This window comes from Pan troglodytes, chromosome 13 (assembly GCF_028858775.2).
Source record: "Pan troglodytes isolate AG18354 chromosome 13, NHGRI_mPanTro3-v2.0_pri, whole genome shotgun sequence".
Classification (NCBI taxonomy): domain Eukaryota; kingdom Metazoa; phylum Chordata; class Mammalia; order Primates; family Hominidae; genus Pan; species Pan troglodytes.
Window position 1 is genome coordinate 1,123,346 of NC_072411.2, and position 72,089 is coordinate 1,195,434.

Here is a 72,089-nt window from a genome sequence, read left to right on the forward strand (position 1 = left end):
GCTGGAAATATCAACAGCGCCATCTGTACAAACATGGAAATATCTACACCGCTATCTCTATAGACATGGAAATATCTGCACCGCCATCTGTAAAAGCATGGAAATACCTATACAGTAATCTGTATAAACATGGAAATATCTACAATGCAATCTGTAGAAAGATGGAAATATCTACACCGCATTCTGTGTAAAAATGGAAATATCTACACCGATATCTGTATAAACATGGAAATATCTACACCGCGATCTGTATAAACATGGAAATATCTACACCGCGATCTGTATAAACATGGAAATATCTACACCGCGATCTGTATAAACATGGAAATACCTACAAAGTCATCTGTATAAACATGGAAATATCTACACTGCGATCTGTATAAACATGGAAATATCTACACCGCTATCTGTATAAACATGGAAATATCTACACAGTTATCTCTATAAACATGGAAATATCTACACCGCCATCTGTATAAACATGGAAATACCTACAAAGTCATCTGTATAAACATGGAAATATCTACACAGCCATCTGTATAAACATGGAAATATCTACACAGCCATCTGTATACACATGGAAATATCTACATCACTATCTGTATAAACATGGAAATAACTACACCGCTATTTGTATAAACAAGGAAATATCTACACTGTGATCTGTATAAACATGGAAATATCTACACCGCCATCTCTATAAACAGGGAAATATCTACACCCCTATCTGTATAAACATGGAAATATCCACACCGCTATCTCTATAAACATGGAAAAATCAACACCTCTATCTCTATGAACATGGAAATATCTACACCGCCATCTCTATAAACATGGAAATGTCTACACCACGATCAGTATAAACATGGAAATATCTACACCGCTATCTGTATAAACATGGAAATATCTCCACTGCTATCTCTATAAACATCGAAATATCTACACCGCCATCTGTATAAACATGGAAATACTTACAAAGTTATCTGTATAAACATGGAAATATCTACACCGCCATCTGTATAAACATGGAAATATCTACACAGCCATGTGTACATACATGGAAATATCTACACCGCTATCTATATAAACATGGAAATAACTACACCGCTATCTGTATAAACATGGAAATATCTACACCGCCATCTACATATCCATGGAAATATCTGCGCCACCATCTGTATAAACATGGAAATATCTACACGGTCATCTGTGTATAGATGGAAATATCAACACCGCCATCTGTGCAAACATGGAAATATCTGCACCGCTATCTGTATAAACATGGAAATATCTACACCGCGGTCTGTATAAACATGGAAATATCAACACCGCTATCGGTATAAACATGGAAATATCTACACCGCTATCTCTATAAACATGGAAATATCTACACCGTGATCTGTATAAACATGGAAATATTTACACCGCTATCTGTATAAACATGGAATCTTCTACACCGTTATCTGTATAAATTGGGAAATATCTACACCGCTATCTCAATAAACTTGGAAATATCTACACCACCATCTGTATAAACATGGAAATACCTATACAGTCATCTGTGTAAACATGGAAATATCTACACCACCATCTGTATAAACATGGAAATATCTACAATGCCACCTGTATACACATGGAAATACCTACACGGCAATCAGTGTATAGATGGAAACATCAACACCGCGATCTGTACAAACATGGAAATATCTACACTGCTATCTCTATAAACATGGAAATATCTACATTGCGGTCTCTATAAACATGGAAATATGTACACCATGATCTGTATAAACATGGAAATATATACACCGCTATCTGTATAAACATGGAAATATCTGCACCGCTATCCCTCTAAACATGGAAATAACTACAAAGACATCTGTATAAACTTGGAAATAACTACACAGTCATGTGTAGGAACATTTAAATATCTACACTGCCATCTGTATAAATATAGAAATATCTACACAGCCCTCTGTATAAATATGGAAATATCTGCATAGGCATCTGTGTAAACATGGAAATATCTGCACCGCTATCTGTATAAACATGGAAATACCTACACCGCTGTCTCTATAAACATGGAAATATGTACACCGCTATGTGTATAAACATGGAAATATCTCCACTGCTCTCTGTATAAACATGGAAATATCTCCACCGTTATCTGTATAAACATGGAAATATCAACAGCGCCATCTATATAAACATTGAAATATCTACACTGCCATCTGTAAAAACATGGAAATATCTACACATTCATCTGAATAAACATGGAAATATCTACACCACCATCTGTATAAACATGGAAATAGCTACAATACCATCTGTATACCCATGGAAATATCTACACCAACATCTGTATAAATATGGAAATATCTACACGGCCATCTGTATAAACATGGAAATATCTACACTGCCATCTGTAGAAAGATGGAAATATCTACACCGCTATCTCTATAAATACGGAAATATCTACACCGCCATCTGTATGAACATGAAAATATCTACACTGCCATCTCAATAAAGATGGAAGTATCTACTCCGCCATGTGTATAAACACGGAAATATCTACACCACCATCTGTGTAAACATGGAAATACCTACACCGCTATCTGTATAAACATGGAAATATCTACACCGACATCTGCATGTCCTTGGAAATACCTACGCCGCCATCTGAATAAACATGGAAATATCTACACGGCCATTTGGGTATAGCTGGAAATATCAACAGCGTCATCTGTACAAACATGGAAATATCTACACCGCTATCTCTATAGACATGGAAATATCTGCACTGCCATCTGTAAAAGCATGGAAATACCTATACAGTAATCTGTATAAACATGGAAATATCTACAATGCAATCTGTAGAAAGATGGAAATATCTACTCCGCATTCTGTGTAAAAATGGAAATATCTACACCGATATTTGTATAAACATGGAAATATCTACACCGCGATCTGTATAAACATGGAAATATCTACACCGCGATCTGTATAAACATGGAAATATCTACACAGTTATCTCTATAAACATGGAAATATCTACACCGCCATCTGAATAAACATGGAAATACCTACAAAGTCATCTGTATAAACATGGAAATATCTACACAGCCATCTGTATAAACATGGAAATATCTACACAGCCATCTGTATATACATGGAAATATCTACACCACTATCTGTATAAACATGGAAATAACTACACCGACATTTGTATAAACAAGGAAATATCTACACTGTGATCCTTATAAACATGGAAATTTCTACACCGCCATCTCTATAAACACGGAAATATCTACACCCATATCTGCATAAACATGGAAATATCCACACCGCTATCTCTATAAACATGGAAAAATCAACACCACTATCTCTATGAACATGGAAATATCTACACCGCCATCTCTATAAACATGGAAATGTCTACACCACGATCAGTATAAACATGGAAATATCTACACCGCTATCTGTATAAACATGGAAATATCTCCACTGCTATCTCTATAAACATCGAAATATCTACACCGCCATCTGTATAAACATGGAAATACTTACAAAGTTATCTGTATAAACATGGAAATATCTACACCGCCATCTGTATAAACATGGAAATATCTACACAGCCATGTGTACATACATGGAAATATCTACACCGCTATCTATATAAACATGGAAATAACTACACCGCTATCTGTATAAACATGGAAATATCTACACCGCCATCTACATATCCATGGAAATATCTGCGCCGCCATCTGTATAAACATGGAAATATCTACACGGTCATCTGTGTATAGATGGAAATATCAACACCGCCATCTGTACAAACATGGAAATATCTACACCGCTATCTCTATAGACATGGAAATATCTACACCGATATCTGTAAAAACATGGAAATATCTACACCACGACCTGTATAAACATGGAAATATCGACACCGCGATCTGTATAAACATGGAAAGATCTACACCGCGATCTGTATATACATGGAAATATCTACACCGCTATCTGTATAAACATGGAAATATCTACACAGTTATCTCGATAAACATGGAAATATCTACACCGCCATCTGTATAAACATGGAAATACCTGGAAAGTCATCTGTATAAACATGGAAATATCTACACAGCCATCTGTATAAACATGGAAATATCTACACAGCCATCTGTATATACATGGAAATATCTACACCACTATCTGTATAAACATGGAAATACCTACAAAGTCATTTGTATAAACATGGAAATACCTACAAAGTCATCTGTATAAACATGGAAATATCTACACAGCCATCTGTATAAACATGGAAATGTCTACACAGCCCGCTGTATAAATATGGAAATATCTGCATAGGCATCTGTATAAACATGGAAATATCCACACCGATATCTCTATAAACATGAAAAAATCAACACCGCTATCTCTATGAACATGGAAATATCTACACCGCCGTCTCTATAAACATGGAAATGTCTACACCACGATCAGTATAAACATGGAAATATCTACACTGCTATCTGTATAAACATGGAAATAGCTGCAATGCTATCACTATAAACATCGAAATATCTACACCGCCATCTGTATAAACATGGAAATACTTACAAAGTTATCTGTATAAACATGGAAATATCTACACCGCCATCTGTATAAACATGGAAATATCTACACAGCCATGTGTACATACATGGAAATATCTACTCCGCTATCTATATAAACATTGAAATAACTACACCGCTATCTGTATAAACATGAAAATATCTACACCGCCATCTAAATATCCATGGAAATATCTGCGCCGCCATCTGTATAAACATGGAAATATCTACAAGGTCATCTGTGTATAGATGGAAATATCAACACCGCAATCTGTACAAACATGGAAATATCCGCACCGCTATCTGTATAAACATGGAAATATCTACACCACGGTCTGCATAAACATGGAAATATCAACACCGCTATCGGTATAAACATGGAAATATCTACACCGCTATCTCTATAAACATGGAAATATCTACACCGTGATCTGTATAAACATGGAAATATTTACACCGCTATCTGTATAAACATGGAAACTTCTACACCATTATCTGTATAAATATGGAAATATCTACACCGCTATCTCGATAAAGTTGGAAATATCTACACCGCCATCTGTATAAACATGGAAATACCTATACAGTCATCTGTGTAAACATGGAAATATCTACACCACCATCTGTATAAACATGGAAATATCTACAATGCCATCTGTATACACAGGGAAATACCTACACGGCAATCAGTGTATAGATGGAAACATCAACACCGCCATCTGTACAAACATGGAAATATCTACACTGCTATCTCTATAAACATGGAAATATCTACACTGCGGTCTGTATAAACATGGAAATATCTACACCGGTATCTGTATAAACATGGAAATATCTACACCATGATCTGTATAAACATGGAAATATATACACCGCTATCTGTATAAACATGGAAATATCTGCACCGCTATCTCTATAAACATGGAAATAACTTCAAAGACATCTGTATAAACATGGAAATACCTACACAGTCATGTGTAGGAACATTTAAATATCTACACTGCCATCTGTATAAATATAGAAATATCTACACAGCCCTCTGTATAAATATGGAAATAAATGCATAGGCATCTGTGTAAACATGGAAATATCTTCACCGCTATCTGTATAAACATGGAAATACCTACACCGCTGTCTCTATAAACATGGAAATATGTACACCGCTATGTTTATAAACATGGAAATATCTCCACTGCTCTCTGTATAAACATGGAAATATCTCCACCGTTATCTGTATAAACATGGAAATATCAACAGCGCCATCTATATAAACATTGAAATATCTACACTGCCATCTGTAAAAACATGGAAATATCTACACAGTCATCTGAATAAACATGGAAATATCTACACCGCCATCTGTATAAACATGGAAATATCTACACAGCCATGTGTACAAACATGGAAATATCTACACCGCTATCTATATAAACATGGAAATAACTACACCGCTATCTGTATAAACATGGAAATATCTACACCGCCATCTACATATCCATGGAAATATCTGCGCCGCCATCTGTATAAACATGGAAATATCTACACGGTCATCTGTGTATAGATGGAAATATCAACACCGCCATCTGTACAAACATGGAATTATCTGCACCGCTATCTGTATAAACATGGAAATATCTACACCGCTATCGGTATAAACATGGAAATATCTACACCGCTATCTCTATAAACATGGAAATATCTACACCGTGATCTGTATACACATGGAAATATTTACACCGCTATCTGTATAATCATGGAAACTTCTCCACCGTTATCTGTATAAATATGGAAATAACTACACCGCTATCTCTATAAACTTGAAAATATCTACACCGCCATCTGTATAAATATGGAAATACCTATACAATCATCTGTGTAAACATGGAAATATCTACACCACCATCTGTATAAACATGGAAATATCTACAATGCCATCTGTATACACGTGGAAATACCTACACGGCAATCAGTGTATAGATGGAAACATCAACACCGCCATCTGTACAAACATGGAAATATCTACACTGCTATCTTTATAAACATGGAAATATCTACACTGCGGTCTGTATAAACATGGAAATATCTACACCGGTATCTGTATAAACATGGAAATATCTACACCATGATCTGTATAAACATGGAAATATATTCACCGCTATCTGTATAAACATGGAAATATCTGCACCGCTATCTCTATAAACATGGAACTAACTTCAAAGACATCTGTATAAACATGGGAATACCTACACAGTCATGTGTAGGAACATTTAAATATCTACACTGCCATCTGTATAAATATAGAAATATCTACACAGCCCTCTGTATAAATATGGAAATATCTGCATTGGCATCTGTGTAAACATGGAAATATCTGCACCACTATCTGTATAAACGTGGAAATACATACACCGCTGTCTCTATAAACATGGAAATATGTACACCGCTATGTGTATAAACATGGAAATATCTCCACTGCTCTCTGTATGAACATGGAAATATCTCCACCGTTATCTGTATAAACATGGAAATATCAACAGCGCCATCTATATAAACATTGAAATATCTACACTGCCATCTGTAGAAACATGGAAATATCTACACAGTCATCTGAATAAACATGGAAATATCTACACCACCATCTGTATAAACATAGAAATAGCTACAATACCATCTGTATACACATGGAAATATCTACACAGACATCTGTATAAATATGGAAATATCTACACGGCCATCTGTATAAACATGGTAATATCTACACTGCCAGCTGTAGAAAGATGGAAATATCTACACCGCTATCTCTATAAATATGGAAATATCTACACCGCCATCTCTATGAACATGAAAATATCTACACTGCCATCTCCATAAAGATGGAAGAATCTACTCCGCCATGTGTATAAACACGGAAATATCTACACCACCATCTGTGTAAACATGGAAATACCTACACCGCTATCTGTATAAACATGGAAATAACTACACCGCCATCTGCATGTCCTTGGAAATATCTAAGCCGCCATCTGAATAAACATGGAAATATCTACACGGCCATCTGTGTATAGATGGAAATATCAATACCGCCATCTGTATAAACATGGAAATATCTACACCGCTATCTGTATAGACATGGAAATATCTGCATCGCCATCTGTAAAACCATGGAAATACCTATACAGTCATCTGTATGAACATGGAAATATCTACAATGCCATCTGTAAAAAGATGGAAATATCTACACCGCAATCTGTGTAAACATGGAAATATCTACACCGATATCTGTAAAAACATGGAAATATCTACACCGCTATCTGTATAAACATGGAAATATCTACACCGCGATCTGTATAAACATGGAAATATCTACACCGCGATCTGTATAAACATGGAAATATCTACACTGCCATCTGTAAAAACATGGAAATATCTACACATTCATCTGAATAAACATGGAAATATCTACACCACCATCTGTATAAACATGGAAATAGCTACAATACCATCTGTATACCCATGGAAATATCTACACCAACATCTGTATAAATATGGAAATATCTACACGGCCATCTGTATAAACATGGAAATATCTACACTGCCATATGTAGAAAGATGGAAATATCTACACCGCTATCTCTATAAATATGGAAATATCTACACCGCCATCTGTATGAACATGAAAATATCTACACTGCCATCACAATAAAGATGGAAGTATCTACTCCGACATGTGTATAAACACGGAAATATCTACACCACCATCTGTGTAAACATGGAAATACCTACACCGCTATCTGTATAAACATGGAAATATCTACACCGACATCTGCATGTCCTTGGAAATATCTACGCCACCATCTGAATAAACATGGAAATATCTACACGGCCATTTGTGTATAGCTGGAAATATCAACAGCGCCATCTGTACAAACATGGAAATATCTACACCGCTATCTCTATAGACATTTAAATATCTGCACCGCCATCTGTAAAAGCATGGAAATACCTATACAGTAATCTGTATAAACATGGAAATATCTACAATGCAATCTGTAGAAAGATGGAAATATCTACACCGCATTCTGTGTAAAAATGGAAATATCTACACCGATATCTGTATAAACATGGAAATATCTACACAGTTATCTCGATAAACATGGAAATATCTACACCGCCATCTGTATAAACATGGAAATACCTGCAAAGTCATCTGTATAAACATGGAAATATCTACACAGCCATCTGTATAAACATGGAAATATCTACACAGCCATCTGTATATACATGGAAATATCTACACCACTATCTGTATAAACATGGAAATACCTACAAAGTCATTTGTATAAACATGGAAATACCTACAAAGTCATCTGTATAAACATGGAAATATCTACACAGCCATCTGTATAAACATGGAAATATCTACACAGCCCTCTGTATAAATATGGAAATATCTGCATAGGCATCTGTATAAACATGGAAATATCCACACCGCTATCTCTATAAACATGAAAAAATCAACACCGCTATCTCTATCAACATGGAAAAATCTACACCGCCGTCTCTATAAACATGGAAATGTCTACACCACGATCAGTATAAACATGGAAATATCTACACTGCTATCTGTATAAACATGGAAATAGCTGCACTGCTATCACTATAAACATCGAAATATCTACACCGCCATCTGTATAAACATGGAAATACTTACAAAGTTATCTGTATAAACATGGAAATATCTACACCGCCATCTGTATAAACATGGAAATATCTACACAGCCATGTGTACATACATGGAAATATCTACACCGCTATCTATATAAACATTGAAATAACTACACCGCTATCTGTATAAACATGGAAATATCTACACCGCCATCTAAATATCCATGGAAATATCTGCGCCGCCATCTGTATAAACATGGAAATATCTACAAGGTCATCTGTGTATAGATGGAAATATCAACACCGCCATCTGTACAAACATGGAAATAACTACACCACGGTCTGCATAAACATGGAAATATCAACACCGCTATCGGTATAAACATGGAAATATCTACACCGCTATCTCTATAAACATGGAAATATCTACACCGTGATCTGTATAAACATGGACATATTTACACCGCTATCTGTATAAACATGGAAACTTCTACACCGTTATCTGTACAAATATGGAAATATCTACACCGCTATCTCGATAAACTTGGAAATATCTACACCGCCATCTGTATAAACATGGAAATACCTATACAGTCATCTGTGTAAACATGGAAATATCTACACCACCATCTGTATAAACATGGAAATATCTACAATGCCATCTGTATACACATGGAAATACCTACACGGCAATCAGTGTATAGATGGAAACATCAACACCGCCATCTGTACAAACATGGAAATATCTACACTGCTATCTCTATAAACATGTAAATATCTACACTGCGGTCTGTATAAACATGGAAATATCTACACCGGTATCTGTATAAACATGGAAATATCTACACCATGATCTGTATAAACATGGAAATATATACACCGCTATCTGTATAAACATGGAAATGTCTGCACCGCTATCTCTATAAACATGGAAATAACTTCAAAGACATCTGTATAAACATGGAAATACCTACACAGACATGTGTAGGAACATTTAAATATCTACACTGCCATCTGTATAAATATAGAAATATCTACACAGCCCTCTGTATAAATATGGAAATACCTGCATAGGCATCTGTGTAAACATGGAAATATCTGCACCGCTATCTGTATAAACATGGAAATACCTACACCGCTGTCTCTATAAACATGGAAATATGTACACCGCTATGTATATAAACATGGAAATATCTCCACTGCTCTCTGTATAAACATGGAAATATCTCCACCGTTATCTGTATAAACATGGAAATATCAACAGCGCCATCTATATAAACATTGAAATATCTACACTGCCATCTGTAAAAACATGGAAATATCTACACAGTCATCTGAATAAACATGGAAATATCTACACCGCCATCTGTATAAACATGGAAATATCTACACAGCCATGTGTACATACATGGAAATATCTACACCGCTATCTATATAAACATGGAAATAACTACACCGCTATCTGTATAAACATGGAAATATCTACACCGCCATCTACATATCCATGGAAATATCTGCGCCGCCATCTGTATAAACATGGAAATATCTACACGGTCATCTGTGTATAGATGGAAATATCAACACCGCCATCTGTACAAACATGGAAATATCTGCACCGCTATCTGTATAAACATGGAAATATCTACACCGCGGTCTGTATAAACATGGAAATATCAACACCACTATCGGTATAAACATGGAAATATCTACACCGCTATCTCTATAAACATGGAAATATCTACACCGTGATCTGTATACACATGGAAATATTTACACCGCTATCTGTATAAACATGGAAACTTCTCCACCGTTATCTGTATAAATATGGAAATATCTACAATGCCATCTGTATACACATGGAAATACCTACACGGCAATCAGTGTATAGATGGAAACATCAACACCGCCATCTGTACAAACATGGAAATATCTACACTGCTATCTTTATAAACATGGAAATATCTACACTGCGGTCTGTATAAACATGGAAATATCTACACCGGTATCTGTATAAACATGGAAATATCTACACCATGATCTGTATAAACATGGAAATATATTCACCGCTATCTGTATAAACATGGAAATATCTGCAACGCTATCTCTATAAACATGGAACTAACTTCAAAGACATCTGTATAAACATGGGAATACCTACACAGTCATGTGTAGGAACATTTAAATATTAACACTGCCATCTCTATAAATATAGAAATATCTACACAGCCCTCTGTATAAATATGGAAATATCTGCATAGGCATCTGTGCAAACATGGAAATATCTGCACCGCTATCTGTATAAACGTGGAAATACCTACACCGCTGTCTCTATAAACATGGAAATATGTACACCGCTATGTGTATAAACATGGAAATATCTCCACTGCTCTCTGTATGAACATGTAAATATCTCCACCGTTATCTGTATAAACATGGTTATATCAACAGCGCCATCTATATAAACATTGAAATATCTACACTGCCATCTGTAAAAACATGGAAATATCTACAGAGTCATCTGAATAAACATGGAAATATCTACACCACCATCTGTATAAACATGGAAATAGCTACAATACCATCTGTATACACATGGAAATATCTACACAGACATCTGTATAAATATGGAAATATCTACACGGCCATCTGAATAAACATGGTAATATCTACACTGCCATCTGTAGAAAGATGGAAATATCTACACCGCTATCTCTATGAATATGGAAATATCTACACCGCCATCTCTATGAACATGAAAATATCTACACTGCCATCTCCATAAAGATGGAAGAATCTACTCCGCCATTTGTATAAACACGGAAATATCTACACCACCATCTGTGTAAACATGGAAATACCTACACCGCTATCTGTATAAACATGGAAATAACTACACCGCCATCTGCATGTCCTTGGAAATATCTACGCCGCCATCTGAATAAACATGGAAATATCTACACGGCAATCTGTGTATAGATGGAAATATCAACACCGCCATCTGTATAAACATGGAAATATCTACACCGCTATCTCTATAGACATGGAAATATCTGCATCGCCATCTGTAAAACCATGGAAATACCTATACAGTCATCTGTATAAACATGGAAATATCTACAATGCCATCTGTAGAAAGATGGAAATATCTACACCGCTATCTGTATAATCATGGAAATATTTTCACCGCTATCTGTAGAAACTTGGAAATATTTACACCGCTATGTCTATAAAAATGAAAATATCTACACCGCTATCTCCATAAACATGAAAATATGTACACTGTTGTTTGTATGAACATGAAAATATCTACACCGCTATCTCTATAAACATAGAAATATCTACATTGCTGTCTGTATAAACATGGAAATATCTACACAGCTATCTGTATAAACATGGAAATATCTACACCGCTATCTGTATAAACATGGAAATATCTACATGGAAAGCTGTATAAACATGGAAATATCTAGACAGTCATCTCTATAAACATGGAAATATCTATACCGCTATCTGTATAAACATGAAAATACCCACACCGCTATCTGTATAAACATGGATATACCCACACCGCTATCTGTATAAAGATGGAAATATCTGCACCGCTATCTTTATAAACATGGAAATATCTGAAACTCTATCTGTGTAAACATAGAAATATCTACACGGCTATTTGTGTAAACATGGAAATATCTGCACCGCTATCTGTATAAAGATGGAAATATCTACACCACTATCTGTAAAACGTGGAAATATCTACACCACTCTCTGTATAAACATGGAAATATCTACACCGATATCTGTATAAACATGGAAATATCTATACCGCTATCTGTATAAACTAGGAAATATCTACACCGCCATCTGTATAAACATGGAAATACCTACACCGCTATCTGTATAAATATGGAAATATCCACTCTGCTATGTCTATAAACATGGAAATACCTACACCGCTATCTCTATAAACATGGAAATATCTACACTGCAATCTCTATATACATGGAAATATCTACACCGCCATCTCTTTAAACATGAAAATATCTACACCGACATCTTCAGAAACATGGATGTATCTACACCGCCATCTGTAAAAACATGGAAATATCTACACCACTATCTGTATAAACATGGAAATATCCTCACTGCCATGTGTATAAACATGGAAATATCTACACGGCAATCTGTATAAATATGGAAATACCTACACCGCTGCCTCTATAGACATGTAAATATCTACACCGCTATCTGTATAAACATGGAAATACCTACACTGCCATCTGTATAAAGATGGAAATATCTACACCGCGAGCTGTATAAACATGGAAATATCTACACCGCTATCTGTATAAACATGGTAATACCAACACCGTTATCTGTATAAACATGGAAATATCTTCACCGCTATCTGTATAAACATGGAAATACCAATACTGTTATCTGTATAAACATGGAAATATCTACACCGCTATCTCTGTAAACATGGAAATATCTACACAGCTATCTGTATAAACATGGAAATATCTACAGTGCCTTCTGTATAAACATGGAAATATCTACAGCGCCATCTGTATAAACATGGAAATATCTACACAGCCATCTGTACAAACATGGAATTATCTACACAGCCATCTGTATAAACATGGAAATATCTACACCGCTATCCCTATAAACATGGAAATATCTACACCGCTATCTGTATAAACATGGAAATATCTACATCGCTATCTGTATAAACAGGGAAATATCTCTGCCGCTATCTGCATAAACATGGAAATATCTACACCGCTATCCATATAAACATGGAAATATCTACACCGCTATCTGTATAAACATGGAAATATATACAATTCTATCTGTGTAAACATGGAAATATCTACAAAGCTATCCGTGTAAACTTGGAAATATCTACACAGCTATCTGTGTAAAAATGGAAATATCTACACAGCAATCTGTGCAAAGATGGAAATACCTACACTGCTATCTCTGTAAACATGGAAATATCTACACCGCTATCTGTATAAACATGGAAATATCTATACCGCAGTCTCTATAAACATGGAAATATCTCCACCGCTATCTGTATAAACATGAAAATATCTACACCGCTATCTGCATAATCATGGACATTTCTACACCGCAATCTCTATAAACATGGAAATATCTACCACGGTATGTGTGTATACTTGGAAATATCTACACAACTATCTGTGTAAACGTGGAAATATCTACACAGCTATCTGCGTCAACATGGAAATATCTACAAGGCAATCTGTGCAAAGATGGAAATAACAAAACCGCTATCTCTGTAAACTTGGAAATATCCACACCGCTACGTGTATAAACATGGAAATATCTACACCGCTGTCGGTATAAACAAGGAAATATCTACACCGCCATCTGTAGAAACATGGAAATATTTACACCGCAATCTGTACAAACATCGAAATACCTACACCGCTATCTGTATAAATATGGAAATATCTACACCGTCATATCTAAGAACATGGAAATACCTATACCGCTATCTGCATAAACATGGAAATATTCACGCAGACAACTGTATAAACATGGAAATATCTACACCGCCATCTCTATAAACATGAAAATATCTATACCGCCATCTTCAGAAACATGGATCTATCTACACCGCCATCTGTATAAACATGGAAATATCTACACCAGTATCTGTATAAACATGGAAATATCTTCACTGCCATCTGTATAAACATGGAAATATCTACACCGCCATCTGTATAAAGTTGGAAATATCTACACCGCAATCTGTATAAATATGGAAATACCTACACCGCTATCTCTATAGTCATGGAAATATCTACACCGCTATCTGTATAAACATGGAAATATATACACTGCCATCTGTATAAAGATGGAAATATCTACACCATGAGCTGTATAAACATGGAAATATCTACACCGCTATCTCTATAAACATGAAAATACTTACACCACCATCTCTATAAACATGGAGATATTTACACCGCTATCTCTATAAACATAGAAATAACTACACCGCCATCTCTATAAACATGGAAATATCTACACCACCATCTGCATAAACTTGGAAATATCTACACTGGCATCTGTAGACAGATGGAAATGTCTACAAAGCGATCTGTATGAACATGGGATTTTCTACATGGCTACCTGTATAAACATGGAAATATCTACACCGCCATCTGTATCAACATGGAAATAACTACACCGCAATCTGTATAAACATGGAAATATCTACAATGCTATCTCTGTAAACATGGAAATATCTACACAGCTATCTGTGTAAACTTGTAAATATCTACACCGCTATCAGTGTAAATTTGGCAATACCTACAACGCAATCTGTGCAAAAATGGAAATACCTACACTGCTATCTCTGTAAACATGGAAATATCTTCACCGATATCTGTATAAACCTGGAAATATCTACACTGCCCTCTGTATAAACATGGAAATACCTTCACCGCTTTCTGTATAAACATGAAAATATCTACACTGCTATCTCTATATACATGTAAATATCTTCACCTCCATCTCTATAAACATGAAAATATCTACACCGCCATCTTCAGAAACATGGATGTATCTACACCGCCATCTGTATAAACATGGAAATATCTACATCACTATCTGAAAAAACATGGAAATATCTTCACTGCCATCTGTATAAACATGGAAATATCTACAACGCCATCTGTATAAAGATGGAAATATCTACACCGCAATCTGTATAAATATGGAAATAACTACACGACTGTCTCTATAGACATGGAAATATCTACACCGCTATCTGTATAAACATGGAAATATCTACACTGCCATCTGTATAAAGATGGAAATATCTACACCGCGAGCTGTATAAACATGGAAATATCTACACCGCCATCTGTATAAACATGGAAATAACATTACTGCTATCTGTATAAACGTGGAAATACCTACACCGCTATCTCTATAAACATGAAAGTACTTACACCACAATCTCTATAAACATGGAAATATTTACACCGCTATGTCTGTAAACTTAGAAATAACTAGACCGCCATCTCTATAAACATGGAAATATCTACACCGCTATCTGCATAAACATGGAAATATCTACACAGACATCTGTATAAACATGGAAATATCTACACCGCCATCTCTATAAACATGAAAATATCTACACCGCCATCTTCAGAAACATGGAAGTAGCTAAACTGCCGTCTGTATAAACATGGAAATATCTACACCACTATCTGTATACACATGGAAATACCTTCACTGCCATCTGTATAAACATGGAAATACCTACATCGCCATATGTATAAAGATGGAAATAACTACACCGCAATCTCTATAAATATGGAAATACCTACACCGCTATCGCTATAGACAAGGAAATATCTACACCGCTATCTGTATAAACATGGAAATATCTACACTGCCATCTGTATAAAGATGGAAGTATCTACACCACGAGCTGTATAAACATGGAAATATCTACACCGCTATCTGTATAAACATGGAAATAACAACACCGTTATCTGTATAAACATGGAAATAGCTACACCACTATCTCTATAAACATGAAAACACTTACACCACCATCTCTATAAACATGGAGATATTTACACCGCTATCTCTATAAACATAGAAATAACTACACAACCATCTCTATAAACATGGAAATATCTACACCGCCATCTGAATAAAAATGGAAATATCCACACAGACATCTGTATAAGCTTGGAAATATCTACACTGAAATCTGTAGAAAACTGGAAATGTCTACAAAGTGATCTGTATAAACATGGGAATTTCTACACCGCTACCTGTATAAACATGGAAATATCTACACCGCTATCTGTATCAACATGGAAAAAACTACACCGCAATCTGTATAAACATGGAAATATCTTCATCGATATCTGTATAAACATGGAAATATCTACACCGCCATCTGTATAAACATGGAAATATCTACAGCGCCATCTGTATAAACATGGAAATATCTACAGCGCCATCTGTATAAACATGGAAATATCTACACCGCCATCTGTACACACATGGAATTATCTACACAGCCATCTGTATATACATGGAAATATCTACACCGCTATCTCTATAAACATGGAAATATCTACGCCGCTATCTGTATAAACATGGAAATATCTACACCGCTATCTGTATAAACATGGAAATATCTACAACTCTATCTGTGTAAACATGGAAATATCTACACAGCTATCTGTGTAAACTTGGAAATATCTACAAAGCTATCCGTGTAAAAATGGAAATATCTACACAGCAATCTGCGCAAAGATGGAAATATCTACACTGCTATCTCTGTAAACATGGAAATATCTACACCGCTATCTGTATAAACATGGAAATATCTTTACCACAGTGTCTATAAACATGGAAATAACTCCACCGCTATCTGTATAAACATGAAAATATCTACACCGCTTTCTGTATAAACATGGAAATTTCCACACCGCAATCTCTATAAACATGGAAATATCTAAACGCTATGTGTGTAAACTTGGAAATATCTACAAAGCTATCTGTGTAAACTTGGAAATATCTACACAGCTATCTGCGTAAACATGGAAATATCTACACGTCTATCTATGCAAAGATGGAAATAACTACACCGCTATCTCTTTAAACATGGAAATCTCTACACCGCTACCAGTATAAACATGGAAATATTTACACCGCTGTCTGTATAAACAAGGAAATATCTACACCGCCATCTGTAGAAACATGGAAATATCTACATCGCAATCTGTATAAACATGGAAATAACTACACCGCTATCTGTATAAATATGGAAATATCTACACCGCCGTCTCTATAAACATGGAAATAACTACACCGCTTTCTCTATAAACATGGAAATATCTACGCTTCAATCTCTTTATTCATGGAAATAAGTACAACGCCATCTCTATAAAAATGAAAATATCTACACCGCCATCTTCAGAAACATGGATGTATCTACACCGCCATCTGTATAAACTTGGAAATATCTACACCGCCATCTGTATAAAGATGGAAATATCTACACCGCAATCTGTATAAATATGGAAATAGCTACACCGCTATCTCTATAGACATGGAAATATCTACACCGCTATCTGTATAAACATGGAAATATCTCCACTCCCATTTGTATAAAGATGGAAATATCCACACCGTGATCTGTATAAACATGGAAATATCTACACCGCTATCTCTATAAACATGGAAGTAGCAACACCGCTATCTGTATATACATGGAAATATCTACACCGCTATCTCTATAAACATGAAAATACTTACACCACCATCTCTATAAACATGGAAATATCTACACAGCCATCTGCATAAACATGGAAATATCTACACAGACATCTGTATAAACTTGGAAATATCTACACTGACATCTGTAGAACGATGGAAATACCTACAAAGCCATCTGTATAAACATGGGAATTTCTACACCGCTACCTGTATAAACATGGAAATATCTACACCGCTTTCTGTATCAACATGGAAATAACTACACTGCAATCTCTATAAACATGGAAATATCTACACAGCAATCTGTGCAAAGATGGAAATATCTACACCGCCGTCTCTATAAACATGGAAATATCTACACTGCTATCTGTATAAACATGGAAATAACTACACCGCTATCTGTATAAACATGGAAATTTTTACACTGCTATCTGTATAAACATGGAAATATCTCCACCGCTATCTTTATAAACACGGAAATACCTACACTGGTATCTTTAAAAATATGGAAATACCTACACCGCTATCTCTATAAACAATGAAATATCTACAACGCTATCTGTGTAAACATGGAAATATCTACACAGCTATCTGTGTAAACTTGGAAATATCTACAGTGCAATCTGTGTAAGCATGGAAATATCTACAACGCTATCTGTGTAAACATGGAAATATTTACAAGGCTGTCTGTGTAAACAGGGAAATATCTACACAGCTATCTGTAAAACGTGGAAATATCTACACCACTATCTGTATAACCCTGAAAATATCTACACCGCTATCTGTATCAACATGTAAATTACTACACCGCTATATGTATAAACATGGAAATATCTACAGTGATATCTCTGTAAACATGGAAATATCGACACAGGTGTCTGTGTAAACTTGGAAATATCTACACTGCTATATGTTTAAAGTTTGCAATGTCTACACCGCATTCTGTGCAAAGATGGAAATATCTTTACCGCTATATCTGTAAACATGGAAATACCTACACCGCTATATGTATAAACATGGAAATATCTACACAGCCATCTGTATACACATGGAAATATCTACACAGCAATCTGTATAAACATGGAAATATCTACACCGCTATCTCTATAAACATGGAAATATCTACACAGCTATCTGTATAAACATGGAAATATCTACATCGTTATCTGTATAAACAGGGAAATATCTCCACCGCTATCTGTGTAAACATGGAAATATCTACACCGCTATCTGTATATACATGGAAATATCTACACCGCAATCTGTATAAACAAGGAAATATCTACAACGCCATCTTTGGAAACATGGAAATATCTACACCGCCATCTGTATAAACATGGAAGTACCTACACCGCTATCTGTATAAATATGGAAATGTCTACACCTCTATCTCTATAAACATGGAAATACCTACACCACTTGCACTATAAACATGGAAATATCTACACTGCCTTCTTCAGAAACATGGCTTTATCTACACCGCCATCTGTATAAACATGGAAATATCTGCACCACTATCTGTATAAAGATGGAAATATTTAAACCGCTATCTCTATAAACATGGAAATATCTACACCGCTATCTCTATAAACATGGAAATATCTACACCGTCATCTGTATTAACATGGAAATATCTACACATTCATCTGTATAAACGTGGAAATATCTACACTGTCATCTATATAAACATGGAAATATCTAGAGAGAACTCTGTATAAACATGGAAGTACCGGCACAGCCATCTGTATAAACATGGAAATATCTACACCGCTATGTGTATTAACGTGGAAATATCTCCATTTCTATCTCTATAAACATGGACATATCTCCACGGCAATCTGTATAAACATGAAAGTATCTACACGGCTATCTCTATAAACATGGAAATATCTACACTGCCATCTGTACCAACATGGAAATATCTAGACAGTCATCTGTAGAAACATGGAAATATCTACACTGCTATCTGTATAAACTTGGAAATAACTACACCGCTATCTCTATAAACATGGAAATATGTACACTGCTATATGTATAAAAATGGAAATATCTCCACTGCTCTCTGTATAAACATGGAAATATCTCCACCGTTATCTGTATAAACATGGAAATATCTACAGCGCCATCTCTATAAACATTGAAATATCTACACTGCCATCTGTAAAAACATGGAAATATCTACACAGTCATATGAATAAACATTGAAATATCTACAACACCGTCTGTATAAACATGGAAATACCTATAATACCATCTGTATACACATGGAAATATCTACACAGACATCTGTATAAATATGGAAATATCTTCACCGCCATCTTTATAAACATGGAAATATCTTCACTGCCATCTGTAGAAAGTTGGAAATATCTACACCACTATCACTATAAATATGGAAATATCTACACCGCCATCTCTATAAACATGAAAATATCTACACTGCCATCTCCATAAAGATGGAAGTATCTACTCCGCCATCTGTATAAACACGGAAATATCTACACCAACATCTGTGTAAACATGGAAATATCCACACCGCTATCTGTATAAACATGGAAATATCTACACCAGCATCTGCATGTCCATGGAAATTTCTATCACGCCATCTGTATAAACATGGAAATATCTACACGGCCATCTGTGTATAGATGGAAAAATCAACACCGCCTACTGTACAAACATGGAAATATCTACACCGCTATCTCTATAAACATGGAAATATCTGCATTGCCATCTGTAAAAACATGGAAATACCTATACAGTCATCTGTATATACATGGAAATATCTACAATGCTATCTGTATACACATGGAAATATCTACACAGCCATCTGCATAAACATGAAAATATCTACACTGCCATCTCCATAAACATGGAACTAACTACTCAGCCATCTGTATAAACATGGAAATATCTACACCGCTATATCTATAAACATGGAAATATCTACACCGCTATCTCTATAAACATGGAAATATCTACATCGGTATCTGTATAAACAAGGAAATATCTCCAATGCTATCTGTGTAAACATGGAAATATCTACACCGCTCTCTGTATATACATGGAAATATCTACACCGCTATCTGTATAAACAAGGAAATATCTACACCGCCATCTTTAGAAACATGGAAATATCTAAACCACCATCTGTATAAACATGGAAATACCTACACCGCTACCTGTATAAATATGGAAATGTCTACACCGCTATCTCTATAAACATGGAAATAGCTACAGCACTTGCACTATAAACATGGAAATATCTGCACCGAAATCTCTGTAAACATGGAAATCTCTACACCGCCGTCTATGTAAACATGAAAATATCTACACTGCCATATTCAGAAACATGGCTGTATCTACACCGCCATCTGTATAAACATGGAAATATCCACACCAATATCTGTATAAAGATGGAAATATTTAAACCGCTATCTCTATAAACATGGAATTATCTACACCGCTATCTCTATAAACAGGGAAATATCTACACCGCCATCTGTATTAAAATGGAAATATCTACACAGTCATCTGTATAAACCTGGAAATATCTACACTGTCATCTATATAAACATGGAAATATTTACAGAGAACTCTGTATAAACATGGAAATATCGGCACAGCCATCTGTATAAACATGGAAATATCTACACCGCTATGTGTATTAACGTGGATATATCTCCATTGCTATCTGTATAAACATGGACATATCTCCACGGCGATCTGTATAATCATGAAAATATCTACACCGCTATCTCTATAAACATGGAAATATCTACAATGCCATCTGTACAAACATGGAAATATCTACACAGTCATCTGTAGAAACATGGAAATATCTACACCGCTATCTCTATAAACATAGAAATAACTACACCGCTATGTCTATAAACATGGAAATATCTACACCGCTATCTCCATCAACATGGAAATATACACACCGCCATCTCTTTAAACATGGAGGTATCTACAACGCCATCTACATAAATAAGAAAATATCTACACTGCCATTTATATAAACATGGAAATATCTACACAGCCATCTGTATAAACATGGAAATATCTAGACCGCTATATGTGTAAACATGGAAATATCTTCACAGCTATCTCTATAAACATGGAAATATCTACACCGCCATCTGTATAAACATGGAAATACCTACAAAGTCATGTGTATAAACATGGAAATATCTACACAGCCATCTGTATAAACATGGAAATATCTACACAGCCATCTGTATATACATGGATATACCTTCAACTCTATCTGTATAAACATGGAAATGTCTACACCGCTATTTATATAAACAAGGAAATATCTACACCGCCATATGTTTAAACATGGAAATATATACACAGACATCTGTTTATACATGGAAATATCTACACCGCTATCTGTATAAACATGCTAATAACTACACCGCTATCTGTATAAACGTAGAAATATTTGCACCGCTATCCCTAAAAACATGGTAATATCAACACTGCAATCTGTATAAACATGGAAATATGTACACCATGATCTGTATAAACATGGAAATATCTACACCGCGATCAGTATAAACATGGAAATAGCTACACCGTGATCTGTATAAACATGGAAATATCTACACCGCCGTCTCTTTAAACATGGAAATATGTAGAGCCTTATATGTATAAACATGGAAATATCCACACATCTATCTCTATAAACATGGAAAAATCAACACCTCTATCTCTATGAACATGGAAATATCTACACTGCCATCTCTATAAACATTTAAATATCTACACCGCGATCAGTATAAACATGGAAATATCTACACCGCTATCTGTATAAACATGGAAATATCTCCACTGCTATCTCTATAAACATCGAAATATCTACACCGCCATCTGTATAAACATGGAAATACTTACAAAGTTATCTGTATAAACATGGAAATATCTGCACCGCCATCTGTATAAACATGGAAATATCTACACAGCCATGTGTATATACATGGAAATATCTACACCTCTATCTATATAAACATCGAAATATCTTCACCGCTATCTGAATAAATATGGAAATATCTACACCGCCATCTACATATCCATAGAAATATCTGTGCCGCCATCTGTATAAACATGGAAATATCTACACGGTCATCTGTGTATAGATGGAAATATCAACACCGCCATCTGTACAAACATGGAAATATCTGCACCGCTATCTGTATAAACATGGAAATATCTACACCGCGGTCTGTATAAACATGGAAATATCTACACCGCTATCTGTATAAACATGGAAATATCTACACCGCTATCTCTATAAACATGGAAATATCTACAAAGCCATCTGTATAAACATGGAAATAACTACACAGTCATGTGTAGGAACATGGAAATATATACACTGCCATCTGTATAAACATGGAAATATCTACACAGCCCTCTGTATAAATATGGAAATACCTGCATAGGCATCTGTATGAACATGGAAATATCTGCACCGCTGTCTGTATGAACATGGAAATACCTACACCACTGTCTCTGTAAGCATGGAAATATGTACACCGCTATGTGAATAAACATGGAAATATCTCCACTGCTGTTTGTATAAACATGGAACTATCTACACCGCGATCTGTATAAACATGGAAATATCTACACCGCTATCTGTGTAAACATGGAAATATCTACACAGCTATCTCTATAAACAAGGAAATACCTACACCGCCATCTGTATAAACATGGAAACACCTACAAAGTCATCTGTATAAACATGGAAATATCTACACAGCCATCTGTATAAACATGGAAATATCTACACAGACATCTGTATATACATGGAAATATCTACACCGCTATCTGTATAAACATGGAAATAACTACACCGCTATTTTTATAAACAAGGAAACATCTACACCGCCATCTGTTTAAACATGGAAATATATACACAGACATCTGTATAAACATGGAAATATCTCCACTGCTATCTCCATAAACATCGAAATATCTACACCGCCATCTGTATAAACATGGAAATACTTACAAAGTTATCTGTATAAACATGGAAATATCTACACCGCCATCTGGATAAACATGGAATTATCTACACAGCCATGTTTACATACATGGAAATGTCTACACCGCTCTCTATATAAACATGGAAATAAGTACAGCGCTATCTGTATATACATGGTAATATCTACACCACCATCTACATATCCATAGAAATATCTGCGCCGCCATCTGTATAAACATGGAAATATCTACACGGTCATCTGTGTATAGATGGAAATATCAACACCGCCATCTGTACAAACATGGAATTATCTAAACCGCAGTCTGTATAAACATGGAAATATCTACACCACTATCTGTATAAACATGGAAATATCCACACCGCTATCTCTATAAACATGGAAATATCTACACCGTGATCTGTATAACCATGGAAATATTTACACTGCTATCTGTATAAACATGGAAATTTCTACACCGTTATTTGTATAAATATGTAAATATCTACACCACTATCTCTATAAACATGGAAATATCTACACCGTCATCTGTATAAACATGGAAATACCTATACAGTCATCTGTGTAAACATGGAAATATACACACCACCATCTGTATGAACATGGAAATATCTACAATGCCATCTGTATACACATGGAAATACCTACACGGCAATCTGTGTATAGATGGAAACAGCAACACGGCCATCTGTACAAACATGGAAATATATACACTGTTATCTCTACAAACATGGAAATATCTACACCGCCATCTGTATAAACATGGAAATATCTACACCGCGATCTGTATAAACATGGAAATATCTACACCGCTATCTGTATAAACATGGAAATATCTACACAGCTATCTCTATAAACATGGAAGTATCTACACCGCCATATATATAAACATGGAAATACCTACAAAGTCATCTGTATAAACATGGGAACATCTACACAGCCATCTGTATAAACATGGAAATATCTACTCAGACATCTGTATATACATGGAAATATTTGCACCGCTATCTGTATAAAAATGGGAATAACTACACCGCTATTTGTATAAACAAGGAAATATTTACACCATGATCTGCATAAACATGGAAATATCTACACCGCTATTTGTATAAACAAGGAAATATCTTCACCGCTATCTGTATAAGCATGGAAATAACTACACCGCTATTTGTATAAACAAGGAAATATCTACACCGTGATCTGTATAAACATGGAAATAACTACACCGCTATTTGTATAAACAAGGAAATGTCTACACAACCATCTGTTTAAACATGGAAATATATGCACAGACATCTGTTTGTACATGGAAATATCTACACCGCTATCTGTATAAATGTGGAAATATTTGCACCGCTATCCGTATAAACATGGTAATATCAACACCGCGATCTGTATAAACATGGAAATATCTACACCATGATCTGTATAAACATGGAAATATCTACACTGCGATCTGTATAAACATGGAAATATCTACACCGTGATCTGTATAAACATGGAAATAGCTACACCGCCATCTCTATAAACATGGAAATATCTACACCCCTATCTGTATAAACATGGAAATATCCACACCGCTATCTCTATAAACATGGGAAAATCAACACCGCTATCTCTATGAACATGGAAATATCTACTCCGCCATCTCTATAAACATGGAAATATCTACACCGCGATCAGTATAAACGTGGAAATATCTACATCGCTATCTGTATAAACATGGAAATATCTCCACTGCAATCTCTATAAGCATCGAAATATCTACACCGCCATCTATATTAACATGGAAATACTTACAAAGTTATCGGTATAAACATGGAAATATCTACACCGCCATCTGTATAAACATGGAAATATCTACACAGCCATGTGCATATACATGGAAATATCTACACAGCTATCTATATAAACATGGAAATAACTACACCGCTATCTGTATAAACATGGAAATATCTACACCGCCACCTTCATATCCATGGAAATAACTGCGCCGCCATCTGTATAAACATGGAAATATCTACACGGTCATCTGTGTAGAGATGGAAATAACAACAAAGCCATCTGTAGAAACATGGAAATATCTGCACCGCTATCTGTATAAACATGGAAATATCTACACCGCCATCTCTATAAACACGGAAATATCTACACCCCTATCTGCATAAACATGGAAATATCCACATCGCTATCTCTATAAACATGGAAAAATCAACACCGCTATCTGTATGAACATGGAAATATCTATACCGCCATCTCCATAAACATGGAAATATCTACACCGCGATCAGTATAAACATGGAAATATCTCCACTGCTATCTCTATAAACATTGAAATATCTACACCGCCATCTGTATAAACATGGAAATACTTACAAAGTTATTGGTATAAACATGGAAATATCTACACCGCCATCTGTATAAACATGGAAATATCTACACAGCCTTGTGTATATACATGGAAATATCTACACAGCTATCTATACAAACATGGAAATAACTACACCGCTATCTGTGTAAACATGGAAATATCTACACCGCCATCTACATATCCATGGAAATATCTGCACCGCCATCTGTATAAACATGGGAATATCTACACGGTCAACTGTGTATAGATGGAAATAACAACAAAGCCATCTGTAGAAACATGGAAATATCTGCACCGCCATCTGTATAAACATGGAAATATCTACACCGCGGTCTGTATAAACATGGAAATAGCTAAACCGCTATCTGTATAAACATGGAAATATCTACATCGCTATCTGTATAAACTTGGATATACCAACAGCGCTATCGGTATAAACATGGAAATATCTACAACGCCATCTATATAAACATGGGAATATCTACACTGCTATGTCTATAAACATGGAAATACCTACACCGCTATCTCTATAAACATGGAAATATCTACACCGCTATCTGTATAAACATGGTAATATCTACACCACCATCTATATAAACATGGAAATATCTACACCGCCATCTGTATAAACATGAAAATATCTACAATGCCATCTGTAGAAAGATGTAAATATCTACACCGCAATCTGTGTAAACATGGAAATATCTACAACAATATCTGTAAAAACATGGAAATATCGACACCACTATCTGTATAAACATGGAAATATCTACACAGCTATCTCTATAAACATGGAAATATCTACCCCGCCATCTGTATAAACATGGAAGTACCTACAAAGTCATCTGTATAAACATGGAAATATCTAAAAGCCATCTGTATAAACATGGAAATATCTACACAGCCATCTGTATATTCATGGAAATATCTACACCGCTGTCTTTAAAAACATGGAAATAACTACACCGCTTTTTGTATAAACAAGGAAATATCTACACCGTGATCTGTATAAACATGGAAATATTTACAGCCCTATCTGTATAAACATGGAAATTTCTACACCGTTATCTGTATAAATATGGAAATATCTACACCGTTATCTCTATAAACATGGAAATATCTACACCGCCATCTGTGTAAACATGGAAATACCTATACAGTCATCTGTGTAAACATGGAAATATCTACACCACCATCTGTATAAACTTGGAAATCTCTACAATGCCATCTGTATACACATGGAAATACCTACACGGCAATCTGTGTATACATGGAAACATCAACACCGCCATCTGTACAAACATGGAAATATATACACTGCTATCTCTACAAACATGGAAATATCTACACCGCCATCTGTATAAACATGGAAATATCTACACCGCGATCTGTGTAAAGATGGAAATATCTACACCGCTATCTGTATAAACATGGAAATATCTACACAGCTATCTCTATATACATGGAAATATCTACACCGCCATATATATAAACATGGAAATACCTACAAAGTCATCTGTATAAACATGGGAACATCTACACAGCCATCTGTATAAACATGGAAATACCTACACAGCCATCTGTATATTCATGGAAATATTTGCACCGCTATCTGTATAAAAATGGAAATTACTACACCGCTATTTGTATAAACAAGGAAATATTTAAACCATGATCTGTATAAACATGGAAATATCTACACCGCTATTTGTATAAACAAGGAAATATCTTCACCGCTATCTGTATAAGCATGGAAATAACTCCACCGCTATTTGTATAAACAAGGAAATATCTACACCGTGATCTGTATAAACATGGAAATAACTACACCGCTATTTGTATAAACAAGGAAATATCTACACCACCATCTGTTTAAACATGGAAATATATACACAGACATCTGTTTGTACATGGAAATATCTACACCGCTATCTGTATAAACATGCTAATAACTACACCGCTATCTTTATAAATGTGGAAATATTTGCACCGCTATCCCTATAAACATGGTAATATCAACACCGCGATCTGTATAAACATGGAAATATCTACACCATGATCTGTATAAACATGGAAATATCTACACCACGATCTGTATAAACATGGAAATAGCTACACCGTGATCTGTATAAACATGGAAATAGCTACACCGTCATCTCTATAAACATGGAAATATCTACACACCTATCTGTATAAACATGGAAATATCCACACCGCTATCTCTATAAACCTGGAAAAATCAACACCGCTATCTCTATGAACATGGAAATATCTACACCGCCATCTCTATAAACATGGAAATATCTACACCGCGATCAGTATAAACGTGGAAATATCTACATCGCTATCTGTATAAACATGGAAATATCTCCACTGCAATCTCTATAAGCATCGAAATATCTACACCGCCATCTGTATTAACATGGAAATACTTACAAAGTTATCGGTATAAACATGGAAATATCTACACCGCCATCTGTATAAACATGGAAATATCTACACAGCCATGTGTATATACATGGAAATATCTACACAGCTATCTATATAAACATGGAAATAACTGCACCGCTATCTGTATAAACATGGAAATACCTACAGCGCCATCTACATATCCATGGAAATATCTGCGCCGACATCTGTATAAGCATGGAAATATCTACACGGTCATCTGTGTATAGATGGAAATATCAACACCGCCATCTGTACAAACATGGAAATATCTGCACCGCTATCTGTATAAACCTGGAAATATCTACACCGTGTTCTGTATAAACATGGAAATATCTACACCGCTATCTGTATAAACATGGAAATATCTACACCGCTATCTCTATAAACATGGAAATATCTACGCCGTGATCTGAATAAACACGGAAATATTTACACCGCTATCTGTGTAAACATGGAAACTTCTACACCGTTATCTGTATAAATATGGAAATATCTACACCGCTATCTCTATAAACTTGGAAATATCTACACCGCCATCTGTATAAACTTGGAAATACCTATACAGTCATCTGTGTAAACATGGAAATATACACACCACCATCTCTATAAACATGGAAATATCTACAATGCCATCTGTATACACATGGGAATACCTACACGGCAATCTGTGTATAGATGGAAACAGCAACACCGCCATCTGTACAAACATGGAAATATATACACTGCTATCTCTACAAACATGGAAATATCTACACCGCCATCTGTATAAACATGGAAATATCTACACCGCGATCTGTATAAACATGGAAATATCTACACCGCTATCTGTATAAACATGCAAATATCTACACAGCTATCTCTATAAACATGGAAGTATCTACACCGCCATATATATAAACATGGAAATACCTACAAAGTCATCTGTATAAACATGGGAACATCTACACAGCCATCTGTATAAACATGGAAATATCTACACAGCCATCTGTATATACATGGAAATATTTGCACCGCTATCTGTATAAAAATGGAAATAACTACACCGCTATTTGTATAAACAAGGAAATATTTACACCATGATCTGCATAAACATGGAAATATCTACACCGCTATTTGTATAAACAAGGAAATATCTTCACCGCTATCTGTATAAGCATGGAAATAACTACACCGCTATTTGTATAAACAAGGAAATATCTACACCGTGATCTGTATAAACATGGAAATATCCACACCGCTATTTGTATAAACAAGGAAATGTCTACACAACCGTCTGTTTAAACATGGAAATAAATACACAGACATCTGCTTATACATGGAAATATCTACACCGCTATCTGTATAAACATGATAATAACTACACCGCTATCTGTATAAATGTGGAAATATTTGCACCGCTATCCCTATAAACATGGTAATATCAACACCGCGATCTGTATAAACATGGAAATATCTACACCATGATCTGTATAAACATGGAAATATCTACACCGCGATCTGTATAAACATGGAAATATCTACAACGTGATCTGTATAAACATGGAAATAGCTAAACTGCCATCTCTATAAACATGGAAATATCTACACCCCTATCTGTATAAACATGGAAATATCCACAACGCTATCTCTATAAACATGGAAAAATCAACACCGCAATCTCTATGAACATGGAAATATCTACACCGCCATCTCTACAAACATGGAAATATCTACACCGCGATCAGTATAAACGTGGAAATATCTACATCGCTATCTGTATAAACATGGAAATATCTCCACTGCAATCTCTATAAGCATCGAAATATCTACACCGCCATCTGTATTAACATGGAAATACTTACAAAGTTATCGGTATAAACATGGAAATATCTACACCGCCATCTGTATAAACATGGAAATATCTACACAGCCATGTGCATATACATGGAAATATCTACACAGCTCTCTATATAAACATGGAAATAACTACACCGCTATCTGTGTAAACATGGAAATATCTACAACGCCACCTTCATATCCATGGAAATAACTGCGCCGCCATCTGTATAAACATGGAAATATCTACACGGTCATCTGTGTATAGATGGAAATAAAAACAAAGCCATCTGTAGAAATATGGAAATATCTGCACCGCTATCAGTATAAACATGGAAATATCTACACCGCGGTCTGTATAAACATGGAAATATCTAAACCGCTATCTGTATAAACATGGAAATATCTACATCGCTATCTGTATAAACGTGGATATACCAACACCGCTATCGGTATAAACATGGAAATATCTACAACGCCATCTATATAAACATGGAAATATCTACACTGCTATGTCTATAAACATGGAAATACCTACACCGCTATCTCTGTAAACATGGAAATATCTACACCGCTATCTGTATAAACATGGTAATATCTACACCACCATCTATGTAAACATGGAAATATCTACACCGCCATCTGTATAAACATGGAAATATCTACAATGCTATCTGTAGAAAGATTTAAATATCTACACCGCAATCTGTGTAAACATGGAAATATCTACAACAATATCTGTAAAAACATGGAAATATCGACACCACTATCTGTATAAACATGGAAATATCTACACAGCTATCTCTATAAAAATGGAAATATCTACACCACGATCAGTATAAACATGGAAATATCTACACCGCTATCTGTATAAACAAGGAAATATCTACACTGTGATCTGTATAAACATGGAAATATTTACAGCCCTATCTGTATAAACATGGAAATTTCTACACCGTTATCTGTATAAATATGGAAATATCTACACCGTTATCTCTATAAACATGGAAATATCTACACCGCCATCTGTGTAAACATGGAAATACCTATACAGTCATCTGTGTAAACATGGAAATATCTACACCACCATCTGTATAAACTTGGAAATCTCTACAATGCCATCTGTATACACATGGAAATACCTACACGGCAATCTGTGTATACATGGAAACAACAACTCCGCCATCTGTACAAACTTGGAAATATCTACACTGCTATCTCTATAAACATGGAAATATCTACACTGCAGTCTGTATAAACATGGAAATATGTACACCGGTATCTGTATAAACATGGAAATATCTACACCACGATCTGTATAAACATGGAAATATATACACCGCTATTTGTATAAACATGGAAATATCTGCACCGATATCTCTATAAACATGGAAATATCTTCAAAGCCATCTGTATAAATATGGAAATACCTACACAGTCATGTGTAGGAACATGGAAATATCTACAATGCCATCTGTATAAACACAGAAATATCTTCACAGCCCTCTGTATAAATATGGAGATATCTGCATAGGCCTCATTATAAACATGGAAATATCTAAACCGCTATCTGCATAAACATGGAAATGCCTACACCGCTGTCTCTATAAACATTTAAATATGTACACCGCTATATGTATATACATGGAAATACCTCCACTGCTGTCTGTATAAACATGGAAGTATCTCCACCGTTATCTGTATAAACATGGAAATATCTACAGCTCCATCTCTATAAACATTGAAATATCTACACTGCCATCTGTAAAAACATGGAAATATCTACACAGTCATCTGAATAAACATGGAATTATCTACACCACCATCTGTATAAACTTGGAAATACCTACAATACCATCTGTATAAACATGGAAATATCTACACAGACATCAGTATAAATATGGAAATATCTACACCGCAATCTGTATAAACATGGAAATATCTACACTGCCATCTGTAGAAAGATGGAAATATCTACACCGCTATCTCGATAAACATGGAACTATCAACACCGCCATCTCTATAAACATGAAAATATCTACACTGCCATCTCTATAAAGATGGAAGTATCTACTCCGCCATGTGTATAAACACGGAAATATCTACACCACCATCTGTGAATACATGGAAATATCTACACCGCTATCTGTATAAACATGGAAATACCTACACCGCCATCCTCATGTCCATGGAAATATCTACGCCGCCATCTGTATAAACATGGAAATATCTACACGGCCATCTGTGTATAGATGGAAATATCAACACTGCCATCTGTACAAAGATGGACATATCTAAACCGCTATCTGTATAAACATGGAAATATCTACACAGCCCTCTGCATAAATATGGAAATATCTGCACAGGCATCTGTATAAACATGGAAATATCTGCACCGCTATCTGTATAAACATGGAAATATCTACACCGCTGTCTCTATAAACATGGAAATATGTACACCGCTATGTGTATAAACATGGAAATAACTCCACTGCTGTCTGTATAAACATGGAAATATCTAAACCGTGATCTGTATAAACATGGAAATATCTACACTGCTATCTGTAAACATGGAAATATCTACACAGCTATCTCTATAAACATGGAAGTACCTACACCGCCATCTGTATAAACATGGAAATACCTAAAAAGTCATCTGTATAAACATGGAAATGTCTACACAGCCATCTGTATAAACATGGAAATATCTACACAGCCATCTGTATATACATGGAAATATATACACCGCTATTTGTATAAACATGGATATAACTACACCGCTATTTGTATAAACAAGGAAATATCTACACCACCATCTGTTTAAACATGTAAATATATACACAGATATCTGTTTATACATGGAAATATCTTCACCGCTATCTGTATAAACATGCTAATAACTACACCGCTATCTGTATAAATGTGGAAATATTTGCACTGCTATCCCTATAAACGTGGTAATATCAACACCGCGATGTGTATAAACATGGAAATATCTACACCATGATCTGTATAAACATGAAAATATCTGCACCGCAATCTGTATAAACATGGAAGTATCTACACCGTGATGTGTATAAACATGGAAACATCTACACCGCCATTTCGATAAACATGGAAATATCTACACGCCTATCAGTATAAACATGGAAATATCCACAAAGCTATCTCTATAAACATGGAAAAATCAACACAGCTATCTCTATGAACATGGAAATATCTACACCGCCATCTCTATAAACATGGAAATATCTCCACGTTGATCAGTATAAACATGGAAATATCTACAGCGCCATCTCTAAAAACATTGATACATCTACACTACCGTCTGTAAAAACATGGAAATATCTACACAGTCATCTGAACAAACATGGAAATATCTACACCACCATCAGTATAAACATGAAAATAACTACAATACCATCTGTATACACCGGGAAATATCTACACAGACATCTGTATAAATATGGAAATATCTACACCGCCATCTCTATAAACATGGAAATATCTACACCGCCATCTGTATAAACATGGAAATACCCACAAAGTCATCTGTATAAACATGGAAATATCTACAAAGCCATCTGTATATACATGGAAATATCTACACAGCCATCTGTATATACATGGAAATATCTACACCGCTATCTGTATAAACATGGAAATAACTACACCGCTATTTGTATAAACAAGGAAATATCTACACCGTGATCTGTATAAACATGGAAATATTTACACCGCTATCTGTATAAACATGGAAATTTCTACACTGTTATCTGTATAAATATGGAAATATCTACACCGCTATCTCTATAAACATGGAAATATCTACACCGCCATCTGTATAAACATGGAAATACCTATACAGTCATCTGTGCATCATGGAAATATCTACACCACCATCTGTATAAACATGGAAATATCTACAATGCCATCTGTATACACATGGAAATACCTACACGGCAATCTCTGTATAGATGGAAATATCAACACCGCCATCTGTACAAACTTGGAAATATCTACACTGCTATCGCTATAAACATGGAAATATCTACACTGCGGTCTGTATAAACATGGAAATATCTACACCGGTATCTGTATAAACATGGAAATATCTACACCACGATCTGTATAAACATGGAAATATATACACCGCTATCTGTATAAACATGGAAATATCTGCACCGCTATCTCTATAGACATAGAAATATCTACAAAGCCATCTGTATAAACTTGGAAATACCGACACAGTCATGTGTAGGAACATGGAAATATCTACACTGCCATCTGTATAAACATAGAAATATCTACACATCCCTCTGTATAAATATGGAGATATCTGCATAGGCATCTGTATAAACATGGAAATATCTGCATCGCTATCTGTATAAACATGGAAATACCTACACCGCTGTCAGTATAAACATGGAAATATGTACACCGCTATGTGTATAAACATGGAAATAACTCCACTGCTGTCTGTATAAACATGGAAATATCTGCTCCGTTATCTGTATAAACATGGAAATATCTACAGCGCCATCTCTATAAACATTGAAATATCTACACTGCCATCTGTAAAAACATGGAAATATCTACAAAGTCATCTGAATAAACATGGAAATACCTACACCACCATCTGTATAAACATGGAAATAGCTACAATACCATCTGTATACACATGGAAATATCTACACAGTCATCTGTATAAATATGGAAATATCTACACCGCCATCTGTATAAACATGGAATTATCTACACTGCCGTCTGTAGAAAGATGGAAATATCTACACCGCTATCTCTATAAATATGGAAATATCTACACCGCCATCTCTATAAACATGAAATTATCTACACTGCCATCTCCATAAAGATGGAACTAACTACTCCGCCATCTGTATAAACATGGAAACATCTACACCGCCATCAGTGTGAATAAGGAAATATCTACAATGCCATCTGTAAAGATATAAATATCTGCACTGCGAGCTGTATAAACATGGAAATATCTACAACGCTATCTGTATAAACGTGGAAAAAAAAATACCGCTATCGTAATAAACATGGAAATATCTATAGGGCAATCTGTGTATAGATGGAAACACCAGCACCGCCATCTGTACAAACATGGAAATATCTACACCGCTATCTCTATCAACATGGAAATATCTTCACTGCCATCTGTAAAAACATGGAAATAGCTATACAGTCAGCTGTATAAACATGAAAATATCTACAATGCCGTCTGTATACACATGGAAATATCTACACAGCCATCTGTATAAATATGTAAATATCTGCACTGCTATCTCTGTAAACATAGAAATATCTACACCGCCATCTCTATAAACATGAAAATACCTACACTGCCATCTCCATAAAGATGGAAGTATCTACTCCGCCATGTGTATAAACACGGAAATATCTACACCACCATCTGTGTAAACATGGAAATATCTACACCGCCATCTGTATAAACATGTAAATATCTACACTGCTATCTCTATAAACATGGAAATATCTACACCGCCATCTCTATAAACATGAAAATATCTACACTGCCATCTCCATAAACATGGAACTAACTACTCCGCCCTCTGTGTAAACATGGAAACATCTACACCGCCATCAGTGTGAATAAGGAAATATCTACATTGCCATCTATATAAAGATATAAATATCTGCACCGCGAGCTGTATAAACATGGAAATATCTACATCGCTATCTTTATAAACGTGGAAATACCAACACCGCTATCGGTATAAACATGGAAATATCTACAACGCCGTCTACATATCCACGGAAATATCTGAGCCGCCATCTGTATAAACATGGAAATATCTACACGGTCATCTGTGTATAGATGGAAATATCAACACCGCCATCTGTACAAACATGGAAATATCTGCACCGCTATCTGTATAAACATGGAAATATCTACACCGCGGTCTGCATAAACATGGAAATATATAAACCGCTATCTGTATAAACATGGAAATATCTACACCGCTTTCTCTATAAACATGGAAATATCTAAACCGTGATCTGTATAAACATGGAAATATTTACACCGCTATCTGTATAAACGTGGAAATTTCTACACCGTTATCTGTATAAATATGGAAATATCTACACCGCTATCTCTATAAACATGGAAATAGCTACACGGCCATCTGTATAAACATGGAAATACGTATACAGTCATCTGTGTAAACATGGAAATATCTACACCACCATTTGTATAAACATGGAAATATCTACAATGCCATCTGTATACACATGGAAATACCTACACGGCAATCTGTGTATAGATGGAAACATCAACACCGCCATCTGTACAAACTTGGAAATATCTATACTGCTATCTCTATTAACATGGAAATATCTACACTGCGGTCTGTATAAACATGGAAATATCTACACCGGTATCTGTATAAACATCGAAATATCTACACCACGATCTGTATAAACATGGAAATATATACATCGCTAACTGTAGAAACATGGAAATATCTGCACCGCTATCTATATAGACATGGAAATATCTACAAAGCCATCTGTATAAACATGGAAATACCTACACAGTCATGTGTAGGAACATGGAAATATCTACACTGCCATCTGTGTAAACATAGAAATATCTAAACAGCCCTCTGTATAAATATGGAGATAACTGCATAGGCATCTGTAAAAACATGGAAATATCTGCACCGCTATCTGTATAAACATGGAAATACCTACACCGCTGTCTGTATAAACATGGAAATATGTACACTGCTATGTGTATAAACATGGAAATAACTCCACTGCTCTCTGTATAAACGTGGAAATATCTCCTCCGTTATCTGTATAAACATGGAAATATCTACAGCGCCATCTCTATAAACACTGAAACATCTACACTGTCGTCTGTAAAAACATGGAAATATCTACACAGTCATCTGAATAAACATGGAAATATCTACACCACCATCTGTATAAACATGGAAATAGCTACAATACCATCTGTATACACATGGAAATAGCCACACAGTCATCTGAATAAACATGGAAATATCTACACCACCATCTGTATAAACATGGAAATACCTACAATACCATCTGTATACACATGGAAATATCTACACAGATATCTCTATAATATGGAAATATCTACACCGCCATCTGTATAAACATAGAAATATCTACAATGACATCTGTAGAAAGATGGAAGTATCTACACTGCTATCTCTATAAATATGGAAATATCTACACCGCCATCTCTATAAACATGAAAATATCTACACTGCCATCTCCATAAAGATGGAAGTATCTACTCCGCCATGTGTATAAAGACGGAAATATCTACACCACCATCTGTGAATCATGGAAATATCTTCAACGCTATCTGAATAAACATGGAAATATCTACACCGCCATCTGCATGTCCATGGAAATATCTACGCCACCATATGTATAAACATGGAAATATCTACACGGCCATCTGTGTATAGATGGAAATATCAACACCGCCATCTGTACAAACATGGAAATATCTACACTGCTATCTCTATAAACATGGAAATATCTGCACTGCCATCTGTAAAAACATGTAAATACCTATACAGTCATCTGTATAAACATGGAAATACCTACAATGCCATCTGTATACACATGGAAATATCTACACAGCCATCTGTATAAACATGTAAATATCTACACTGCTATCTCTATAAACATGGAAATATCTACACTGCCATCTCCATAAACATGGAACTAACTTCTCCGCCATCTGTATAAACATGGAAACATCTACACCGCCATCAGTGTGAATAAGGAAATATCTACAATGCCATCTGTATAAAGATATAAATATCTGCACCGCGAGCTGCATAAACATGGAAATATCTACATCGCTATCTGTATAAATGTGGAAATATCAACACCACTATCGGTATAAACATGGAAATATCTACAATGCCATCTATATAAACATGGAAATATCTACACCGCTATGTCTATAAACATGGAAATACCTACACCGCTATCTCTATAAACATGGAAATATCTGCACCTATATCTGTATAAACATGGAAATATCTACACCGCTATCTGTATAAACATGGAAATATCTACACCGCGATCTGTATGAACATGGAAATATCTACACCCCGATCTGTATGAACATGGAAATATCTTCACCACGATCTGTATAAACATGGAAATATCTACATCGCTATCTGTATAAACATGGTAACATCTACACCACCATCTATATAAACATGGAAATATCTACACCGCCATCTGTATAAACATGGAAATATCTACAATGCCATCTGTAGAAAGATGGAAATATCTACATCGCAATCTGTGTAAACATGGAAATATCTACACCGATATCTGTAAAAACATGGAAATATCTACACCGCTATCTGTATAAACATGAAAATATCTACACCGCGATCTGTATAAACGTGGAAATATCTACACCGCGAACTGTATAAACTTGGAAATATCTACACCGCTATCTGTATAAACATGGAAATATCTACACAGCTATCTCTGTAAACATGGAAATATCTACACCGCCATCTGTATAAACATGGAAATAACCTCAAAGTCATCTGTATAAACATGGAAATATCTACAAAGCCATGTGTATAAACATGGAAATATCTACACAGCCATCTGTATATACATGGAAATATCTACACCGCCATCTGTATAAACATGGTAATAACTACAATGCTATTTGTATAAACAAGTAAATAGCTACACCGTGATCTGTATAAACATGGAAATATCTTCACCGCCATCTCTATAAACATGGAAATATCTACACCCCTATCTGTATAAACATGGAAATATCCACACCGCTATCTCTATAAACATGGAAAAATCAACACCGCTATCTCTATGAACATGGAAATATCTACACCGCCATCTCTATAAACATGGAAATACCTACACCACGATCAGTATAAACATGGAAATATCTACACCGCTATATGTATAAACATGGAAATATCTCCACTTCTATCTCTATAAACATCGAAATATCTACACCGCCATCTGTATAAACATGGAGATACTTACAAATTTATCTGTATAAATATGTAAATATCTACACCGCCATCTGTATAAACATGTAAATATCTACACAGCCATGTGTATATACATGGAAATATCTACACCGCTATCTATATAAACATGGAAATAACTACCCCGCTATCTGTATAAACATGGAAATATCTACACTGCCATCTACATATCCATGGAAATATCTGCACCGCCATCTGCATAAACATGGAAATAGCTACACGGTCGTCTGTGTATAGATGGAAATATCAACACCTCCATCTGTACAAACATGGAAATATCTTCACCTCTATCTGTATAAACATGGAAATATCTACACCGCGGTCTGTATAAACATGGAAATATCTACACAGCTATCTGTATAAACATGGAAATATCTATAACGCTATCTCTATAAACATGGAAATATCTACACCGTGATCTGTATAAACATGGAAATATTTACACCGCTATCTGTATAAACATGGAAATATCTACACCACGATCTGTATAAACATGGAAATATCTACACCACCATCTGTATAAACATGGAAATATCTACACTGCTATCTCTATAAACATGGAAATATCTACACCGCCATCTCTATAAACATGAAAATATCTACACTGCCATCTCCATAAACATGGAACTAACTACTCCGCCATCTGTATAAACATGGAAACATCTACACCGCCATCAGTGTGAATAAGGAAATATCTACAATGCCATCTGTATAAAGATATAAATATCTGCACCGCGAGCTGCATAAACATGGAAATATCTACATCGCTATCTGTATAAACGTGGAAATACCAACACTGCTATCGGTATAAACATGGAAATATCTACAACGCCATCTATATATACATGGAAATATCTACACCGCTATGTCTATAAACATGGAAATACGTACACCGCTATCTCTATAAACGTGGAAATATCTACACCGCTATCTGTATAAACATGGAAATATCTACACCGCTATCTGTATAAACATGGAAATATCTACACCGCGATCTGTATGAACATGGAAATATCTACACCCCTATCTGTATAATCATGGAAATATCTTCACCACGATCTGTATAAACATGGAAATATCTACATCGTTATCTGTGTAAACATGGTAACATCTACACCACCATCTATATAAACATGGAAATATCTACACCACCATCTGTATAAACATGGAAATATCTACAATGCCATCTGTAGAAAGATGGAAATATCTACATCGCAATCTGTGTAAACATGGAAATATCTACACCGATATCTGTAAAAACATGGAAATATCTACACCGCTATCTGTATAAACATGGAAATATCTACACCGCGATCTGTATAAACATGGAAATATCTACACCGTGAACTGTATAAACATGGAAATATCTACACCGCTATCTGTATAAACATGGAAATATCTACACAGCTATCTCTATAAACATGGAAATATCTACACCGCCATCTGTATAAACATGGAAATAACTACAAATTCATCTGTATAAACATGGAAATATCTACAAAGCCATCTGCATAAACATGGAAATATCTACACAGACATCTGTATATACATGGAAATATCTACACCGCCATCTGTATAAACATGGTAATAACTACAACGCTATTTGTATAAACAAGGAAATAGCTACACCGTGATCTGTATAAACATGGAAATAACTTCACCGCCGTCTCTATAAACATGGAAATATCTAGAAACCTATCTGTATAAACATGGAAATATCCACATCGCTATCTCTATAAACATGGAAAAATCAGCACCGCTATCTCTATGAACATGGAAATATCTACACCGCCATCTCTATAAACATGGAAATACCTACACCACGATCAGTATAAACATGGAAATATCTACACCGCTATCTGTATAAAGATGGAAATATCTCCACTTCTATCTCTATAAACATCGAAATATCTTCACCGCCATCTGTATAAACATGGAAATACTTACAAAGTTATCTTTATAAACATGGAAATATCTACACCGCCATCTGTATAAACATGGAAATATCTACACAGCCACGTGTATATACATGGAAATATCTACACCGCTATCTATATAAACATGGAAATAACTACACCACTATCTGTATAAACATGGAAATATCTACACCGCCATCTACATATCCATGGAAATATCTGCACCGCCATCTGTATAAACATGGAAATATCTACACGTTCATCTGTGTATAGATGGAAATATCAACACCGCTATCTGTGAAAACCTGGAAATATCTTCACCGCTATCTGTATAAACATGGAAATATCTACACCGCGGTCTGTATAAACATGGAAATATGTACACTGCTATCTGTATAAACATGGAAGTATCTACACCGATATCTGTAAAAACATCGAAATATCTACACCGCCATCTGTATAAACATGGTAATAACTACACCGCTATTTGTATAAACAAGGAAATATCTACACTGCCATCTGTATAAACATGGAAATATCTACAATGCCATCTCTATAAACATGGAAATATCTACACCCCTGTCTGTATAAACATGGAAATATCCACACCGCTATCTCTATAAACATGGAAAAATCAACACCGCTATCTCTATGAACATGGAAATATCTACACCGCCATCTCTATAAACATGGAAATATCTACACCGCCATCTGTATAAACATGGAAATATCTACACCGCTCTCTGTAAACATGGAAATATCTACACCGCCATCTGTATAAACATAGAAATACCTACAAAGTCATCTGTATAAACATGGAAATATCTACAAAGCCATCTGTATAAACATGGAAATATCTACACAGCCATCTGTATATACATGGAAATATCTACACAGCTATCTGTATTAACGTGGAAATAACAACACCGCTCTCGGTATAAACATGGAAATATCTACAACGCCATCTACATATCCATGGAAATATCTGCGCCGCCATCTGTATAAACATGAAAATATCTACGCGGTCATCTGTGTATAGATGGAAATATCAACACCGCCATCTTTACAAACATGGAAATATCTGCACCGCTATCTGTATAAACATTGAAATATCTACACCGCGGTCTGTATAAACATGGAAATATCTAAACCGCTATCTGCATAAACATGGAAAAATCTACACCGCTATCTCTATAAACATGGAAATATCTAAACCGTGATCTGTATAAACATGGAAATATTTACATCGCTATCTGTATAAACATGGAAATTTCTACACCGTTATCTGTATAAATATGGAAATGTCTACACCGCTATCTCTATAAACATGGAAATATCTACACCGTCATCTGTATAAACATGGAAATATCTACAGCGCCATCTCTATAAACATTGAAATATCTACACTGCCATCTGTAAAAACATGGAAATATCTACACAGTCATCTGAATAAACATGGAAATATCTACACCACCATCTGTATAAACATGGAAATAACTACAATACCATCTGTATACACATGGAAATATCTACACAGTCATCTGTATAAATATGGAAATAACTACACCACCATCTGTATAAACATGGAATTATCTATACTGCCATCTGTAGAAAGATGGAAATATCTACACCGCTATCTCTATAAATATGGAAATATCTACACCGCCATCTCTATAAACATGAAAATATCTACACTGCCATCTCCATAAAGATGGAAGAATCTACTCCGCCATGTGTATAAACACGGAAATATCTACACCACCATCTGTGAAAACATGGAAATATCTACACCGCTATGTATATAAACATGGAAATAACTACACCCCTATCTGTATAAACATGGAAATATCTACACCGCCATCTACATATCCATGGAAATATATGCACCGCCATCTGTATAAACATGGAAATATCTACACGGTCATCTGTGTATAGTTGGAAATATCAACACCTCCATCTGTACAAACATGGAAATATCTTCACGGCTATCTGTATATATATGGAATTATCTACACCGCGGTCTGTATAAACATGGAAATATCTACACTGCTATCTGTATAAACATGGAAATATCTATACCGCTATCTCTATAAACATGGAAATATCTACACCGTGATCTGTATAAACATGGAAATATTTACACCGCTATCTGTATAAACATGGAAATATCTACACCACGATGTGTATAAACGTGGAAATATCTACACCGCCATCTGTATAAACATGGAAATATCTACACCGCTATCTGTAAACATGGAAATATCTACACAGCAACCTCTATAAACATGGAAATATCTACAACGCCGTCTGTATAAACATGGAAATACCTACAAAGTCGTCTGTATAAACATGGAAATATCTACAAAACCATCTGTATAAACATGGAAATATCTACACAGCCATCTGTATATACGTGGAAATATCTACACCGCTATCTGTATTAACGTGGAAATAACAACACCGCTATCGGTATAAACATGGAAATACCTAAAACGCCATCTACATATCCATGGAAATATCTGCGCCGCCAACTGTATAAACATGGAAATATGTACGCGGTCATCTGTGTATAGATGGAAATATCAACACCGCCATCTTTACAAACATGGAAATATCTGCACCGCTATCTGTATAAACATGGAAATATCTACACCCCGGTCTGTATGAACATGGAAATATCTACAGAGCCATGTGTATATACATGGAAATATCTACACCGCTATCTATATAAACATGGAAATAACTACACCGCTATCTGTATAAACATGGAAATATCTACACCGCCATCTACATATCCATGGAAATATCTGCACCGCCATCTGTATAAACATGGAAATATCTACACGGACATCTGTGTATAGATGGAAATATCAACACCTCCATCTGTAGAAACATGGAAATATCTTCACTGCTATCTGTATAAATACGGAAATATCTACACCACGGTCTGTATATACATGGAAATATCTACCCTGCTATCTGTATAAACATGGAAATATCTATACCGCTATCTGTATAAACATGGAAATGTCTACACCGTGATCTGTATAAACATGGAAATTTTTACACCGCTATCTGTATAAACATGGAAATATCTACACCACGATCTGTATAAACATTGAAATATCTACACCACCATCTGTATAAACATGGAAATATCTACACCGCTATCTGTAAACATGGAAATATCTACACAGCTATCTCTATAAACATGGAAATATCTACACCGCCATCTGTATAGACATGGAAATACCTACAAAGTCATCTGTATAAACATGGAAATATATACAAAGCCATCTGTATAAACATGGAAATATCTACACAGCCATCTGTATATACATGGAAATATCTTCACCGCTATCTGTATTAACGTGGAAATAACAACACCGCTATCGGTATAAACATGGAATTAACTACAACGCCGTCTAAATATCCATGGAAATATCTGCGCCGCCATCTGTATAAACATGGAAATATCTGCGCGGTCATCTGTGTATAGATGGAAATATCAACACAGCCATCTTTACAAACATGGAAATATCTGCACCGTTATCTGTATAAACATGGAAATACCTACACCGCGGTCTGTATAAACATGGAAATATCTAAACCGCTATCTGTATAAACATGGAAATATCTACACCGCTCTCTCTATAAACATGGAAATATCTAAACCGTGATCTGTATAAACATGGAAATATTTACACCGCTATCTGTATAAACATGGAAATTTGTACACTGTTATCTGTATAAATATGGAAATGTCTACACCGCTATCTCTGTAAACATGGAAATATCTACACCGCCATCTGTATAAACATGGAAATATCTACAGCGCCATCTCTTTAAACATTGAAATATCGACACTTCCATCTGTAAAAACATGGAAATATCTACAAAGTCATCTGAATAAACATGGAAATATCTACACCACCATCTGTATAAACATGGTAATAACTACACCGCTATTTGTATAAACAAGGAAATAGCTGCACCGTGATCTGTATAAACATGGAAATATCTTCACCGCCATCTCTATAAACATGGAAATATCTACAACCCTATCTATATAAACATGGAAATATCCACACCGCTATCTCTATTAACCTGGAAAAATCAACACCGCTATCTCTATGAACATGGAAATATCTACACCGCCATCTCTATAAACATGGAAATATCTACACCACGATCAGTATAAACATGGAAATATCTACACCGCTATCTGTATAAACATGGAAATATCTCCACTGCTATCTCTATAAACATCGAAATATCTACACCGCCATCTGTATAAACATCGAAATACTTACAAAGTTATCTGTATAAACATGGAAATATCAACACCGCCATCTGTATAAACATGGAAATATCTACACAGCCATGTGTATATACATGGAAATATCTACACCGCTATCTATATAAACATGGAAATAACTACACCGCTATCTGTATAAACATGGAAATATCTACCCCGCCATCTACATATCCATGGAAATATCTGCACCGCCATCTGTATAAACATGGAAATATCTACACGGTCATCTGTGTAAAGATGGAAATATCAACACCTCCATCTGTGCAAACATGGAAATATCTTCACCGCTATCTGTATAAACATGGAATTATCTACACCGCGGTCTGTATAAACATGGAAATATCTACACTGCTCTCTGTATAAACATGGAAATATCTATACCGCTATCTCTATAAACATGGAAATATCTACACCGTGATCTGTATGAACATGGAAATATTTACACCGCTATCTGTATAAACATGGAAATATCTACACCACGATCTGTATAAGCATGGAAATATCTACACCGCCATCGGTATAAACATGGAAATATCTACACCGCTATCTGTAAACATGGAAATATCTACACAGCTATCTCTATAAACATGGAAATATCTACACCGCCATCTGTATAAACATGGAAATACCTACAAAGTCATCTGTATAAACATGGAAATATCTACAAAGCCATCTGTATAAACATGGAAATATCTACACAGCCATTTGTATATACATGGAAATATCTACACCGCTATCTGTATTAACGTGGAAATAACACCGCTATCGGTATAAACATGGAAATATCTACAACGCCATCTACATATCCATGGAAATATCTGCACCGCCATCTGTATAAACATGGAAATAACTACAAAGTCATCTGTATAAACATGCAAATATCTACAAAGCCATCTGTATAAACATGGAAATATCTACACAGACATCTGTATATACATGGAAATATCTACACCGCCATCTGTATAAACATGGTAATAACTACACCGCTATTTGTATAAACAAGGAAATAGCTACACCGTGATCTGTAGAAACATGGAAATATCTTCACCGCCATCTCTATAAACATGGAAATATCTACACCCCTATCTGTATAAACATGGAAATATCCACACCGCTATCTCTATAAACATGGAAAAATCAACACCGCTATCTCTATGAACATGGAAATATCTACACCGCCATCTCTATAAACATGGAAATATCTACACCACGATCAGTATAAACATGGAAATATCTACACCCCTATCTGTATAAACATGGAAATATCTCCACTGCTATCTCTATAAACATCGAAATATCTACACCGCCATCTGTATAAACATGGAAATATCTACACAGCCATATGTATATACATGGAAATATCTACACCGCTATCTATATAAACATGGAAATAACTACACCGCTATCTGTATAAACATGGAAATATCTACACCGCCATCTACATATCCATGGAAATATCGGCACCGCCATCTGTATAAACATGGAAATATCTACACGGTCATCTGTGTATAGATGGAAATATCAACAACTCCATCTGTACAAACATGGAAATAACTTCACCGCTATCTGTATAAACATGGAAATATCTACACTGCGGTCTGTATAAACATAGAAATATCTACACTGCTATCTGTATAATCATGGAAATATCTATAGAGCTATCTCTATAAACATGGAAATATCTACACCGTGATCTGTATAAACATCGAAATATTTACACCGCTATCTGTATAAACATGGAAATATCTACACCGTGATCTGTATAAACATGGAAATATCTTCACCACCATCTGTGTAAACATGGAAATATCTACACCGCTATCTGTATAAACATGGAAATATCTACACCACCATCTGCATGTCCATGGAAATATCTACGCCGCCATCTGTATAAACATGGAAATATCTACACCACGATCTCTATAAACATCGAAATATCTACACCGCCATCTGTATAAACATGGAAATATCTACACCGCGATCTGTATAAACGTGGAAACATCTACACCGACATCAGTGTGAATAACGAAATATCTACAATGCCATCTGTATAAAGATATAAATATCTGCCCCGCGAGCTGTATAAACATGGAAATATCTACATCGCTATCTGTATAAACTGGAAATACCAACACCGCTATCGGTATAAACATGGAAATATCTACAACACTATCTATATAAACATGGAAATATCTACACCGCTATGTCTATAAACATGGAAATACCTACACCGCTATCTCTATAAACATGGAAATATCTACACCGCTATCTGTATAAACATGGAAATATCTACACCGCTATCTGTATAAACATGGAAATATCTACATCGCGATCTGTATAAACATGGAAATATCTACACCGCGATCTGTATAAACATGGAAATATCTTCACCACGATCTGTATAAACATGGAAATATCTACACCGTTATCCGTATAAACATGTAAATATCTTCACCGCCATCTGTATCAACATGGAAATACCTATAAAGTCATCTGTGCATCATGGAAATATCTACACCACCATCTGTATAAACATGGAAATATCTACAATGCCATCTGTATACACATGGAAATACCTACACGGTAATCTGTGTATAGATGGAAACATCAACACCGCCATCTGTACAAACTTGGAAATATCTACACTGCTATCTCTATAAACACGGAAATATCTACACTGCGGTCTGTATAATCATAAGAAATATCTACACCGGTATCTGTATAAACATGGAAATATCAACACCACGGTCTCTATAAACATCAAAATATCTACACCGCCATCTGTATAAACATGGAAATACTTACAAAGTTATCTGTATAAACATGGAAATATCAACACCGCAGTCTTATAAACATGGAAATATCTACACAGCCATGTGTATATACATGGAAATATCTACACCGCTATCTATATAAACATGGAAATAACTACACCGCTATCTGTATAAATATGGAAATATCTACACCGCCATCAACATATCCATGGAAATATCTGCACCGCCATCTGTATAAGCATGGAAATATCTACACGGTCATCTGTGTATAGATGGAAATATCAACACCTCCATCTGTACAAATCTGGAAATATCTTCACCGCTATCTGTATAAACATGGAAATATCTACACCGCGGTCTGTATAAACATGGAAATATCTACACTGCTATCTGTATAAACATGGAAATATCTATACCGCTATCTCTATAAACATGGATATATCTACACCGTGATCTGTATAAACATGGAAATATTTACACCGCTATCTGTATAAACATGGAAATATCTACACCACGATGTGTATAAACGTGGAAATATCTACACCGCCATCTGTATAAACATGGAAATATCTACACCGCTATCTGTAAACCTGGAAATATCTACACAGCTATCTCTATAAACATGGAACTATCTACACCGACATCTGTATAAACATGGAAATACCTACAAAGTCATCTGTATAAACATGGAAATATCTACAAAGCCATCTGTAAAAACATGGAAATATCTACACAGCCATCCGTATATACATGGAAATATCTACACCGCTATCTGCATAAACGTGGAAATAACAACACCGCTATCGGAATAAACATGGAAATATTTACAACGCCATCTATATATCCATGGAAATATCTGCGCTGTCATCTGTATAAACATGGAAATATCTACGCGGTCATCTGTGTATAGATGGAAATATCAACACCGCCATCTTTACAAACATGGAAATATCTGCACCGCTATCTGTATAAACGTGGAAATATCTACACCGCGGTCTGTATAAACATAGAAATATCTAAACCGCTTTCTGTATAAACATGGAAATATCTACACCGCCATCTGTATAAACCTGGAAATATCTACAGCGCCATCTCTATAAACATTGATATATCTACACTGCCATCTGTAAAAACGTGGAAATATCTACAAAGTCATCTGAATAAACATGGAAATATCTACACCACCATCTGTATAAACATGGAAATAACAACAATACCATCTGTATACACATGGAAATATCTACACAGTCATCTGTATAAATATGGAAATAACTACACCGCCATCTGTATAAACACGGAATTATCTACACTGCCATCTGTAGAAAGATGGAAATATCTACACCGCTATCTCGATAAATATGGAAATATCTACACCGCCATCTCTATAAACATGAAAATATCTACACTGCCATCTCCATAAAGATGGAAGTATCTACTCCGCCATGTGTATAAACACGGAAATATCTACACCACCATCTGTGAAAACATGGAAATATCTACACCTCTATCTGTATAAGCATGGAAATATCTACAACGCGATCTGTATAAACATGGAAATATCTTCACCACGATCTGTATAAACATGGAAATATCTACACCGCTATCTGTATAAACATTGTAATACCTACACCACCATCTATTTAAACATGGAAATATCTACACCGCCATCTGTATAAACATGGAAATATCTACAATGCCATCTGTAGAAAGATGGAAATATCTACACCGCTATCTGTGTAAACATGGAAATATCTACACCGATATCTGTAAAAACATGGAAATATCTACACCGCTATCTGTATAAACATGGAAATATCTACACCGCGATCTGTATAAACATGGAAATATCTACACCGCGATCTGTATAAACATGGAAATATCTACACAGCTATCTCTATAAACATGGAAATATCTACACCGCCATCTGTATAAACATGGAAATATCTACACAGCCATCTGTATATATATGGAAATATCAAAACCGCCATCTGTATAAACATGGTAATAACTACACCGCTATTTTTATAAACAAGGAAATATCTACACCGTGATCTGTATAAACATGGAAATATCTTCACCGCCATCTCTATAAACATGGAAATATCTACACCCCTATCAGTATAAACATGGAAATATCGACACCGCTATCTCTATAAACATGGAAAAATCAACACCGCTATCTCTATGAACATGGAAATATCTACACCACCATCTCTATAAACATGGAAATATCTACACCACGATCAGTATAAACATGGAAATATCTACACCGCTATCTGTATAAACATGGAACTATCTCCACTGCTATCTGTATAAACATGGAAATATCTCCACTGCTATCTCTATAAACATTGAAATATCTACACCGCCATCTGTATAAACATGGAAATACTGACAAAGTTATCTGTATAAACATGGAAATATCTACACCGCCATCTGTACAAACATGGAAATATCTACACAGCCATGTGTATATACATGGAAATATCTACACCGCTATCTATATAAACATGGAAATAACTACACCGCTATCTGTATAAAGATGGAGATATCTACACCGCCATCTACATATCCATGGAAATATCTGCACCGCCATCTGTATAAACATGGAAATATCTACACGGTCATCTGTGTATAGATGGAAATATCAACACCTCCATCTGTACAAACATGGAAATATCTTCACCGCTATCTGTATAAACATGGAAATATCTACACTGCGGTCTGTATAAACATGGAAATATCTACACTGCTATCTGTATAAACATGGAAATATCTATACATCTATCTCTATAAACATGGAAACATCTACACCGTGATCTGTATAAACATGGAAATATCTACACCGCTATCTGTATAAACATGGAAATATCTGCACCGCTATCTCTATAGACATGGAAATATCTACAAAGCCGTCTGTATAAATTTGGAAATACCTACACCGTCATGTGTAGGAACATGGAAATATCTACACTGCCATCTGTATAAACATAGAAATATCTACACATCCCTCTGTATAAATATGGAGATATCTGCATAGGCATCTGTATAAACATGGAAATATCTGCACCGCTATCTGTATAAACATGGAAATACCTACACCGTTGTCTGTATAAACATGGAAATATGTACACCGCTATGTGTATAAACATGGAAATAACTCCACTGCTGTCTGTATAAACATGGAAATATCTCCTCCATTATCTGCATAAACATGGAAATATCTACAGCGCCATCTCTATAAACATTGAAATATCTACACTGCCATCTGTAAAAACATGGAAATATCTACAAATTCATCTGAATAAACATGGAAATACCTACACCACCATCTGTATAAACATGGAAATAGCTACAATACCATCTGTATACACATGGAAATATCTACACAGTCATCTGTATAAATATGGAAATATCTACACCGCCATCTGTATAAACATGGAATTATCTACACTGCCATCTGTAGAAAGATGGAAATATCTACACCGCTATCTCTATAAATATGGAAATATCTACACCGCCATCTCTATAAACATGAAATTATCTACAGTGCCATCTCCATAAAGATGGAACTAACTACTCCGCCATCTGTATAAACATGGAAACATCTACACCGCAATCAGTGTGAATAAGGAAATATCTACAATGCCATCTGTAAAGATATAAATATCTGCACTGCGAGCTGTATAAACATGGAAATATCAACATCGCTATCTGTATAAACGTGGAAATAACAATACCGCTATTGGTATAAGCATGGAAATATCTATACGGCCATCTGTGTATAGATGGAAACACCAGCACCGCCATCTGTAAAAACATGGAAATACCTATACAGTCATCTGTATAAACATGAAAATATCTACAATGCCGTCTGTATACACATGGAAATATCTACACAGCCATCTGTATAAATATGTAAATATCTGCACTGCTTAGTCTATAAACATAGAAATATCTACACCGCCATCTCTATAAACATGAAAATACCTACACTGCCATCTCCATAAAGATGGAAGTATCTACTCCGCCATGTGTATAAACACGGAAATGTCTACACCACCATCTGTGTAAACATGGAAATATCTACACCGCCATCTGTATAAACATGTAAATATCTACACTGCTATCTCTATAAACATGGAAATATCTACACCGCCATCTCTATAAACATGAAAATATCTACACTGCCATCTCCATAAACATGGAACTAACTACTCCGCCCTCTGTATAAACATGGAAACATCTACACCGCCATCAGTGTGAATAAGGAAATATCTACATTGACATCCGTATAAAGATATAAATATCTGCACCGCGAGCTGTATAAACATGGAAATATCTACATCGCTATCTGTATAAACATGGAAATACCAACACCGCTATCGGTATAAACATGGAAATATATACAACGCCATCTACATATCCATGGAAATATCTGAGCCGCCATCTGTATAAACATGGAAATATCTACACGGTCATCTGTGTATAGATGGAAATATCAACACCGCCATCTGTACAAACATGGAAATATCTGCACCGCTATCTGTATAAACATGGAAATATCTACACCGCGGTCTGTATAAACATGGAAATATATAAACCGCTATCTGTATAAACATGGAAATATCTACACCGCTTTCTCTATAAACATGGAAATATCTAAACCGTGATCTGTATAAACATGGAAATATTTACACCGCTATCTGTATAAACATGGAAATTTCTACACCGTTATCTGTATAAATATGGAAATATCTACACCGCTATCTCTATAAACATGGAAATAGCTACACGGCCATCTGTATAAACATGGAAATACGTATACAGTCATCTGTATACACATGGAAATACCTACACGGCAATCTGTGTATAGATGGAAACATCAACACCGCCATCTGTACAAACTTGGAAATATCTATACTGCTATCTCTATTAACATGGAAATATCTACACTGCGGTCTGTATAAACATGGAAATATCTACACCGGTATCTGTATAAACATGGAAATATCTACACCACGATCTGTATAAACATGGAAATATATACATCGCTATCTGTAGAAACATGGAAATATCTGCACCGCTATCTATATAGACATGGAAATATCTACAAAGCCATCTGTATAAACATGGAAATACCTACACAGTCATGTGTAGGAACATGGAAATATCTACAGTGCCATCTGTGTAAACATAGAAATATCTAAACAGCCCTCTGTATAAATATGGAGATATCTGCATAAGCATCTGTAAAAACATGGAAATATCTGCACCACTATCTGTATAAAGATGGAAATACCTACACCGCTGTCTGTATAAACATGGAAATATGTACACTGCTATGTGTATAAACATGGAAATAACTCCACTGCTGTCTGTATAAACGTGGAAATATCTCCTCCGTTATCTGTATAAACATGGAAATATCTACAGCGCCATCTCTATAAACATTGAAACATCTACACTGTCGTCTGTAAAAACATGGAAATATCTACACAGTCATCTGAATAAACATGGAAATATCTACACCACCATCTGTATAAACATGGAAATAGCTACAATACCAGCTGTATACACATGGAAATAGCCACACAGTCATCTGAATAAACATGGAAATATCTAAACCACCATCTGTATAAACATGGAAATACCTACAATACCATCTGTACACACATGGAAATATCTACACAGACATCTCTATAATATGGAAATATGTACACCGCCATCTGTATAAACATAGAAATATCTACAATGACATCTGTAGAAAGATGGAAGTATCTACACCGCTATCTCTATAAATATGGAAATTTCTACACCGCCATCTCTATAAACGTGAAAATATCTACACTGCCATCTCCATAAAGATGGAAGTATCTACTCCGCCATGTGTATAAACACGGAAATATCTACACCACCATCTGTGAAAACATGGAAATACCTTCAACGCTATCTGAATAAACATGGAAATATCTACACCGCCATCTGCATGTCCATGGAAATATCTACGCCACCATATGTTTAAACATGGAAATATCTACACGGCCATCTGTGTATAGATGGAAATATCAACACCGCCATCTGTACAAACATGGAAATATCTACACCGCTATCTCTATAAACATGGAAATATCTGCACTGCCATCTGTAAAAACATGTAAATACCTATACAGTCATCTGTATAAACATGGAAATATCTACAATGCCATCTGTATACACATGGAAATATCTACACAGCCATCTGTATAAACATGTAAATATCTACACTGCTATCTCTATAAACATGGAAATATCTACACCGCCATCTCTATAAACATGAAAATATCTACACTGCCATCTCCATAAACATGGAACTAACTACTCCGCCATCTGTATAAACACGGAAACATCTACACCGCCATCAGTGTGAATAAGGAAATATCTACAATGCCATCTGTATAAAGATATAAATATCTGCACCGCGAGCTGCATAAACATGGAAATATCTACATCGCTATCTGTATAAACGTGGAAATATCAACACCACTATCGGTATAAACATGGAAATATCTACAACGCCATCTATATAAACATGGAAATATCTACACCGCTATGTCTATAAACATGGAAATACCTACACCGCTATCTCTATAAACATGGAAATATCTGCACAGCTATCTGTATAAACATGGAAATATCTACACAGCTATCTGTATAAACATGGAAATATCTACACAGCTATCTGTGTAAACTTGGAAATATCTACACAGCTATCTGTGTAAAATAACTACAATACCATCTGTATACACATGGAAATATCTACACAGTCATCTGTATAAATATGGAAATAACTACACCGCCATCTGTATAAACATGGAATTATCTACACTGCCATCTGTAGAAAGATGGAAATATCTACACCGCTATCTCTATAAATATGGAAATATCTACACCGCCATCTCTATAAACATGAAAATATCTACACTGCCATCTCCATAAAGATGGAAGTATCTACTCCGCCATGTGTAGAAACACGGAAATATCTACACCACCATCAGTGAAAACATGGAAATATCTACACCGCTATATCTATAAACATGGAAATATCTACACCGCGATCTGTATAAACATGGAAATATCTTCACCACGATCTGTATAAACATCGAAATATCTACACCGCTATCTGTATAAACATGGTAATATCTACACCACCATCAATTTAAACATGGAAATATCTACACCGCCATCTGTATAAACATGGAAATATCTACAATGCCATTTGTAGAAAGATGGAAATATCTACACCGCAATCTGTGTAAACATGGAAATATGTACACCGTCATCTGTATTAACATGGAAATATCTATAGAGTCATCTGTATAAACCTGGAAATATCTACACCGTCAACTATATAAACATGGAAATATCTACAGAGAACTCCGTATAAACATGGAAATATCGGCACAGCCATCTGTATAAATATGGCAATATCTACACCGCTATCTGTATAAACATGGAAATATCTACACCGCTATGTGTATTAACTTGGAAATATCTCCATTGCTATCTGTACAAACATGGACATATCTCCACCGCAATCTGTATAAATATGAAAATATCTACACCGCTATCTCTATAAACATGGAAATATCTACACTGCCATCTGTACAAACATGGAAATATCTACACAGTCATCTTTAGAAATATGGAAATATCTACACCGATATCTCTATAAACATGGAAATAACTACACCGTTATCTCTATAAACATGGAAATATCTACACCGCTATCTCCATCAACATGGAAATATATACACCGCCATCTCTTTAAACATGGAGATATCTACAACGCCATCTACATAAACAAGAAAATATCTACATTGCCATCTATATAAACATGGAAATATCTACACCGCCATGTCTATAAACATGGAAATATCTACACTGCCATTTGTAGAAAGATGGAAATATCTACACCACCATCTGTATAAACGTGGAAATATCTACACCGCTATCTGTATAAACATGGAAATATCTACACCGCAATCTGTATAAACATGGAAATATCTACACCGCTATCTGTATAAATATGAAATATCAAAACCGCTATCTCTATAAAAATGGAAATATCTACACTGCTATCTCTATAAACATGGAAATATCCTCACTGCTATCTCTATGTACATGGATATATCTACACCGCTATATCTACGAACATGGAAATATCTACACCGCCATCTCTATAAACATGGAAATATCTACACCGCCATCTGTATAAACATGGAAATATCTACACCGCTATCTGTATAAACATGGAAATATCTACACCGCTCTCTGTATAAACATGGAAATATCTACACTGCGTTCTGTATAAACATGGAAATATCTACACCGCCATCTGTATAAACATGGAAATATCGTCACCACGATCTGTATAAACACGGAAATAGCCACACCGCTATTTGTATAAACATGGTAATATCTACACCACCATCTATGTAAACATGGAAATACCTACAACGCCATCTGTATAAACATCGAAATATCTACAATGCCATCTGTAGAAAGATGGAAATATCTACACTGCAATCTGTGTAAACATGGAAATATCTACACCGATATCTCTAACAACATGGAAATATCTACACAGCTATCTGTATAAACATGGAAATATCTACACCGCGATCTGTATAAACATGGAAATATGTACACCGCGATCTGTATAAACATGGAAATATCTACAAAGCTATCTCTATAAACATGGAAATATCTACACCGCTATCTGTATAAACCAGGAAAGATCTACACAGCTATCTGTATAAATATGGAAATATCTACAACGCTGTCTCTCTAAACATGGAAATGTCTACACCGCTATCTGTATAAACATGGAAATATCTACATAGTTATCTCTATAAACATGAAAATATCTACACTGACATATGTATAAACATGGAAATAACTTCACAGTCATCTGTATAAACATGGAAATATCTACACCACCATCTGTATAAACATGGAAATATCTACACGGAAAGCTGTATAAACTTGGAAATATCTAGACAGTCATCTCTATAAACATGGAAATATCTGTACCACTATCTGTATAAACATGGAAATACCCACACCGCTATCTGTATAAACATGGAAATAGACACAGCGCTATCTGTATAAACATGGAAATGTCTGCACCGCTATCTTTATAAACATGGAAATATCTGCAACTCTATCTGTGTAAACTTAGAAATATCTACACGGCTATTTGTGTAAACATGGAAATATCTGCACCGCTATATGTATAAAGATGGAAATATCTACACCACTATATGTAAAACGTGGAAATATCTACACCGCTCTCTGTATAAAACTGGAAATATCTACACCGATATCTGTATAAACAAGGAAATATCTACACCGCCATCTGTATAAACATGGAAATACCTACACCGCTATCTGTATAAATATGGAAAAATCGACACCGCTAACTGTATAAACATGAAAATACCTACACCGATTTCTCTATAAACATGGAAATATCTACACTGAAATCTCTATATACATGGAAATATCTACACCGCCATCTCTATAAACATGGAAATATCTACAGCGCAATCAGTATAAACGTAGAAATATCTACACCGCTATCTCTATAAACATGGAAATATCTCCACTGCTATGTCTATAAACATTGAAATATCTACACCGCCATCTGTTTAAACATGGAAATACTTACAAAGATTTCGGTATAAACATGCAAATATCTACACAGCCATGTGTATATACATGGAAATATCTACACTTCTATCTATATAAACATGGAAATAACTACACCGCTATCTGCATAAACATGGAAACAGCTACTACGCCATCTACATATCGATGGAACTATCTGCGCCGCCATCTGTATAAACATGGAAATATCTACACGGTCATCTGTGTATAGATGGAAATATCAACACCGCCATCTGTATAAAAATGGAAATATCTACACTGCGGTCTGTATAAACATGGAAATATCTAAACCGATATCTGTATAAGCATGGAAACATCTACTCCGCTATCTCTATAAACATGGAAATATCTACACCGTGATCTGTATAAACATGGAAATATTTACACTGCTATCTCTATAAACATGGAAATATCTACACCGTTATCTGTATAAATGTGGAAATATTTACACCGCTATCTCTATAAACATGGAAATATCTACACCGCCATCTGTATAAACTTGGAAATATCTACACTGCTATCTCTATAAACATGGAAATATCTACAATGCCATCTGTAAAAACATGGCAATACCTATAAAGTCATGTGTATAAACATGGAAATATCTACACCACCATCTGTATAAACATGGAAAAATCTACAATGCCTTCTGTATACACCTGGAAATACCTACACGCAATCTGTGTATAGATGGAAACATCAACACCGCCATCTGTACAAAGATGGAAATGTCTACACCGCTATCTGTATAAACATGGAAATATCTACACCGCTATGTGTATTAACGTGGAAATATCTCCACTGCTATCTGTACAAACATGAAAATATCTACACCGCTATATGTATAAACATGGACATATCTACACCGCAGTCTGTATAAACATGGAAATATCTACAACGCTATGTGTGTAAACATGGAAATATCTACACAGCTATCTGCGTAAACTTGGAAATATCTTCACAGATATCTGCGTAATCATGGAAATATCTACATGGCAATCTCTGCAAAGATGGAAATAACTACACCGCTATCTCTGTAAAAATGGAAATATCTACACCGCTACCTGCATAAACATGGAAATATCTACACCGCTGTCTGTATAAACAAGGAAATATCTACACCGCCATCTGTAGAAACATGGAAATATATACACCGCTATCTGTATAAATATGGAAACATCTACACCGCTATCTCTATAAACATGGAAATACCTACACCGCTTTCTCTATAAACATGGAAATATCTACACTGCAATCTCAATATACATGGAAATATCTACACCGCCATCTATATAAACATGAAAATACACCGCCATCTTCAGAAACATGGATGTATCTACACCGCCATGTGTAGAAACATGGAAATATCTACACCACTATCTGTATAAACATGGAAATACCTACACCGCCATCTGTATAAAGATGGAAATATCTTCACCGCAATCTGTATATATATGGAAATACCTACACCACTATCTCTATAAACATGGAAATGTCTACACCGCCTTCTGTATAAACATGAGAATATCTACACTGCCATCTCTATAAACACGGAAATAACTACTCCGCTATCTCTATAAACATGGAAATATCTACACTGCCATCTGTATATACATGGAAATAGCTACACAGTCATCTGTATAAACATGGAAACACCTACAACACTCTTTGTATAAACGTGGAAATATCTACACCGCCATCTGTATAAACATGGAAATACCTACACAGCCATGTGTATATACATCGAAATATCTACACTGCTATCTACATTAACATGGAAATAACTACACCGCTACCTATATAAACATGGAAATACCTACACCGCCATCTGTATAAACATGGAAATATCTCCACCGCTATCTGTATAAACATGGAAATATCTAAACTGCAATCTGTATAAACATGGAAATATCTACGTCGCTATCTGTATAAACATGGAAATATATCCAGCGCTACCTCTATAAACATGGAAATATCTACACCGTTATCTTTGTAAACATGGAAATATCTACACCGCTACCTGTATAAACATGGAAATACCTACAACACTATCTGTGTAAGCATGGGAATATCTTCACAGCTATCTGTGTAAACATGGAAATATGTACACCGCTATCTGTGTAAAGATGGAAATATCTACCCCGCAATATGCGGAATTATGGAAATATCAACACAGCTATCTCTGTAAACATGCAAATATCTACACTGCTGTCTGTATAAACACGGAAATATCTGCACTGCTATCTGCATAAACATGGAAATATCTATATGGCTATCTCCATAAACATGGAAATATCTACACCGCCATCTGTATAAACATGGAAATACCTACACAGTCATCTTTATAAACATGGAAATATCTACACCACTATCTGTATAAATATGGAAATATCTACACTGCCATCTGTATAAACATGGAAATATCTACACAGCCATCTGTATAAACATGAAAATATCAACACAGCCATCTCTATAATCATGGAAATATTTACATTGCGATCTGTATAAACATGGAAATAGCCACAGCGCTATCTGCATAAACATGGAAATATATACACCGCCATCTGTAAAAACATGGAAATATCTACACAGTCATCTTTATAAACATGGAAGTTTCTACACCGCTATCGGTAAAAATATGGAAATATCTACATCGCTATCTCCATCAACATGGAAATATCTACACCGCTAGCTGTATAAACGTGGAAATATCTACTTGGCTGTCTCTAGAAACATGGAAATATCTACAACGCCATCTGTACAAACATGGAAATACCTACACAGTCGATTGCATAAAGATGGAAATACCTACACCACTATCCGTATAAACATGGAAATATCTACACCGCTATCTGTATAAACATGGAAATATCTACACCGCTATCTGTATAAACATGGAAATAGCTACACCTCTATCTGTATAAACATGGAAATATCTACACTGCTATCTCTATAAACATAGAAATATCTAAAACGCCATCTATATAAACATGGAAATGTCTACACCGCCATCAGCATAAACATGGAAATAAATACACCGCCGTCTGTATAAACATGGAAATATCTACACCGCCATCTCTATAAACATAGAAATATCTACAGTGCCATCTGTAGAAAGATGGAAATATCTACACCGAGATCTGCATAAACATGGAAATATATACACCTCTACCTGTATAAACATGTAAATATCTACACATCTATCTGTATAAATATGGAAATATTTACACTGCTATCTCTATGAACATGGAAATGTCTACACCGCTATCTATATAAACATGGAAACATCTACAAGCGTATCTCTATAAACATGGAAATGTCTACACCGCTATCTGTATAAACATGGAAATATATACATGGCTATCTCTATAAACATGGAAATATCTACACCGCCACCTTTATGAACATGGGAATACCTACACAGTCATCTGTATAAACATGGAAATATCTACACCGCTATCTGTATAAACATGGAAATATCTACACCGCTATCTGTATAAACATGGAAATATCTACACCGCTATCTGTATAAACATGGGAATAACTACAACAATATCTGTGTAAACATGGAAATATCTACACAGCTATCTGTGTAAAAATGGAAATATGTACACCAATATCTGTGTAAAGATGAAAATATGTACACCGCAATCTGTACAAATATCAAAATATCTACTACGCTATCTCTGTAAACATGGAAATATCAACCACATTATCTGTATAAACATGGAAATATCTACACCACTATCTGTATAAACTTGGAAATATCTACACCGCTATCTCTATAAATATTGAGATATCTACAACGCTATCTCTATAAACATGGAAATGCCTACACAGCTATCTGTATAAACATGGAAATATCTACATGGCTATCTCTATAAACATGGAAATATCTACACCGCCATCTGTATAAACATGGAAATAACTACACAGTCATCTGTATAAACATGGAAACATCTACACCACTATCTTTATAAACATGCAAATATCTACAATGCCATCTGTATAAACATGGATATATCTACACCGCCATCAGTATAAACATGGAAATATCTCCAACGCTATCTGTATAAACACTGAAATATCTTCACTGCTATCTGTATAAACATGGAAATATCTACATGGCTATCTCCATAAACATGGATATATCTACACAGCCATCTGTATAAACATGGAAATACCTACACAGTCATCTTTATAAACAAGGAAAAATCTACACCACTATCTGTATAAACATGGAAATATCTACACTGCCATCTGTATAAACTTGGAAATATCAACACAGCCATCTGTATAAACATGGAAATGTCTACACTGCCATCTGTATAAACATGGAAGTATCTACACAGCCATCTGTATAAACATGGAAATATTTACGCAGCCATCTCTATAAACATGGAAATATCTACACTGCTATCTGTATGAACATGGAGATAGCCACACCGCTATCTGTATAAACATGAAAATACCTACACCGCCATCTGTAAAAACATGCAAATATCTACACAGCCATCTGCATAAACATGGAAATATCTACACCTCCATGTGTATAAACATGGAAATATCTACACTGCCATCTGTATACACATGGAAATATCTACACAGCCATCTGTATAAACATGGAAATATCTACACTGCTATCTCCATAAACTTGGAAATACCTACACCGCAATCTGTATAAACATGGAAATGTCTACACCGCTATCTGTATAAACATGGAAGTATCTACACCGCTATCTGTAAAAACATGGAAATATCTACACCGCTATCTCTATAAACATGGAAATATTTACACTCTAGCTGTATAAATGTGGAAATATCTACTTGGCTATCTCTAGAAACATGGAAATATCTACACCACCATCTGAATAAACGTGGAAATACCTACACAGTCAATTGCGTAAACATGGAAATATCTACACCACTAACTGTATAAACATGGAAATATCTTCACCGCTATCTGTATAAACATGGAAATATCTACACCGCTATCTGTATAAACATGGAAATAACTACACCGCTATCTATATAAACATGGAATTATCTACACCTCTATATCTATAAACATAGAAATATCTAAAACGCCATCTCTATAAACATGTAAATATCTACACCGCTATCAGCATAAACATGGAAATAACTACACCGCCGTCTGTAAAAAACATGATAATATCTACACCGCCTTCTCTATAAACATAGAAACATCTACACTGTCATCTGTTGAAAGATGGAAATACCTACACCGAGATCTGAATAAACATGGAAATATCTACACCTCTACCTGTATAAACATTGAAATACCTACACAGCTATCAGTATAAATATGGAAATATTTACACCGCTATCTCTATGAACATGGAAATGTCTACAACGCTATCTGTATAAACATGGAAACATCTACATGCCTATCTCTATAAACATGGAAATGTCTACACCGCTATCTGTATCAACATGTAAATACATACAATGATATCTCTATAAACATGGAAATAACTACACCTCCATCTGTATAAACATGGAAAGATCTACACAGTCATCTGTATAAACATGGAAACATATACACGGCTATCTATATAAACATGGAAATACCTACACCGTAATCTGTACAAACATGGAAGTATCGACACCGCTCTCTGTATATACATGGAATTGTCTACACCACTATCTGTTTAAAAATTGAAACATCTACACCGCTATCTGTATAAACATGGAAATATCTCCACCGCTATCTGTATAAACATGGAAATATCTACACTGCTATCTGTATAAATATGGAAATATCTACACGGCTAATTTTATGAACATGGAAATGTCTACACAGCTTGCTGCATAAACTTGGAAATATCTACAGGGCTATCTCAGTAAACATGGAAATATCTACACCCCCATCTGTATCAACATGGAAATAACTACACAGTCATCTGCATAAACATGGAAATAGCTACACCACTATGTGTATAAACATGGAAATACCTACACTGCCATCTGTGTAAACATGGAAATATCTACACAGCCATCTCTGTAAACATGGTAATATCTACAACGCTATCTGTATAAACATGGAAATATCTACACCGCCATCTGTAAAAACATGGAAATATTTACACAGTCATCTGTATACACATGGAAATATCTACACCTCCATTTGTAAAACATGGAAATATTTACACTGCCATCTGTATACATATGAAAATATGTACACAGCCATCTGTATAAACATGGAAATATCTACACTTCTATCTCTATAAACATGCAAATACCTACACCGCCATCTCTATACATGGAAATATCTACACCGCTATCTGTATAAACATGGAAATATCTACACCGCTATCTGTATAAACTTGCAAATATCTACACCGACATCTGTATAAACATGGAAATTTCTCCACCGCTATCTGTATAAAAATGTAAATATCTCCACCGCTATCTGTATAAACATGGAAATATCTACACTGCTATCTGTATAAACATGGAAATACCTACATGTCGATCTGTATAAACATGGATGTAGCTACTCCGTTATCTGTATAAACATAAAAATATATACATTACAATCTGTATAAACAAGGAAATATCTCCACTGCTATCTGTATAAACATGGAAATATCTACAACACTATCTTTATAAACATGGAAATATCTACACAGCTATCTGTGTAAACATGGAAATATCTACCACGCTCTCTGTGTAAATATGGAAGTATCTACACAGCTATCTGTGTAAACATGGAAATATGTACACCGCTATCTGTGTAAAGATGGGAATATCTACACTTCAGTCTGTGCAAATATGGAAATATATATACCGCTATCCCTGTAAACATGGAAATATCTACACCGCTATCTGTATAAACATGGAAATATCTACACAACTTTCTGTATAAACGTGGAAATATCTACACCACGATCTGTATAAACATGGAAATATCTATACCGCTAACTGTAAAATCATGGAAATATCTACAATGCTCTCTGTATAAACATGGAAATATCTCCAACGCTATCTGTATAAACATGGAAATATCTCCAACACTATCTGTATAAACATGGAAATATCTACACCGATATCTGTATAAACATGGAAATATCTACAACGCTATCTGTATAAACATGGAAATATCTACAACGCTATGTTTATAAGCATGGAAATATCCACACCGCTATCTGTATAAACATGGAAATATCTACAACACTATCTGTGTAAACATGGAAATACCTACACAGCTATCTGTGTAAACATGGAAATATGTACGCCGCTAGCTGTGTAATAATGGAAATATCTACACGGCAATCTGTGCAAATATGGAAATATCTACAGCGCTATATCTGTAAACATGGAAATATCTTCACCGCTATCTGTACAAACATGGAAATATATACACAGCTATCTGTATAAACATGGAAATATCTACACTGTTATCTGTATAAACATGGAGATATGTACACTGCTATTTGTATAAATATAGAAATATCTACACCGCTGTCTCTATAAACATCAAAATATCTACACCGCTATCTGTATAAACATGTAAATATCCACATGGCTATGTCTATAAACATGGAAATGTCAACACCGCCATCTGTATAAACATGGAAATACCTACACAGTCATGTGTATAAACGTGGAAATATCTACACCACTATCAGTATAAACATGTAAATATCTACAATGCCATCTGCATAAACTTGGAAGTATCTACACAACCATCTGTATAAACATGGAAATATCTAAACAGCAATCTCTATGAACATGGAAATAACTACACAACCATCTGTATAAACATCGAAATATCTACACCGCTCTCTCTATAAACATGGAAATACCTACACCGCAAACTGTATAAACATGGAAATATCTACACCGCTATCTGTATAAACATGGAAATATCTACACCGCTATCTGTACAAATATGGAAATAACTACACAGCTATTTCAATAAACATGGAAATGTCTTCATCGCTAGCTGTATAAACATGGAAATATCTACATGGCTATCTCTATAAACATGGAAATATCTACACCGCCATCTGTATCAACATGGAAATACCTACTCAGTCATCTGCATAAACATGGATATATCTACAACACTATCTGTATAAATATGGAAATATCTACGCAGCCATCTGTATAAACATGGAAATATCTACACAGCCATCTCTATAAACATGGAAATATCTACAACGGTATCTGTATAAACATGGAAATATCTACACCGCCATCTGTAAAACATGGAAATATCTACACTGCCATCTGTATACATATGGAAATACCTACACAGCGATCTGTATAAACATGGAAAGATCTACAACACTATCTGTGTAAACAAGGAAATATCTACACAGCTGTCTGTGTAAACATGGAAATACGTACTTCGCTATCTATGTAAAGATGGAAATATCTACACCGCTATCTGTGCAAATACTGAAATATCTACAGCTCTAACTCTGTAAACATGGCAATATCTACACCGATATCTGTATAAACATGGAAATACATACACCGTTATCTGTATAAACATGCAAATACCTACACCGCTATTTGTATAAACATGGAAATATCTACACCGCCATCTGTAAAAACATGGATATACCTACAGAGTCATCTGTATAAACATGGAAATATCTACACCGCTATCTGTATAAACATGGAAATATATACATCGCCATCTGTATAAACATGGAAATATCTACACTTCCATCTTTATAAAGATGTAAATGTCTACACCGCGAACTGTATAACAAGGAAGTATCTACACTGCTATCTGTATAAACATGGAAATACCAACACTGCAACCTGTATAAACATGGAAATATCTACACTGCTCTCTGTATAAACATGGAAATATCTACACCGCTATCTCTATACACAGGGAATTACCCACACCGCTATCTCTATAAACATGGAAATATCAGCACCGATATCTCTACAAACATGGAAATATATACTCTGCCATCTCCATAAACATGGAAATACCTACACAGCCATCTACATAAACAAGGAAATATCTACACGGCCATCTATATGAACATGGAATTATCTACACCGCTATCTCTATAAACATGGAAATATCTACACTGCCATCTGTACATACATGGAAATATCTACACGGATATCAGTATAAACATGGAAATATCTACACCGCTAACTCTATAAACATGGAAATTACTACACCGCTATCTGTATAAACATGGAAATACCTACACCACTATATCATTAAATATGGAAATATCTACACTGCTATCTCTATAAACATGGAAATGTCTACACCGCTATCTGTATAAACTTGGACATATCTAAACCGCTATCTCTGTAAATTTAGAAATAACTACAACGCTATCTGTGTAAACATGGAAATACATAAACCGCTATCTCTATAAACATGGAAATATCTACAACGTTATCTGTGGAAACATGGAAATATCTACACCTCTATCTGTATAAACATGGAAATACCTACTCCGCTATCTGTATGAACATGGAAATATCAACACAACCATCTGTATAAACATGGAAATTCCTATACTGCTATCTCTGTAAACATGGAAATACCTACACCGCTATCTCTATAAACATGGAAGTATCTACAATGCCATCTCTATAATCATGAAAATATCTACACTGCCATCTCCATAATCAGGCTACTACCTACACCACTTTCTGTATAAACATGGAAATATCTACACCGCCATCTGAATAAACATGGAAATATCTACAATGCCATCTGTGTAAAGATGTAAATACCTACTCCGTGAGGTAAATAAACATGGAAATATCTACACCGCTATCTGTATAAACATGGAAATATCAACAGCGCCGTCTCCATAATCATGGAAAAATCCACACCGCCATCTGTATAAACATGGACATATCTACACCGCAATTTGTAAAAACATGGAAATATCTACACAGTCATCTGTATAAACTTGGAAATATCTACAACTCCGTGAGTATAAACATGGAAATATCTACACTGCCATCTGTATACAGATGGAAATATCTACATAGCTATCAGTATAAACATGGAAACATCTACACCGCTATCTCTATAAACATGGAAATACCTACACCGCTTTCTGTATAAACATGGAAATGTCTACACCGATATCTGTAAAAACATGGAAATACCAACACCGCTATGTGTATAAACTTGGAAATATCTACACTGCTATCTGTATAAACATGGAAATATCTACATCGCCATCTGTATAAACATGGAAATATCTCCACCGCTATGTGCATAAAAATGGTAATATCTACTCCACTATTTGTATAAACATGAAAATATCAACACCGCTATCTATATAAACCTGGAAAAATCTACACCGCTATCTCTATAAACATGGAAATATCTACACCGCCATCTGTATAAACCTGGAAATATCTACACATTCTTCTGTATAAATATGGAAATATCTACACCACCATCTCTATAAACATGGAAATATCTACAATATCATCTGTATAAAGATGGAAATATCAACACCGTGAGCTGTATAAACATGGAAATATCTACACCGCTATCTGTATAAACATGGACATACTTACAGCGCCATCGGCATAAACATGGAAATATCTACACTACCATCTGTATAAACATGGAAATATCTACACCGCCATCTGTATAAATAGGGAAATATCTACATCGCTATCTTTATACACATGGGAATATATACACCGCTATCTGTATAAACTTGGAGATATCTACACCGCTATCTGTATAAACATGGAGATATCTACACCGCTATTTGTATAAGCAAGGAAATATCTACAACGCCATCTGTTTAAACATGGAAATATATACACAGACATCTGTTTATACATGGAAATATCTACACCGCTATGTGTATAAACATGCTAATAACTACACCGCTATCTGTATAAATGTGGAAATATTTGCACCGCTATCCCTACAAACATGGTAATATCAACACCGCGATCTGTATAAACATGGAAATGTCTACACCATGATCTGTATAAACATGGAAATATCTACACGGCGATCTGTATAAACATGGAAATATCTACACCGTGATCTGTGTAAATGTGGAAATATCTACACCGCTATCTATATAAACATGTAAATAACTACACCGCTATCTGTATAAACATGGAAATATCTACACCGCCATCTACATATCCATAGAAATATCTGTGCCGCCATCTGTATAAACATGGAAATACCTACACGGTCATCTGTGTATAGATGGAAATATCAACACCGCCATTTGTACAAACATGGAAATATCTGCACTGCTATCTGTATAAACATGGATATATCTACACCGTGGTCTGTATAAACCTGGAAATATCTACACAGCTATCTCTATGAACATGGAAATGTCTACACCCCTATCTGTATAAACACGGAAATATCTCCATGGCTATCTCTATAAACATAGAATTATCTACACCACCATCTGTATAAACATGGAAATACCTACACAGTCATCTGTATAAACATGGAAATATCTACCCCACTATCTGTATAAACATGGAATATTTACACGGCCATCGGTGTAAACACGGAAATATCTGCACAGCCATCTCTGTAAACATGGAAATATCTATACTGCTATCTGTATAGACATGGAAATAGCCACACGGCTCTCTATATAAACATGGAAATATCTACACCGCCATCTGTAAAAACATGGAAATATCTACACTGTCATCTGCATAAACATGAAAATATCTACACCTCCATCTGTATACACACGGAAATATCTACACTGCCATCTGTATACACATGGAAATATGTACACTGCCATCTGCATAAACATGGAAATATCTACACCACTATCTCTATAAACATGGAAATACCAACACCGCAATCTGTATAAACATGGAAATATCTACACCGCTATCTGTAAAAAGATGGAAACATCTACACAGCTATCTTTATAAACATAGAAACATCTACACCGCTCTCTGTATACACATGTAAATATCTACAACACTATCTGTGTAAACATCGAAATATCTACACCGCTATCAGTGTAAACATGGTAATATGTACACCGCTGTCTGTGTAAAGATGGAAATATCTTCACCGCAATCTGTGCAAAGATGGAAATATCTACACCGCTATCTCTATAAACATTGAATTACCTCCACTGCCATCTGTATAAACTTGGAAATATATACACAGCCATCTCTATAAACATGGAAATATCTACACTGCCATCTCTATACACATGGAAATATCTACACTGACATCTGTATAAACATGGAAATATCTACACCGCTATCTCTATAAACATGGAAATACATACACAGCTATCTGTATAAACATGGAAATACCTACACAGCCATTTGTATACACATGGAAATATCTACACTGCCATGTAAATAAACATGGAAATATCTACACCATTATCTCTGTAAACATGGAAATTCCTACACTGCTATCTGTATAAACATGGAAGTAACTACATGGCTATCTGTATAAACAGGGAAATATCTACAACGCCATCTGTATAAACATGGAAATACATACAAAGTCATCTGTATAAAAATGGAAATATCTACACCACTATCTCTATAAACATGGAAATATCTCCACTGCCATCTGTATATACATGGAAATATCTACACATCCATCTCTATAAACATGGAAATATCTACACTGCTATCTGTATAAACATGGAAATACCCACACCGCTATCTATATAAACATGGAAATATCTACACCGCCATCTGTATAAACATGGAAATATCTCCACCGCTATCGGTATAAACATGGAAACATCTACACCGCTATCTTTATAAACATGGAAATACCTACACCGCTATCTGTATGAACATGGAAAATCTACAACACTGTGTGTATAAACATCGAAATATCTCCACCGCTATCTGTATAAATATGGAAATATCTACACCACAATCTCTATAAATATGGAAATATCTACACCGCTATCTATATTAACATGGAAATATCTACAAGAATATCTTTGTAAACATGGAAATACCTAAACAGCTATCTGTGTATACTTGGAAATATGTACACCGCTATCTGTGTAAAGATGGAAATATCTACAACGCAATCTGTGCAAAGATGGGAAGAT